Source organism: Pinus tabuliformis, chromosome 7 (assembly GCF_031772625.1).
Source record: "Pinus tabuliformis cultivar Carrire ecotype Pingquan chromosome 7, CPIR1, whole genome shotgun sequence".
Lineage (NCBI taxonomy): Eukaryota > Viridiplantae > Streptophyta > Pinopsida > Pinales > Pinaceae > Pinus > Pinus tabuliformis.
This window is the reverse complement of record NC_142293.1, coordinates 2,041,597,974-2,041,670,062: the sequence shown is the minus strand read 5'-3', so window position 1 is coordinate 2,041,670,062 and position 72,089 is coordinate 2,041,597,974.

Genomic DNA, 72,089 nt, shown 5'->3' with positions numbered 1-72,089 from the left:
GAGCATGGTATCCCTGGTCATCACATTAATGGCAGCCCCCAGATCAATCAAGGTGTGAGGTATGATGGTGCCATTGATGTGAACATCTACTACAGGACTTCCAGGATCTAGATACTTGGGGCAGATGACTTGTCCTAACATAAGATCAGACAGTTGTCCTATGACATTGATAGTTGAGGCATCTTTCTTTCTCCTGCCTGGGTGTTTAAAGCACTTTTCCTTAACCAGTTTGTTGTATATGGGCACATCCTTGATGGCTTGGAGAAGTGGTATTTTCACACACAACTGCTTGAGCTCACCCAGAAGCTCATCTTCCTCAGGGTTGGGTTGTGTGGTGGCAGTTAGTCTCTCAGGAAAGGGTGGAATAGCTTTTGGTTCACTTTCCTGTAGATCTTCCTCATCCTCTGGGGGAGGAGGTTGGCGATCTGGAAGGATCTTTCCAGATCGAAGATTGATCTCCTGGATCTCCACAGCATAGGTAGGACATGATGTTTCCCCAGTGTATACCTGCTGAGCCTGTCTATTGTTGGGGTTCGGGTTCGGTTGAGCAGGCATTTGAGGTTGCCTTGGAGGAGCAAGAGGTAAAGGTTGAGATTGAACTGGTGGTGGAGGCAAAATGGCAGGAGGAGTGTTGTATTGGGGCCTCCACCCCGACTGAGGAGCACTCCATTGAGGCTGTGACTAGGCATGTGAATGATATGGATGAGAAGTAGGTGGAGTAGGGTACTGAGGTGGATAAGACCATGGAGGAGGTATGGACCAAGAAGGATGAGTAGGGGGACCCCAAGAAGGCATGGGAGTCGATTGGTTGGGGTTATAATAAGCTTGTGGTGCCCCTTGCATTCCCTGCTGATAAGGTCTAGATCCTTGAGGCCTCCTTTGGTTGATGAAGTAGAGAGGTTCAGTGGGAGCTTCGGTTCCTTAGTACATGGCTTTAAACCCAGGTAAGGTTGGACACTGATTTGTTGGGTGGTCCTCCTCACAAACGAAACACACTTCAACCGAATGCAATGGGCATTCGTTCTTAGGGTGTCTTCTGGTGCACCTAGGACAGAAGACAACCAAGGCTCTCTCAGCTTCTTCTTTCTTCTGCTGGATCCTGAATGTGTCCAGCTGCATGGCAATGGTCTGTCTCACCTCACTCTTAAGATCTTCTAATTGGTTTGTAAACTCAAGTTTGGAGAAAGGGACACCAGTGGAGAGGAGATTTCCTCTACCTCGTTTTCTAGCTGCCCTGGAATGATTTCTAAACACAGTCTTGATGTCCTCATAAGGCAGTTGGTAAATGTCCCCCCCAGCTAACATGTGAAGGGTGTCTAAGAGATCTTTAGGGACTCCTCGGAGTAGAACCAACTTGAGGGATTCAGGGTCAAGTGTGCACCTGGCCCGCTTATAGCTAAGTTGGAACCTCTCCTCATAATCCTCTAAAGACTCATCATTCCCCATGGTCATCCGAAAGATCTCTCCCTTGGTTTCCTTAGACCTACAGTAATCCCTATACTTGGTATTGAAGGCTTGCTGCATCTAAGCCCAAGTAGCGATACTATTCCCAGGTAATCCCATGAACCAGCGTAGTGCTGCATCCTTAAGAGTGGAAGAGAAAAGCTTCAGCTTTTGCTCATCTTCAGTATAGTCATAGGTTCTACAAAGGACAACAAACTCAAACAAGAAGGTATCAGGATCCTCAGTGGCCAGTCCATGGAAGTGAGGCAAGGCGGAGGGGCTAATGTTCTTCATTTTCATCTCTCCATTGGTCTCTCGGATGGGGAAAGCTCCTTCTATTCTCTCATCTTCTCTTCTATTATCAGCCATGGTTTCAGATGGAGTGGTCTCTAACTCTTCTTCTTCTGTAGGGTCTTGGTATATCTCAGGATGTTCACCTATAGGTTCCTCTGGGTCACTGTCACCAAAGAAGAGAGAAGGGTGACTTAGTGATATGGTGGGGGTGTTGGGTAGGAATTTGCCTGATTTATCTTGGTTCCTACGAGGCATGAAATGGAAAGGACTTTTCTTTTTTTGAGTGCTTTTGCTTTTTCTTTGGTACCTGCAAAACTGAAACAAAGTGATCTACAACTAACTATATTGCTCAAATGAAATTGCAGAATTGGAAAGCTAATCTAGGAAAGCAAGAAATATTAATCTAGGAAAGCAGGAAATGCTAATCTATGAAAGTAGGAAATGCTAATCTATGAAAGCAGGAAATGCTAATCTATGAAAGCAGGAAATACTAATCTATGAAAGCAGGAAATACTAAGCTAGGAAAGCAGGAAACATTAAGCTACTTTTGCAGAATGGAAATGAAATAAACTACTGAGCAGAAGTAAGAGTACGAAAGTAGAAGAAAAGCAACAATTACTAATACTATGACGCTTCCCCGGCAACGGCGCCAAAAAGATGGTGAGCTCCAGTATTGTAGCAATAATGCTACAACTCCTGGGGCTTCCTGTCTCTTAATTTTATCAACCCGGTAGTTCGTACAAACTTGGAAGCGACGGTGCTATATGCACAAGTACTAGCTCTTGTCGCAGCTGTCACTTGGTCAGCTGGCACAAGTCCGCTAGGGCTCAAGCCAACTTCTATAGGCTCTCAAAAGAAGCTTGCTAATTGATGGACGAAAGCTATTCTCAAAGGAAAGTTACTCTACTTGACAAAATGGACTGAAAGCAAATCAAAGCATGTAAACCTAGGAAACCCTAATTTAACTAGTCTAACCTCTATAATGCAAAGAATGTGAATGAAACTTCTACCAATGCTGTTGTTACCTCTAATAAGTGAAAATGCATGGATCTAAGCTGTTTGCATCATAAAAGACATGTTTTTGTATTTTTCCTTTAAGTGGATGGAATGATTGTGACCTTGTGCTAATTAGGGTTTGGTTGTGCAGATGGGATGGAGAAGGAAGGAAATTGTGGGAAAGGTTGGGGAGGCTAGGAGAGGTCCCTAGGGATCCTTAGCATCCATCCACAGAGGTTCCTCGCGTTCAGGAGCTCAGCAACTGAGTGAATGGCCTCCTACAGGATGTCTGCAGGGGCTCCTACAGGATACTCTGGTTTCTACAGGATGTCTACAAACTGCTACAGGATGACCTACCGTGGGTGTTTGAAGTGATGGAGGAGTGATGGAATGGTAGGGGGAGATGTGTAAGGTAGGAATAAGGCGGGTGATGGCTTTAGAAGTGGAGGAGTAGGATAGGGAGTGAATGTAGGGAGTAGGTTGGAAGATAGAGGGCTAGGTCAACAAAAGGGCTAGAGAATGGAAGTACGTGAGGAGTGAAAGACTTTGGGAGATAACAGAGTGGAGCAGAGGTCAAAAATGTGTTTGCATGCGTGATCAAGATGGAGGACGAGGTAATGGAACGAGAGAGAGCAGTGTAAATGAAACAAATGCTTATGACTGTCACCAAACCGAAAATGCATTAACCTAAACTACTTGTGCTTGTAAATTCAATGAACAACAATCCAAAACGCGAAGGAGAATGTGCATGAAGCTGTGGTAAAGGTGTGTGGTGCAGGTGTGAATCATGTGGAAGCATCTAACATAACGTGACTGTGTTTGCAGCAATCATGAAATAAGGAAATGCGTATTTTTGGTGGTTAGTCATGGACTGCACCCCAATCCCAAATGAGATGGCAGTGAGCCTTAACAACCTTTTTGTTGGAGCTCTAATGGATTATATCTATCCTCCGCTAACCTAAACAACTGGAAACAAATATTAACTTCCATGATATTAACTTCATGTAAACTGAGATTTGGTTTTGTAGAACTTTGTCAACTTAGGGAATCGCCCCGACTCCATAAGTATTTCACCTATTGCTATGGTACGTTGAAGGTCTGTCTTTCTTCCTCGTTTCTTGAGATCTTTGAGTACCTTTTTTCCGTCCCAAAGGTTGCCTCCCTGTATGCCAAGGCTTTTATTATGCTGCGTGGTGAGCTCCAGTATTGTAGCAATAATGTTACAACTCCTGGGGCTTCCTGTCTCTTAATTTTATCAACCCGGTAGTTCGTACAAACTTGGAAGCGACGGTGCTATATGCACAAGTACTAGCTCTTGTTGCAGCTGTCACTTGGTCAGCTGGCACAAGTCCGCTAGGGCTCAAGCCAAATTCTATAGGCTCTCAGAAGAAGCTTGCTGATTGATGGACGAAAGCTATTCTCAAAGGAAAGTTACTCTACTTGACAAAATGGACTGAAAGCAAATCAAAGCATGTAAACCTAGGAAACCCTAATTTAACTAGTCTAACCTCTATAATGCAAAGAATGTGAATGAAACTTCTACCAATGCTGTTGTTACCTCTAATAAGTGAAAATGCATGGATCTAAGCTGCTTGCATCATAAAAGACATGTTTTTGTATTTTTCCTTTAAGTGGATGGAATGATTGTGATCTTGTGCTAATTACGGTTTGGTTGTGCAGATGGGATGGAGAAGGAAGGAAATCGTGGGAAAGGTTGGGGAGGCTAGGAGAGGTCCCTAGGGATCCTTATCATCCATCCACAGAGGTTCCTCATGCTCAGGAGCTTAGCAACTGAGTGAATGGCCTCCTACAGGATGTCTGCAGGGGATCCTACAGGATACTCTGGTTTCTACAGGATGTCTACAAACTGCTACAGGATGACCTACCGTGGGTGTTTGAAGTGATGGAGGAGTGATGGAATGGTAGGGGGAGATGTGTAAGGTATGAATAAGGCGGGTGATGGCTTTAGAAGTGGAGGAGTAGGATAGGGAGTGAATGTAGGGAGTAGGTTGGAAGATAGAGGGCTAGGTCAACGAAAGGGCTAGAGAATGGAAGTACGTGAGGAGTGAAAGACTTTGGGAGATAACAGAGCGGAGCAGAGGTCAAAAATGTGTTTGCATGCGTGATCAAGATGGAGGACGAGGTAATGGAATGAGAGAGAGCAGTGTAAATGAAACAAATGCTTATGACTGTCACCAAACCGAAAATGCATTAACCTAAACTACCTGTGCTTGTAAATTCAATGAACAGCAATCCAAAACGCGAAGGAGAATGTGCATGAAGCTGTGGTAAAGGTGTGTGGTGCAGGTGTGAATCATGTGGAAGCATCTAACATAACGTGACTGTGTTTGCAGCAATCATGAAATAAGGAAATGCGTATTTTTGGTGGTTAGTCATGGACTGCACCCCAATCCCAAATGAGATGGCAGTGAGCCTTAACAACCTTTTTGCTGGAGCTCCAATGGATTATATCTATCCTCCGCTAACCTAAACAACTGGAAACAAATTCACCATAAGTAAATCCTATCTAAACTCATGAAAACAACTAAATTAACAACCTGCAATTCAAATTGCATGTGAAAATGAAAACTCCAAAGTGCTGAAACGAAATGGAAACAACACTACAGCAGAGGGGATCTATGGCTCTCAGGTTGGGCCCTAACCTGAGAGCTATAGTCTCCTTAAGAAAACTCAGAGCTAGATCAAAATCTGCCTTCTTTATTCATAATCTGATGTTATGCCAAAACTGGCTTAAAACAAGAACTAACACCGAGTTGTGCTCAAAAATTACAATAGTAATGCAAAAGTTTCAACAACCTATCAAAGCCTACGACCTCCATACTTATGCAAAAACGATCACCCAACAGGTGTCCTTGATTTTAGGAGCTCGGCTGTCCAACTAAAGTTTAACTGCTGATCCTGTAGGACAGTCATAACTACTGTTCCTGTAGAACAGTTATAACTGATGTTCCTGTAGAACAGCTGGCTGCTTCTAAGCTCGGTGGGGAGATGGATTGGAGCTCGGAGTTCTTGGTGGGAATCACGAGGAAGGTCCCAAGACTGTGGACATCCTCTCCTAAAAACTAGCAATGCCACCTCATTGTCTCCTTGTCTCCTTTTTCGTGTCTTTTCTCCCTTTAAATGCAAAAAAACTGAAAGCATCATGCATTAGTCACGTAGATAATATGTCTACCCTTCTTCCTACAAACAACACGAACAAACTAAAAAATGCATACATAAGCAATAAAAAATGAATGGTTTGAGCAAGTAGAATAGGCCAAAATGAGCCCAAATTGTACCAAAATTGGGGCTCATCACTGCGCCTTGGCTAAGACCCCTTCCAGCTTGTCTATTTGCCAGGGTTGAATAGAGTTGTATTCTTTCTGTTTGCATGCCGTTTCAAGTGTGAAGATGTCTAATCCATCTATATTAACATCCGCCTGATCTTCTTCCATGACAGTGGTTTCTCCTAGTACTTCCTCATCCGCTTCTTGCTGAAGACTGAGAGCCAGGGTAGCATCGGTTTCCATATCATAGTCTTGCTGCTTATTATCCAATGTGGGCTTCTCTTGAGAGAATGAGAAGGGACTGAGACTTGACACCGATTTTCCTTTCTCCACAGAAGGGTTTGGATTGGGATTCGATGGAACAGGGTCAGAGGGCTGCAAGGGGTCTGAGTGAAGGAGGGAGGAAGAGGGCGAAGAGGGATTGAGTGGGGGTTCAGAACTGGGATGATCTTGCTTATCATGCGTTGCAAGAACAGAGAATTTGTTCTGGTGGTCCGCTTTGAGAGCGTTTTCCATGACTGGCTGACTCTTTTTGGCATGCCTACGGCGGTTGGGGATCTTGATAAAACCTTCAGAGTCTTTATCAGAGACAGCAGCAGCTGCTTTGGACTGAGAATTTAAAGGACAGTCACGGAAGAGGTGGCCGTGCTCATGACACTTACGACAGCGGAAGGGAATATGCTCATAATCTAAAGGTTGTGTCCATTCATAATCATCGTGATAGAGTTTTACCGTATCAGCTAGAGCTTTGGTCAGATGCATCTGGACGCAGATCCTGGCGTATGAGGTATATTTGCGAGTTTTTGTCTCAGCCGCGACTCGGATGAAGGTGCCAAGTTTGTTGCCTATATCCGCCAGCGTTTCTTCTTTCCAGTACTCCGCTGGGAGGGAGTACATCCTGATCCAGACTGGTGCCCAGCTGAAATCTTCCTTGTCGGGATTGAATCTGGGTTTCCATTCTGTGAGATAGAGGCCTGAAGAGTTGAAGAAGTAAGGACCTCCTTCGAATATCCGCACTCTGTCCTCCACACAGTGAAAGATTGCTGTGAAAAAGCCCTTTGGTCCTAGTTGCAGAGTAATATGTCCTTTGGGCTTCCATTTTGAAGCTATCCAACCTTGTAAGGCTTTTTCCGTAGGCCAGAAGCCTAGAAACTTTCCGATTAGTGCATGATCTTGCATGTACTGGATCTCACCATTGATGCGGTGGCTGGGCAGGTCAACCTTGATGGGTTCAGCAGCTTTTGGGATACAAGTGGCTGAGGTTGCCTTTGGCTGAGACGCCTTAGCTTTATTGTGGATCTCTTTGTCAGCATCATCTTCTTCTGTCGGGACCGTATGTATCCTTGCTTCATTCTTCTGATGTCCGTCTTGACCTGCGACTGGGCCTGCGCCAGAGGGGTGCAGAGGCTGAGCGTATTTGGTATTGTCAGAATTTGTGGAGTTTTTTGGAGGGGAAGCAGAGCTTTCCCCTCCTACCGCCATTTCCATTGCGATCGACCAACAGATGTGCGGCGGCTGCAACAGTGAGAGCAGTCAGGGGTGGCTACTGGCTAGGGTTTGGTTGCGTTGGGCAGAGCTTTGCATCAGAGCAGTTTTTTGTCAGTAAATAGGCATATTAGACTCCCATATTCCAAATAGGTTAGCTTTGTTCTTGTAGCTATTCCTTATTTCACAGAAATCCTGAAGGTGAGGCTTGTATCACTCCATATCAGCAATCTGAAAGTCTCTGTCAGCAAAAGGTTGCCACTCCAACTCCTTATGTGGTGCATTTAGGGGTGCAATGTTTAGGGCTACTGGAGCCTCCATGATTCACTATGTTTATAATTGGATTTTGAGTCTGTGTCTCAACAGGAAACAAAGCACTGGCACTGAGTCTTTTCACAGAGATTTTGTAGTTTGAATTTTATAAGGAAATGTCCTCACTAGGTGAAATTCAATGGAGAAACGAGGTCTGCAGAGTTGAGTTAGGGACCTAAAGGAATGGTGGAGAAGGTGCTTCTTCTGCAAGTGTTTTTGAATGGTTTTGCTGGCGGAAATGAGCTCAACTTTAATTTCAATGGGCAATTTGCAGAGGGCCACAGAATTAGCAGGTCTTCTTTGGAAATAATGGTGAGACTGTGACTTAGAATGTCAGGTTTGCAGAGGGTAGTGTATTTCACACAAAATACAATTCTTTTGGTAATTGCAATAACTGAGTTTCGAAAAAACAGGGTTTATGGGTATCTATCGGGTAAATACCTGTTGTTCAAGCGATTGAAGTGAATTGCAATTGTAGAGTGAGCTGGGGGCGTCCAATTCACAAGTTGAATTTGCTTGGGTGGCGGATTCAACGTAAATCGCATGCACAGTCTCCAGCAAAGAACGAATAGGAAATAAACAAAAAACATGACTTTTCACGACTTTTGATGAATTTTCAGACTTTTGGTGCTTTTTTATGCTGACGTCATCATGACGTAATTTTGTCGTATGGCAGAGTACGGGCAGTGACGTGGCTGATGCCGTGGAGGGGTGACAAGGCCGACACGGTGGACACAACCATGGTGGGGGCGCTAACGCAAGAGATGAAGTGGGGATGACGTGCGTGGCGGGGAGAGCAGGCGGTAAGCGGTTTCCATCGGACCGCTTTTGGTACGGGGGAAGTTTCTGTCAGAGTGGGCCCAATGCAATAGGAATGGGACACATGTCCCAATGTACGACGACAAAACTGCTTTCGATTGGGAGCTAACGTCTGGATGCAGGGGCGACTCCGATATCGACGAGAGCCGTTGGATCTGGAGCGTCGAATCGGATGGTTGACGGGAGAGGTAGGTGGTGGGAGGCTTATGACGGGGGACCCGCACAATATTTTAATGCTTAATAAAGTTTGGCAGGTTTTAAACTTAGGGTTATGGGTTTTAATAATTGCGGTTATTTGACTAATCAAATATCAATCAAACTCCAATGTTTTTGCACGGTGATTATGGTTATTCGCTCAACCAGAGGTCAACGAATCCCAGGGTGACAAGTGGCAGGTTTTTATTGGTCCCAGGTGGACCAATGACTCCCGAGAAACAATTTATGGCCATAGAAGGCTGGGGCGGGGTATTTACACTATTTTTGGGGTTTTTGTGTGTTTTTATACATAAATAAGGGAGGGGAAATATAAGGGATTTACATAATAAAGTTAGAATATTAATGTGAATGTGAGGGGATGTTGGAAATAATACTGAGAGGGGGGGTGAATCAGTATTATCAAGTCAATTATTCCTTTTTCAAAATCAAATGATATATGCTACTTTAGTTAATTGAACCTGCGTATATATGCAACTATACAGAAGGAAACCTGCGTATACAATGCAAACCCTTTAATTTACTTTATCTTTCTGATGTTGATTGTTAATCTGTATTTAAGCATCAACTAACCAGTAACCAGAAAAGTAAAATAGAGAGGAAAGACAATCGCACAAAAGAACACAAGATATAAGGTGGAAACCCAATGTGGGTGAAAACCACCTGCTGCGATTCGTCTCTATCTTTTCTTTAATTAGAAACTTCTTTTTACAATTGTACTGGTGCAGTCCTTTACCAGTACGCAGGCTGCAACCTGCAGAGAGCTACAACCCTCTCTCATTTTCTAGCTTCTCCTAGAAGGGAGCTACAACCCCCTTAGCTCTTGCACTAGCCAAGATACTAGTACGTAGGTGCTAGCCTACAGAAGGCTACAACCTTCTCTTTCTTTCAGGGACCACGTTTCATGAATTTTCAGACTGGATCCAAAAATAACATCAATCAAACATCAATAATTTATGCATCAACCAATCACCTTTTCACCAATCAAAACTGAATCAAAATAAACACTTCTCTGACGACTGTACCTAGATCACAGTAACAGTAACCACACACCAAATCTGAACCCAGAACACTGCAGCAATAAACAGAAGTAGCGAGATCACAACTCAAAATATATATGCTACTTTAATAGCCTGAAACATGCGTGCATACGCTTCTGTGTATGGAACAACCTACGTATACATTGTTTTACTTCACTGAGACAGTGTGTATATGCATCGTCACTTCACTGAACCTGTGTACAGATCTATAAAGGATAATTTGCTCTTTCAGATATTCAAACACTAATTCACCCAGATTATCAGTGTTATAGATCAAGCAAGCGCCACATATAACAAATCAAAATCATACCAAAAATACTATCATTCAAGCTTAAGGATTATCATCCATCAAGAGAACTTATCCTTCTATTTGCGCTGAGGTTCCTCCTTCATTCAGATCTAGATCTGCACCATAACCCAATTACCAGTATTCCATATCTAGCACATTATCAGATATTCAACAATAATTCAGATTATCTTTTGCCACATGATCTCCTTCCTCTTTTATAGTTTTAGGCCTTCCACAGTACCACAGTCCAAAACCATAATAAACCAATACCACAGACCCAATACATGGGATCAACACTTCTGACGAGGTACCATGGTCCAAAACCATAGGTTAAAATACCAAGGACTAACTACCATGGACCAAAGGTAAGTTCTGCAACATATACGCGCTTTTCCTTGCATGAAAGTGCGTGTATACACATACGTGCCTTTGAAACGTCTAACCCGCGTGTATACGCGTCTTCGTCTAGATGAACATGTGTATATGTCTTTTCCTTCATTCTGAAAGCCTGAACTGAGATCTGTTACAGAAGAGAGTTGCCATCAAGGACAACACCTGTGCCATAACTCCAATCCTATGCCATACTGCCAACAATCTCCCCCTTTGAACTTGATGGCAACCGAAAATCCTCAAATTCATTCTCCCCGTTTGACATCAATGGCAAAGGGTTGTGCTCCCCCTGAGTACAGGCTCAAAAATTCTGCCCTGCTGTGCTGACAATGCTCCCTTGACTATAGGCAAGATCTGTAAAAGATGTTCTTCAAGAATAACCAAGACATATACATCATGAAAGACCTTCCTATCACCAAAAGACTCAATACATACATCCATCACCCAACCAAGTGGGGATCATCCACCCAACCAAGTGGGGATACTTCAGAAATTTACAGATGACAACCAAGTTCATTACATGTTCATCCCAGGGATAGTGGGGAAACCAAAATAGGCCGTTACATGACCTTGACACCATAAAGAGATACCACAGAAGAGATACATGACATAGAGACGAAATATCGAGAACAAGACTTATGAAAGTCACCAATAACTGATAGCAGCAGCATCTGTTAATCACCATTCAGACCAGCAACCAAGATTTCCTTTTTTTCTCCCTCTGCCTCTGTTCCATATGAAACCAACAACAGCTGTGAACTAGAACCAAACGCTTCTAAGATAATGCCAACAATGAATTATTAGAAGATTATATGCTTCCCCTGAACCTGTGCCGGATGGTCTCTGTCAGACCCATATCAGAATATCTTCAACCAGAGCCTATCCCTACTGATATCCATCAAACCTCCATATACGCGGCTGCCTCTGCACAAACCTGCGTATGTACGTGGATCCTCCTCAGGAAACTCGCGTACACCCATTTTTCTCTGAAACAGACGAGTTTTAACAGCAAGATGATGCATCAACTACTCCCAGCTTCTGTATGAGGTATTCAAATGTCTCCCTGGGCAGTGGTTTGGTGAGAATATCAGTAACTTGTTTCTTAGAAGGAACATACTCCAATTTGACCTTTTGTTCCAACACTTGTTCCTGGAGAAAGTGATACTTGATCGGTATGTGCTTGGTCTTTGAATGCATGACTGGGTTCTTTGAAATGGTGATTGCACTTGTATTATCACACAAGATGGAGATAGGTGGTGTACAAGTGATTTGAAAGTCTTGCAAGGTTTGCATCATCCAAAGAAGTTGAGTGCAACAAGATGCAACAACCACATATTCCGCTTCAGCTGTAGATAAAGCGATCGAACTCTGTTTCTTGTTGAACCAAGATACTAATCTGGAACCCATAAAGAATGCACCACCACTTGTGCTCTTCCTATCATCCACGCTTCCAGCCCAATCTACATCTGTATAAGCATGAAGAGTGAGATCTGTATCTCTAGGATACCATAAGCCATAGTTTTGAGTTCCTTGAAGATACTTGAAAATTCTCTTCACTGCCTGAAGATGAGTTTCCTTTGGATTTGCCTAAAATCTTCCAACTATTCCCACTGCATGCATGATGTCTGGTCGGGTACCTGTCAAATAAAGTAGACTTCCAACCATAGATCTATAGGTTGGTTGATGTACTCCTACTGATTCATCATTTGCACTGAGACTGCATCCTGTAACCATAGGGGTACATACTGGTTTCGAATCTTCCATGCCATACTTCTTCAGAATCTGCTTAAGGTACTTGGTTTGAGACAAGAAGATACCGCCTTCATTTTGTTGGATTTGCAATCCAAGAAAGTATGTCAGTTCTCCAAGCAAGGACATTTCGAATTCTTTCTGCATTACCAAGGCAAATCTTTGACTCGTAGCTTCTTCATTGCTTCCAAAGATAATATCATCTACATACACAACAAGTATTAGCAACTTGTCATTTTCAATTTTTATATAGAGATTGCTATCTGCTGATCCTTTTGAAAAACCTTGTTGATGAAGATATTTGTCCAAATGGTAGTACCAAGCCCTTGGAGCCTGTTTAAGACCATAGAGTGCCTTTTTCAGTCTGCATACAAGATTTGGATCATTCCCAAGAATCAAACCATCTTGCTGCTCAATGTATACTTCTTCTTCTAAATCTCCATTCAGAAAGGCTGATTTCACATCCATTTGAAATACTTTGGACTTTTGAAAGCTTCAGAGAGCGAGGAACATTCGGATGGCCTCAAGTCTTGCAACAGTAGCAAAAGTTTCTTCAAAGTCTATTCCTTCTTGTTGAGCATACCCTTTACACACAAGTCTAGCCTTGTTTCTGATTACTTCTCCATTTTCATTCAACTTATTTTTAAAGATCCATTTTGTCCCTATGACATTCTTATCTTTTGGTCTAGGAACCAACTCCCAAGTGTTGTTATTTTTGATCTGTTCAAGTTCTTCATCCATTGCCTTGACCCAGCATTCATCTTTGCATGCCTCTTTTACATTTTGTGGCTCAGTGGAGGAGAGCAATGCCAAATAGCTTGAGGCTTCTGCAATTGTTCTTCTTGTTTGTACACCTGCCTCTTTCTGCCCCAAAATCTGAAATTCTGGATGATTCTTCTGAATGTACCTGGATGGAGTTTTTTCTTCTATCCTTATCTATTCCTCTTATGCCTCTTGAGGTTCTTCTTCATCATCATTCTGATTTGGAGAGTAGTCTTCATCCTCTTCGATATTTTCATAATTTACTTGCCTAGGAATGTATCCTTTTTCATCAACCACTACATCAATGTTGTCAACAATTCTTCCAAGTCTTTCATTGTAACACTTATATGCCTTGCTGTGGGGAGAATAACCAAGGAGAATGCCTTCATCTACTCTAGGTTCAAGTTTGCCAAGTGGTTCATCATTGTTCTTAATATAGCATTTGCTTCCAAAAATTTTGAAATGCTTTACCGAAGGAGTCTCACCATACCAGAGCTCATGAGGAGTTTGAGTGCTGCTCACTCGGACATTTGTTTTGTTGAGAATAACAACAGTAGCAAATGCAGCTTCACCCCAGAAGGTTGTAGGAGTTCCAGATTCATCAAGCATAGCACGAGCCATTTCTTGGACCGTTCTATTCATCCTTTCCAACACTCCATTTTGCTAAGGAGTCCTAGCTGTAGAAAATTCCCTTCTTATTCCATGTTCTTTACAGAAATTGAAAAATTCATTTGAGGTAAACTCCCCACCTCTGTCAAACCTGAGACACTTAATTTTATGATTTGATTCATTTTCAGCCAAGGCTTTGAAAGATTTGAATTTTTCGAATGCTTCGTCCTTGTGTTTCATACGTCCTAACCAAACCATCCTGGAGAAGTCGTCAATGAATAATATAAAGTATTCTTCTCCTCGAGGTGACCTTGTCCTAAATGGACCATATACATCTGTATGGAATAGTTCCAGATGCCTGCTGGCTGAGCCTTCCTTCTCAGGGAAGTTGGTCCTGGTTTGGTTACCAAACTGACATGATTTGCATATGGTGTTGTCTAGAATTTTGATATCTAGGAGACCACGAACTGCTTGATATTTGCATGCTTTCCTTATTTGTGAAAAACTTAGATGCCCCAACCTCCAGTGCCATAACCAGTGTTCATCATCCTTTTTCAACTAGCATTGTTGTTGTCCTTCTTCAAATATGTATAAGTTATTTGGAGTTCTTCTGCCTTTGATCACTGTTTTTCCTATATCAAGATCACGAACACTACATCCATTTGATCGAAATATTACCTTGGTTCATTGATCGCACATCTGACTGACACTCAGGAGATTATGCTTCAAGCCATCAACATACAAAACTTTCCCAGCTTTGACCCTTTCTTTCAAATGAGCAGTGCCTTTTCCTTTTATGACTGCAGGGGTATCATTTCCAAAAGAGACTTTCTTTCCCTTTTCTAAAACACTATATGATTCAAGTTTTTATTATCACCTGTCATATGCTTCAAACATCCACTGTTGATGTACCATAGATTTTCCTGTCCTTCTGCATAAAAAGCTATCCCACATCTTTCTGGTTGTGGTTCCTTCATTCTCCATGTTCTGGCATTCGGGGTTTGTTCCTTCTGAGTTGTCTTCCAAAACCTGCTCCTGCATTCAGACTTTTCATGACCGAAATTATTACAAATAGAACATTCAATTTCACTTTCAAGGGCGGAAAAATTGTTATAGGTCCTCTTCGTGATTCCTGACATACTTCTTTGTTTTTGAGCTTCTCTAGTCATGATTTTCTTATAGGAAACACATTGAGCTGCTTTGTGACCAAATTTATGGCAAGAGAAACATTGCCCATTGAAGAAACTTCTGCGATTATCAAATCTATCATCCAACCGATTGTAGTTTCTACCAACATCCATTCTTGAGGAAAATTGGGAAGATTTTACGTGTGGCTGGTTGTAGCTTCTATTTGTCCTTAAGGTAGTTTGCCCCCGATTTTCTTGATATTATTTGTTCGTTCTTGAGGTAAACTGTCCCTGATTTACTTGATGATTTCTATTAGGCCTTTGCTCGCTCCTCCTTGCTACATCAAGATAACTTTTTGAGGTGGATGCTTGAGATGCTTCTCCATTATATCCCAGACCTGTCTTGATTAGTGGAGAACACTGCACATTGATGATCTCATCTAGAGTTTCAGATCCTTTAACAAATTTAAGATTAAGAGATTTTGTTTTCTCAATCTCTTTTCTAAGACCAACAATTTCACATTCCAATTTTTCAAGATGTTTTCCCTTTCAGCCAGTTGACATTACAGAGAATCAATAATCACATTTTCCTCTTCTAAGAAAATTTTGAGATTAGAAATCTCTTCATAAAAACCTTCTTCATCTATAGCATCCATGTAATCATCATCTTCAAAATCCATTAAAAGTTTATAATCATTACCTCGTTCATCTTCGTCACTATTTGAAAGTCCATCACTATCTTCATGAGTGTAATAGCTTTTCTTATTTGCATTCTGTTTCTTGTTCCATCTAATAGGTTCCTTCCCCTTGTCAATCTTATCCTTATGAGGACATTTGGCAGCATAGTGACCGACTCTTCCACAAGCAAAGCATTTGAAAGGTAACTTACCTCGGAATCGTCCAACACCCCGTTGAATATTTTTGACAAAATTTGATTCTTGTTCTTCTTCTGACATGTGTCCCAACTCATAGTAATCTCCTTTGCCGGAAGCCTTGAAGGCGGCTTCTCTCCTGTCCGATGGACCTCCTTTTCTCATTTCATAAGCAGTTATAATTCCATGCAACTGTGACATTTTAAGGTTTTGTAGATTCTCTTTTTCTTCTATTGCAGAAACTTTAGATTCAAACCTAGGGGATAAAGATCTTAGAACTTTTTCAACCACAACAGCCTCTTTTATTTCTTCACCCAAGTTTTTCATACAATTAACAATCTCATCTACACGAAGAAAATAGTTAGCCACACTTTCATCATTGTACATTCTAAGATTTTCATACTGAATTCTGAGGGTTTGAAGTTTTGCTCGTTTTACCTGATCATCTCCTTCATAGCTCAATACAATCTTGTCCCATATTTCTTTTGCGGGTTTAAACTGCATAACCTTGACAAATTCTGATTGAGATAGGCATCCTAATAGAGTATTGACCGCCTTTGCATTTGTTTCATATTTCTTCTTCTCAGCCGGATCTGTAGGAGTTGCTAATGGAAAAGTATACCCTGTTTCTATGATATCCCAGACTTCTGTACCAAGATATTGAAGATAGGCAGTAACTCTTACCTTCCAATATACGAAGTTTGTCCCATCAAAAATCAGTGGCCTGGTTGATGCTTCCCTCTCGTAGTTGCTCATGATGAATGATCTTCCTTCAAGCGATCAAGCTTCTTCTGAAGGACTGGCTCTGATACCAATTTTTGGAAATAATACTGAGAGGCGGGGTGAATCAGCGTTATCAAGTCAATTATTCCTTTTTCAAAATCAAATGATATACGCTACTTTAGTTAATTGAACCTGCGTATATACGCAACTATACAGAAGGAAACCCACGTATACAATGCAAACCCTTTAATTTACTTTATCTTTCTGATGTTGATTGTTAATCTGTATTTAAGCATCAACTAACCAGTAACAAGAAACAATAAAACAGAGAAGAAAGACAATCGCACACAAGAACACAAGATATAAGGTGGAAACCCAATGTGGGTAAAAACCACCTGCTGCAATTCGTCTCTATCTTTTCTTTAATTAGAAACTTCTTTTTACAATTGTACTGGTGCAGTCCTTTACCAGTACGCAAGCTGCAACCTGCAAAGAGATACAACCCTCTCTCGTTTTCCAGCTTCTCCTGGAAGGGATCTACAACCCCCTTAGCTCTTGCACTAGCCAAGATACTAGTACATAGGTGCTGGCCTACAGAAGGCTACAACCTTCTCTTTCTTTCAGGGACCACGTTTCATGAATTTTCCGACTGGATCCACAAATAGCATCAATCAAACATCAAGAATTTCTGCATCAACCAATCACCTTTTCACCAATTAAAACTGAATCAAAATAAACAATTCTCTGACGACTGTACCCAGATCATAGTAACAGTAACCACACAACAAATCTAAACCCAGAACACTGTAGCAATAAACAGAAGTAACAAGATCACAACTCAAAATGTATACGCTACTTTAATAGCCTGAAACCTGCGTGCATACGCTTCTGCGTATATAACAACCCGCGTATACTCTGTTTTACTTCACTGAGACAACGTGTATATGCACCTTCGCTTCACTGAACTTGCATACAGATCTATAAAGGATAATTTGCTCTTTCAGATATTCAAACACTAATTCACCCAGATTGTCAGTTTTAGAGATCAAGCAAGCGCCACATATAACAGATCAAAATAATACCAAAAATACTATCATTCAAGCTTAAGGATTATGATCCATCAAGAGAACTTATCCTTCTCTTTGCACTGAGGTTCCTCCTTCATTCAGATCTAGATCTGCACCATAACCCAATTACCAGTATTCCAGATTTAGCACATTATCAGATATTCAACAATAATTCAGATTATCTTTTGCCACATGATCTCCTTCCTCTTTTATAGTTTTAGGCCTTCCACAGTACCACGGTCCAAAACCATAATAAACCAATACCACGGACCCAATACCTGGGATCAACACTTCTGACGAGGTACCATGGTCCAAAACCATAGGTTAAAATACCAAGGACTAACTACCATGGACCAAAGGTAAGTTCTGCAACATATACACGCTTTTCCTTGCATGAAAGTGCATGTATACGCATACACGCCTTTGAAATGTCTAACCCACGTGTATACGCGTCTTCATCTAGATGAACCTACGTATATGTCTTTTCCTTCATTCTAAAAGCCTGAACTGAGATCTGTTACCAAAGAGAGTTGCCATCAAGGACAACACCTATGCCATAACTCCAATCCTATGCCATACTGCCAATAGGGGAAGCGTTAGGTGGATGAAGTTGAATCACCTACGCTTTGGGGTATTAAGGAAAACAAAACTTTACACAAGAAATGTGGCTTGTGGATCTTAAACAAATTTGCAAATTTCACTTAAGCTTTGATGAAAATGGAGTGGAGTTAAGAGTTTTTGAGCAGATCTCAATCTCTTTATGGGATGTTAGTGAATGCTTGTTTGAAAGGGGAAAGAGGGGAAGTTAGACATGCAACATCTGATCTGTCATCAAATCTTTACCTTGATACTTTGAGATCTCCATGAAAATAGACCATGTTGGAGAAGAGGGTACTGGTAATAACTTGTTTCTGCAACCTCAATCTACCTACCCATCCTACAAATCCTAACATTTTTTCTTCATTTCGATTGGGTGCACTTGAACTAGCAGACCCTAACTTTCCTCTTTCCTTTTGGGTGCCTCCCTATCTAGGTCTACCCTTATCTCTTCCAAGGGTTTAGATTAAGTAGTTGAGACCCTTTATTTCTCTACCTAGCTAATGATCTTCCAAGCTACTGTTTGGAAAGATATTCATTCTCTATTCTATAACAAGAAATTGAGATATGGACTGGTCCAGATTGAACTATTGGACCATCCATCCTTTTCTTTTGTTGAGAAATTTATTGCTCTTTGAATTTTTTGCTTTTGGGGCACAACCTTTTTGCATCTTTTAGATCTTTGTTCTTTTGTGGAAATATGGAACCTTTGCAGCATAAAAAGATGATCATATTTAGAACTTCCATAGTCAATCATGAGAAATGAAACCTATTGGTATAGGAACCTAACAATATCAACAATAATTCTTCCATTTTCAGTGAAGAAAGCCTACAGATAAGGAGGTGGACCTTTGGGCTAGTGCTTTGGTAACATGAAGGTTTTAGCAATATGAGTCACTTCTGATTTGGATAAATGAGATGCTTTTTCAAGTAAATATGCCATGGAAATACGAGTGAGGGGCTGACTGGAGTGGAACTGCAACATTTCATTGATGGATTGAGCAGCTATGGGAAAAAGGACTATCTGGCTTGGGGACATAACAACTCTATGATTGGGATCATAATTAACACAGCATTGATGAATTATGTCTCGGAAAACATGGACTAAGGGGAGGAAATACATGGGAAGGTTAGATTCCCACAGTCCAAAAATGTCAGACTTATTCAGATAATTATCTCTAGCTTGGTAGAAGGCCTGAAGATGATTTTTAACAATAGATAGGTCTTTTATCTGAAAATCTTTATCGACTAGAGGTAGATAATCTAAGTCTCTACGAGGATCGTTCATGGGTGCGACATTTAGGGCTATATGGGTTTCCTTCTTTGGTTCTTGTGGATTCAAAATGGAATTTAGACTTTCTGTGAGAAAATAGACCAGATAGCATGTTTGGGAACTTTTTATGGCAACCACAGACTATCCTAGAACTGAATTTGGCCCTTTCTTGTAGCATTTTCAGTAGGAAACCGAAATTACAGGGTTTCAAGGTAGACTCGATAAATACTTGTATCAAGGAAGTAAGCAGTACAATGGCAGGTTGGATGACAGGTTGCGGAGTGCGTCGCTGTAGATTTTCTGATCAGGTGGCGGTTGGGAAGCTGGAACAGCTGACTTGGACGTTGTTTTGCATGGGAACACTGGTCGGAGCATAGAATAGTGAAAATCACACTTATTTTTTTTATTTAACAAAAATGAGGTTGGCGGGTTTTTTTGGATTTATCAGGTGGATGACGCAAATGGAGATGGGACATTTTGTCGTCTGTGGAGGGTGGAAAATGGTACGTGTTCGCACCGCTTTTGGGGCTGGGTAGTTTTGAACCGAGGGCGAGTGATAATATGGACTGCACAACACGTGGTGGACGTATGGGTGGAAAACCGCTCGGTGATCACGCGTTAAAGTGCAGTCACCAGGGGGGTGTGTTACACAGACACCATCCCTGCTACCCCTCTCCCGCATCTTGGAGGACTCATTTCGAGACCTATGAGAAGTGACATGGCCTCCAAACACTTGCATTTCATTCCTCTGAACATGAGCTTTATTTGCCCTGAAGACATCTCCTGCTGAAAAACCCTAAAAATAGCCCTTTTTCTATTGGCGCAGTTCCATAGTGTAACACTCGCGCTAATGGGGGAGATCCTGCAAAGAGGGCGCGCTAGTTGGCGCACTATCAGAGAGTCGCACCCGTGCCAACCATAATCGGTGATGTTTTTTAACAAACGAACGACGGAAGCTTCATCCTAACAAATTCTTGGGTTGAATCTATCTTGAGCTGGGTGGGTTGGCTACAGATTTCCATAGAGAGGAAGTGGTTTGCCACCTCTCATGGAAGCTTCCTTGAAGATAGAGCCAATCCCATGATTATAGTGATCCCAAATCCCCTTCCTCCATCTATAAAAGCTTGTCCATTTTCCTTGGTAGGCTAGTTGGCCAGTTGGAGAGTTCCACTAGTTCCAGTAGTTTTTGGGGATATTTCCATAGTCCAAGAGATTGATGTTGCAAGAGCCTTCTTAATTCCCATAAGGCAAAATCCAAGCAAGGAGATTCTTGTCCAACAACCAAAGAGAGAGAGGCTTGTCCCTATTCCCAACAAGCTTTGCAAGATATGTGTTGCTGTACCCACCAAAGGAGAATCTAGCGTCAGAACTTTGGTTGTATTCTTCTTTGATTGATTATTAATGGATGACTATTGGTTATGGTTCCACTCTTATTATTGATTATGATAATGATGAGTTATGTCCTTACTAACTGACATATAGTTGCATATGCTATATTTTATGTTTGTGTTTGTGTCATTTCTTGTATATGCAGGTGTCTATTCACAAAGATCATGAGGATTGTGATCTGCCGGAGCAAAGGAACGGGAGAAGCACCTCTTCTACAAGCACTAGCGTTGGAATCCAGGTAGGCCTTCAGCACTGGTCTATTAATTTGCAATTAGGAACTTGCACTGTAGGGTTGTATGATTGTTTCTAGACCCAGTCTGGGCTAGTAGGGATTGCCTCTATCTACAGAGGGGATTTACCTCCACAACAATTTGGTGACTCCACTGGGGAGCTTGTCTTGCCTCTTTGGTTGTTTTCTTGTTTCGCTTGCCTGGTCAGCTTTCTGGGTTGAATCGTTTTGTTGTTTCTTGCTTCTTGGTCTGCCTGGTTATTGTTGGCCTAGTCTTGGATTGCTTATTTTTTACTTTTGCATAGAAAACTCGACTGGCGCGCTTTTTAATGTAATAGTTGCGCCAATTGGCGCAAGTTTCTCATATACAACCTGTGCCAATCCTTAAAAGGTGCTAATTTCAGCTTGATAGTCGCACCAGGCCTGGGAACTATTAAAGTTTGCTTGGTTTTAACCCTTCTGAGCTTGATCTTTGTTTGACTAGAGTCTTGGAGTCTTCTCGACTACTTGAGTGTGTTGGAGTCTTGTTTGACGGGTTTTGAGTCTCTTTTTTGAGAAATTCTTAATTTGATTTCCTTTGGTCATTACTTGGAGGTTTGTCTCAATCTTTTCACAATTTTGCATCTTTTTGCTTTTGTTTTTGTAAAAACAAATTCCCCCTTCGCCTTTGAATGTTAATCGCCTTTGAGTGTTTTTATTTTTTGATCTTTGGAAATCTCACCCAATTTTCTTGATTTGCACTTGATTGGTTCTTAGATTACATTAGAATCATCTTGTGTTTGAGAATTCTCTTGCATAGATCACACTTGCATAATTAGAATTCTCATTTTCAGAATATGAATGAAAAATGTGCATAGATTACATTTGCATACTTTTCAAGTGAATTGTGCATAGATTACAATTGCATAGTTTACATTCTGAAAAATCAATCCTAGATTTAGATCAGTTTTCTTTGATTTGAATTTACATATTTTTATGCTTTTTTTAAACACACAAAAATAAAAATAAAAACTGTTTTGGAATTGATTTGCATTAGTTTTTCTTGATGAAATTAGTGCATTAGAGAATTTGTTATATTTTCTCTTAGTGATCAATTTTTTGCATTGTTGGAAGTGAATGGAAACTCTCTCCTTACTTTAGTTAGCATTCATCGAATGAAATGATATATTGTGGCATACAGTTTTCATTTAGTAAATTTTGAGACATTACATACGGTAAGGCCTGAAAACTAAAACATAATACAAGATCAGCTTTAAAGTAAACTGAATGAATCTAACAATGCATTAGAATTTAACGAAACATATTTAGAGGTCTAGGCTAGAGACGTGCTCTGGCATCGTTAAACCTAGTCACTTTTGTTTCCACTCAAGGTTGGGTGATTCCTCCTTCTGTGACTCAATAGTGGTCTATTACAGAATTGTGCTCCCACGTACCGTCGAGTATATGGGGAGACCCCATTAGGTTATCATCCTTTATCCAAAGGAAGCCGAGTCTACCACCCTATACCTGTGATACACCGAACACAACATTCGGGGAGATTGCCTGCATGTAAGTTCCTTGGTTGATTTCTCTTTCATTTATAAAACGAAGGTATATATTGCAGTTCACGGTTATTTGGTACACCCTCTTTGCTTAGTGTCCCTAAGCAATCATTTGATATTTTCTGACTCCCTAAACTTGAAAGGATCACCAAGCACTTGTCCTTTCACGCTTGTTTCAAATTTGGAAGTGATAGAGTCACCTTTTATCCATTTCTTGACTCTTAAAACATGAAACGGTGAAGTTTCTTAATTTCAATGTGGTAAAAATTAAATCACCCGCGATCAGACGCCCTGTTAGATTCTACTTGTTAGCCATTTGATTGTGTGTCTTGACACTTTTTCAACCCCTTGTGCGATTTTCAGTTTTTGATGGCAACTTTTCCAGAGTTCACCATCCCAGGAATTCCCTCTGATGGGAATCCTGGTCATTTTCCTCCTTTTGGGAATATTGGTGCTCCTTACATGGCAACGTTGTCCCTTCCTGGGTTAACTATTGGGTTGCCTGTTTGGCTTTTCTCAACCTCTGTGGTCTCTAATGTCTCAACTCCTGGTCAATCAGTTCCTCCGACCGAACAACATCATGTTGATTCCAAGGTGGACTGTTATAGACATTTTTGTGCCTTACAGCTCTAAGCATGAAATGTCCATAAACCAAGGGCTCCTAAGTCCCTAAAAGTGTTGTTCTAACTCCTAAAGGAACAAGGTCAACAAATTACAGCTTCTCCCAGAAGTTCTCCACCAGAAACTGCTCAGAATCAGTCAAATCAGGATCATTTCAGCTGCTCCACTAGCCAAGTGCGTTGCATAGCACCCAAGTCCACTAGCTAGGTGCATTGCAACGCACCTAAATGCACTACCAGGGTGCGTTGAGCGGGAAATGACAAGTGGCAGAGTCATTCCACGAGGTGGAGAGACAATGGAAGCTTCCAGAATCTTCTCCAATGACACTTGCCTCACTGAATTCGACCAAGGATGAGTAAGAGGCTCTCAGTCTCCAAGTGGAAGCAAGAAGTGACAGAGAGAAGACACTAGTCAAATCATAAGCTGACTCATACTCCTTTCATACATATATATATGGATCCCTCATCCCAGAGATCCAGAGGCTGGAATTTTGTACATTGCAGAGAATTGTTGTTGGTTTTGAGATAGATATCAGAGTATTGGGTGATTTATGCTTTGTTGGAGGTTAAGAGGGGCTTCTTTGCTAGGAGGCTGATGCTGGATCAGGAATCATCGGTTGTAACTCCTCCTAGATCTTCTTGTTATATCAATAAAACTATTTGAGTTTCTCCTACATGCTTGTGTATCTTTGATGTTTGTTACATTTGTATGTTTAGCTTAAATCTGATCCTAAGTTTTTTATGAATATAAACCCATGTCTTTGTATAGTTTCTTTCTTCTGTGATCTTGCAGGTACTTGGTGAAGCTGGGCAAGTAAGGGAGCAGATAGCTGGAAGCTGTCAAAAAGGAGAGAGATTGGATCAAAGGACTAGCAAGACACAGGTTGGTTCATCCTATTTCTCTTTGTTTATAGTTCATAAAGAAGAATACAAAAGTAGTTTTCTCTGTTTGTTTCTAAGGTCACTGTCACACCTTAGTGGGATAGGGTCATTCTGAATAGAAACTTTTTCCGATAACAAAATGGCCACTCCGCTGGGGACGATTGTCTAATTAGTTTGTTTGTGTTTCTCTTGTTGTTTGTTTCATAAACTTAGAAGTAGCAAATCGAACCGCATTTGCCATTAACAAATGCAAAGTAGAAATCTGCTGCTTCAATCCATTCACTGGATCTGTTTATGATTTGAACAGCTGATTCACAAATGATCTGATTGCCCTTTGTGATAGCTCTTAGACCTTCTTTAAATCTACCCTCTGATTGTGCATTACTGATTGCTTTTACTCGGCCAAAAACCATAGATTAAACTGCAAACCGTGACCCAGAACCCGGATAGAATTCTCGTTTCTGCCCCAGCGCAGGTACTGTGAAGAGTTCCTGCATTTCAGCGCAGTTCTCGAGAGGGCAACCTGCGTTGCAATCCAGTTTCTCTGTGTAACAGGTGCGCTGATCAGCCTAGCCTTGTGCAGCTGAGGTTCTTTGCTCAATTTTTTCAGTTTTGTCTCCGATTTTTGTAGCCTGTGATCAGTGTGTGTGTCTGTTTAAAACCCCCTTTTCTTTGCCGTAATTCCGCCTCAGTTGTATAAAAGAAACTGTAGATGTTTTTGTCTGTTTGTTACGTCATTTACAGTTTTCCATCGCAAAAGTAGAATAGTCTTACTATCGTCCTTTGATTTATATTTGTCGCAAGTGTCGATTTTGATCATAGGAGAAAGTTTATTTGCTGTTGACAGTCGATTATGCTTTTACTTTTTACTTTGGTCTGAATTTGTGACTTTCTAGTGTCGAAACGAGTATTTATTTCAAAATCATAAAGTGTCGTAATCATCTCTACCTTTTGATTTCGAAAAGAAGCTTGTTTGTGTTTTTCACTTGAAAGCGAATTCAGATTTGTACAACAACTTTCTTTTTAGGCATCAATATTAAGAAAGTGAAAAAAAAAACACATGCATGTGCATTTGCATATTGACAGTCTGTTTGGCTTGATTTAGGAAAAGTGCATTTACAGTGTGCTCTTTGCTCTTTGTGAAAAGATTGTGTCTTTCTTTTCCCTTAGTAGCTAGGATTTTCATTGCTGAAAAGAGATAAAAGTTTGTTTATCATCTTTAGATTGCATTTTAGAAATTACATCTACATCTCGTGGTGATCCCAAAAGGCAAACTTTATAAGAAAGATCAACTTAAAATAAACTCAATGAACTTAACAATGCTTTGGAACTTAATGCACAACATTTAGAGGTCTAGGCTAGAGACGTATTCCGGCGTCGTAAATCCTGGTAACTGTTGTCCTCACTGATGGTTGGGTGATTCCTCCACTTTGAGACGATAAGTACCAGTATGGACTTGTGCTCCCACATACCGTCGAGTATATATTTGGAGACCCCTATAGGCTTAAAACCTTTTATCCATAGGAAGCCATGTCGGCCGCCCTACTGATCGCAATGCATTGAACACAGCATTTGGGAAGATTGACTGCGGTACCGTAAAAAGTATTCTTCAGTTTTGCGATTGGTTTGGTACTCCCTCTACCTAGACCTCCAGAGCAGTCCCTTTCGTTCCTTTTCAGACTCCTTAACGGAAAAGGTCCATCTGAGCACTTGTCACTTCACGCTCATTAAAAATCGAAGGAGACTAGAGTCATCTTTTGTTTTTTCTCGACTCTTAAAAACTGAAAAAACAAGTGGTGTCAAAGCGTGTTAAAATTTATTTTAAACGGAATATTCATACCCTTTTCCTATGTTGATCTTGGGTTGAGAAAATGGAGCCTACCAACCAAGGAATTCCCCTTGGTGGAAATCCTAGTCCCTTCTCCTCTTGGGGAGATGTTGGTGCGCCCCATATGGCCACATTGTCGCTTCCAGGACTGACAATTGGCTTGCCAGTATGGCTCTTCTCAATCAATGTCGTTCAGAACACCACCATTCCTAAACAATCGAATCAGCAATTAGACAAGTCTAGAGTTGCCCACCAACCTTCTACTTCCTCTAATTCTTCCTCTCCTCCTTCATCTTCGCTTGATGGAACTGGTAAAACTAAAAGCCAAGTTCCTAAGGAGAAGAAGGAAAAGAAGAAGAAAGAGAAGAAGAAGAAGGAGCCAAAGGCGAATGTGGGAAAATGAGTGTCGTCTAACGAAAATCCACACACTGCACCGACCAGGCCTAAATCGCCATGTGTCATTTGCAAAGGATACCACTTTCAGAGAGATTGTCCTTGCATCCCCCGGATACTAAGGGACTGGTCTCCTCGTTTGCACAATCCAGTGTCATCAACCTCTGGTGATCATGTTGAAAGCACACCGTCAACTAGTGAAAGTGAATCCCCAGGACAAAAAGGGAAAGCTAGATTTCCTTGTAAACTGTGCGAAGGCGACCATGCCCTCCACCGTTGTCCCTTCTTAGACGAAGCTAAAAGAGTTTTGGATGATCGTCCGGTTTCACCGTTACGACTTCCTCCTGGATATAAAAAACTCTTGCCGAGTCCGTCACTAGTTGAGAATCCATCTGGCCCGCTCAGGTGGTCGGCTGAAGCACCTATCATTTAAGATAAACCAACTGAATCCATACCAGACGAAAGTCAAAAGGTCGAGGCGACAGTTGACCCGGTCTTGCCTTCAGAGGTTTTATCTTCGGATGATACAGTCACTGAAGAGAACAAGGATGACACCATCCAAATTCTCTTCATCAACACAGACTCCAACAAACATGGGGGAAATCTACCCATTCCTTTACCGCAGGAAGGAAGTTCGTCAGAGCCATACCCGGCCATCTACTCGGTCCCACCTCCAAGCAACCTAGTTGTCTCCTTCGACTGGAATCAACTAGGCAGACCCCGTTTGCCAGCAAGCATACCATTCCGAATTATCGTTCAAATATATAGAATGGTCATGGCTGGTACCATCATATATGAGGGGGCTTCTGTGAGTATCCTTTCCTCTATTGCTTGGAAAGCGCTTCGTTCGCCATCGCTTTCACCTAAGATGAGAAATCTGACAGGCTTTGATAAAGGAACCAGTCGACCTTTAGGGATCCTTCCCGATGTGCCCATAACATTGAGAAGGAAGAAAGTTCGCATGAACGTCATGGTAGTTCAATGACCCTTGGATTATAACCTACTCCTTGGACGAGACTATATTTATTGCATGGGAGCCATCGTCTCCTCACTCTTTAGAGTAATGTATTTTCCGCACGAAGGAAGAGTGGTCAAGCTCGTGGACCAGCTTTCATTTCCTGGATCACGCATAGCAAATAGTCATATACCATCCCTAAATGGTCTCTTCACGTAAGAAATGTCTCAATCCCCAGTCCTTCCTCTCGATGAGCGCGAGTAATTCGGAGGGATATGACTGAAACCCAGGGGGCATGCGTCCTGGTCTACTTCGGCAGGAAAACTTCGGGTATAGGGTAGGTTTCCGCGGGAGAATATGACTAGTTTGTACCTCGTCCGTCGATGGAAGAGGGGTTATTCTAGAATAAGATTCTCTTGTCAAAGTTATGTAAGTTGGCGAACGTCGTCACTCACCTTTGTTTATCTCGATAGACATCGCCGAAGAAGTGTTTTATTTACACCGTAAATAGAATAATCTTTGGGTAACCTGTAAGAGGTAGGCCTCTCCTGATAGAACACATGTTTTGTCTGCAAATTGAGGGGTAACCTTGAAACCATATTTTATACCTGGGGGCATGCAAACCTTTTGGAGTGCAAGCGAAGGGCGACTATTTACTTTTTAAATTTTTAGGTCCTCCCTTTAAACCTGTAGGCTAACCCTTTAAACTCGTAGGATTAGTCGTCACCTAACTTGCATAAAGAAAGGATGTGGGGAAAAAATCTAAAAGTTGTCGTTTTTATATGAGACATTCTTATCATATGACTGGATTAATCGAGCAGTTTTAACACATAGTTCAAGCTCATTAAAAAATAAACATAAGACATGAGCAAATGTTTCCACCCGCGTTTAAGCTCGTTAAAAAATGAACTATTCCCCAGTAAATAACCACCGGGAATGAAGCATTTCAGCCATTAAAGCCTTGGTCGTGTTTGCACCGTCACCTCCATTTTCCATTGGCCGATCATTCACCTCCATTTGATTGTTTACCCATTTTGAGGAATAGCTGTGAAGAGTGATTTCACTAGCCATCCTTATGACACTGCCGTGATTGGAAAATTCCAACCCTTACCTGGAATCAACTGCTACCCATTTTATCACTCGTTCCTCAAAAGATGAGTCTTCTTTAAGCTCTTTTCAACTAACTCGTAAAATATGAAAAGATTGCCGAGTTTTGGCCTTCCAGCTCGTTAAAGCGACACGAAGTGCTATCCCTCCTCTAGATTTTAATCTTTTTGGACCTGAGGGATTATTGCACAAAAATATCGAGCGCTTGTTTTGTTCGGCTTGTTAAAACTATCGAAAATTCATCTCTTTTGTATTGTTTTATACTTTTTCGGACTTAAGGGATTAGATGACGAAAAAGGAATTTCGGAGTTACCTTTACGTGCCTTTTCAGACTCTCTAAAAATGAAAAGGACCGAGTTATCTTTGTCGTTAGATTCGTTAAAAAGATTAATAGCGACAAACTTGTCTTTAGACGAGAACGAGTTTCACTATCGCTAGGCTCATTAAAACATAGCGATGGGTTTGCCCGAAGGGCAAATTATAGAACAAGCATATGTTATCCTCCTCAAGCTTGACAAAAATAAAGAGGTACTGGTCAGCAATGACTGGGGAAAAATTGGGAAGAAAACTCAGAATCTTTATTGGTAGCAAGTCGCTTTTGAACATGACACTTCCACTCCGTGCTCGAGTTGGGTTGGGTTGTTTCATTCACCGGTCACATCACCATGGTCATGCCATACCATCCACATTTGGGGTAAATGCTACCAATCCATCACACAAGTGTCGCCGACATGTTCTAGAGAAGTCATCCAGAGAAGTCACCTATGTCCCATCCACTACCATACATTATACTTCATTCTTTCATGACCGCCATCCTGAACCATATATCATCAGATCGTTTTCACCTCCATCAAAATCATTTGCTCTGTTCCCTGTCATTGATGTGGGATTCATTAAGGCCCTCCTTTGACGGATCGCTTCTTGTCGACATCAGCTCATTATCCAAGAAGTTGATCTAGGAACACCCCATTCAGTACTTTGAAGCTTGCATGCCTCAATGGCAAGTTTCTCACTTCCGGCGACAAGTATACATCAATGACCTTCGACCGAAAGATTTTGCATGGTGTTCGACGCCAAGTCCTTTATTCACACCACATGAATTGTACTGCAGTACCTTGAGGGTCATTATCATTATCGGTGATTCCTCTTGCGCTTGTTAACAGTTTACATCATTGACTGGTAATCAAGCGATGTCTTTCCATGTTCGACTTCAAAACATTTTTCACATGGACGGACTTGTACTTCAAGTGAATATCGGACGAGATTGAAGACCCCGGATCTAGTTTCATCCATCCGGGCTACGATATATATTCAGGAAAATAAAGACATTGAAATGTACAGCATTGCAGCACAGATAATCATCCTACCAAAAGGATGATGACTCTATCAGAATCATCAGTCTACCATCAGATGATTGTCTGTCCTATGTACATGAAAATGAATTTATAAAGTTGAGCATGGGAATGCCGCCTCAGCTAGATCATGAAAACAGTATGAAGATAATGTATTGTATTGTATCTTATTACAGGTCTCCTCCCAGCATTGAAAGAACTCTGGATCCTCCTAATAAAGCATTTCACCCGATAAACGGCCTCATACTTTAGGGGGCAACTCATATAGACATTTTTGTGCCTTACAGCTCTAAGCATGAAATGTCCATAAACCAAGGGCTCCTAAGTCCCTAAAAGTGTTTTTCTAACTCCTAAAGGAACAAGGTCAACAAATTACAGCTTCTCCCAGAAGTTCTCCACCAGAAACTGCTTAGAATCAGTCAAATCAGGATCATTTCAGCTGCTCCACTAGCCAAGTACGTTGCATAGCACGCACGTCCACTAGCTAGGTGCATTGCAACGCACCTAAATGCACTACCAGGGTGCGTTGAGCGGGAAATGACAAGTGGCAGAGTCATTCCACGAGGTGGAGAGACAATGGAAGCTTCCAGAATCTTCTCCAATGACACTTGCCTCACTGAATTCGACCAAGGATGAGTAAGAGGCTCTCAGTCTCCAAGTGGAAGCAAGAACTGACAGAGAGAAGACACTAGTCAAATCATAAGCTGACTCATACTCCTTGCATACATCTATATATGGATCCCTCATCCCAGAGATCCAGAGGCTGGAATTTTGTACATTGCAGAGAATTGCTGTTGGTTTTGAGATAGATATTAGGGTATTGGGTGATTTATGCTTTGTTGGAGGTGAAGAGGGGCTTCTTTGCTGGGAGGCTGATGCTGGATCAGGAATCATCGGTTGTAACTCTTCCTGGATCTTCTTGTTATATCAATAAAACTATTTGAGTTTCTCCTACATGCTTGTGTATCATTGATGTTTGTTACATTTGTATGTTTAGCTTAAATCTGATCCTAAGCTTTTTATGAATATAAACCCATGTCTTTGTATAGTTTCTTTCTTCTGTGATCTTGCAGGTACTTGGTGAAGCTGGGCAAGTAAGGGAGCAGATAGCTGGAAGCTGTCAAAGAGGAGATAGATTCGATCAAAGGACTATCACAAGACACAGGTTGGTTCATCCTATTTCTCTTTGTTTATAGTTCATAAATAAGAATACAAAAGTAGTTTTCTATGTTTGTTTCTAAGGTCACTGTCACACCTTAGTGGGATAGGGTCGTTCTGAATAGACACTTTTCCCGATAACATGGACCTCTCCCCTTCTTCGCCTGTTTCTACGTCCTCATATTCTACTTCGCCTGGTGAAAGTCTGGATTCAAGTAACTAGGTGGCTAAGAAGAAGAAGAAGAAGACGAAGAAGAAGAAGTCTCATAAGCGAGAGGCTAAAAGTGCAGCTACTACCCCAAGTATAGCTCCGGTCGGAACTGCTTCTGCTCCTCCATGGAAGGTTAAGTTTCCTTGTAAATTGTGCAAGGATGACCATCTTCTTCGTGATTGTCTTGGCATTCCTAGGGTCTTAGAAGTATGGTCTCATGATCCGGCTTGCCCCTCATCGTCCTCTGACGCTCACGGCGATGCTACCCTATCAGCTGGCAATGGTAAGAAGAACAGGAAGATTAGATTCCCTTGTAGGCTATGTGAAGGCAACCATCTCCTTCACCTTTGTCTGCTCATGGATAAAGCTTCTACCATTTTAGAAAGTCTTACAGATTCTTCACCCCAACTCCCTGTCGGTTATCAGAGGCTCTCTACAGATCGTCTCCCTATTGACAAAGAGATTGATTTAGATTCTTCTCTTGTCCAAGCTCCTCTTCCCAAACCTGGTTGTGCCAAGCCTATTCCAGACCAACCATTGGTCGGAAAGAGTATCGACTCGGGTTCACCTCCCGTCGACCACTCTGTTTCGGAAGAGCATCATGCCCATGTTCTTCTCGTCTCCTCAGATTCTCGTGAGTCCAAAAATGACTCTCCTATCCAAGCTGGTCCAGAGAGTCCTTCTTCGGTTCCTTTAGAGCAGGGGGGTAATCATATGATTCCCCCACCAAGTATTTCAGTCATTTCCTTCGACTGGAGTCATTTGACCACCTTCTGCCTTCCATCCAATGTGCCTTTCCAGATTATAGTAAATGCCTATGATAAGGCAGTACATGGCACTGTTTTGGATGAGGGTGCATCTGTCTGTCTTATGCCTTCCACTACTTGGCAAGCTTTGGGCTCCCCACAGCTTGTGCCAGTCGCACAAAATCTGATGGAATTTGACGGAGGAACCACTCAACCATTAGGGATCCTTCCGAAGTTCCCTGTTACTTTGGGAGGAAAAAACATCTATATAGACGTACTGGTTACCCAAGGTGCTTTAGATTTCAGTCTTCTCCTTGGTCGTGACTATGTTTATGCCATGGGGGCCCTCGTCTCTTTGATTTTCCATGTGGTTTTCTTTCCAGACAATGGAAGAATCGTGATTATAGATCAATTATCATTCATTAGTCCCTTGGTGCCTCTTGCACAGTTGTCATCCCCTCCTGGTTTTTATCCATCGGTTGTATCTACCCCACCACAGATCAACTACGTGGCCACTTATCTCGTGCTTGTATCCAGTGATGTCACCGTCATGCGTAGTGTCCTAGGGGCATTGGGCCCTGACTTCCAAGTTTTTGTCCTTCCACCGGGAGTGGCACTCTTGGAAGCCCCGACTTCCTGTTCATTATGATGAAGTTCAGGCAGAGCATAGTTCGCTTTCCTATGTCAAGCTCCTTAAAAAATGAAACTAGGTTTGTGCAGAGCATAGTTCCTTTCCTATGTCAAGCTCCTTAAAAAATGAAACTAGGTCTGGTCGGAGCATAGTTCCTTTCCTCTGTCAAGCTCCTTAAAAAATGAAACTAGGTCTGGTCGGAGCATAGTTCCTTTCTTGTGTTAAGCTCCTTAACAAATGAAACAAGGTGTCACGAGGATAGTTTTGATCTTGTGTCGACCTCATTAAAAAATGAAACAAGGTGTCACGAGGATAGTTCTTTTACGTGTGTCAACCTCGTCAAAATAATGAAACATAAGCTCGTGCAATTCGAGTGCAATCACAATATTATCAACCTTCACTCCATTTTCAATGGACTAAAGCTTGGAGGGCATGTACCTCGAATTGAGACACCGTGCTGGGGGGCATGCCCGTTTCCCTTGTTTTCAAGCATAGTTTGCATGTGTGTGTTTTTAAGCTTGTGTAAAAATAAAATCCATTTTCAAGCATAGTTTGCATATGTGTTGTCATGTGTTCTTTTAAGCTTGTGTAAAAATAAAATATGTGATTAAAATACATTTCTCATTGGGTCATTGGTTATGCAACTGATACATTAGATTACACTTGTGTCAGACATCTGCATGGCATATAAAAACATCATCACATGTAAAAGATCCATCCAAAATAGGCATATGTATATATATATAGATGTGTCGAAATGTTTGCACAACGGGCATCACATAAATCAAAAAATACTACATGTTCGTCTTAATACATCCGGAGACGACATGTCTCTCAAAAAACATGCATGAAAATAAACCTAGGTGTCTAATCCCTATGGTGCTCATGATAGCATGTCACCGCACGCACTAGGCATCTCAAGAGACGGTGGATGCGACTAGGCACTCCCACTGTATGCCTCTGGTACGCTAGTGGGACATCTGCTAGTCAGGCATAATCCGGAATCCCCCGAGCAATTCCCTCGAGATTCTGGATCAGCTCCCCTCCCTCGGCACCCTCTTCCTGAGGGTCAGCTGTAGGTTGGTTTCTCCGTGCAATAGGGGACATGCCGGCTGGTCTCTCTGGGCCAACATCTACATATGCATATCGCTATTGTTAGAACGAGCATGTATTAACAAAGAAAATCATAAAACATAAAATCATAAAAGAGATCATACCCAGCTCCTCATCCCACTCCTCTCCCTTTAGCAGTGGGAGATCTGGGTCACCTGTGAAGTCAGGCCCTGCATACGGCCAATCCTTGACCATGATCAGTTGGCGACGAAGCCACCCAAAGAACTCCAGCCTCCAGGACATCTGTTGGCCTCCTTCTCCTCTGGGCATCAGTGCTGCCCAACTAGTCGTCTTAGGCTCTCATGGCGTTGGATCAGCTACGATGGCTCCCTGGCCCTGCAAGATTGGTAGTCGTTATAGAAAGAACGATACCAGGATAGAGCCATATCCAAACTGCTTCAGCTTGCCGCGCTTACATTTTGTAAGCTGTCTCTTTATGTTTGTGGTCGCTGTTGTGGCCCAATCAAAAAGGGCGGGATTTACACACTCTGCAGCTAATATGAGATGGTTTTTTGTTGCCTCGTGGGGCGCCTACGACCCCATAGCCTGTGTGATGGTAAATAACACCGCCTTGAGTGTTAGATCCTGAACGGTGGCGATATCCACCTTTGCACTCCCGGTTCTGAGTCGTGCCCCTGGGCACACCCGTTCCATCACCTAGCCCATCTTTTCACCAGATGGTTTACTCCCAGTCAATATGGGCACCAACCCTCTACGTGACAATCCTGTGATGAAATAGACATCAGAAACATCTAGCTCTAATACTTGGTCTCGTAATCAGAACACTTGATCATTTTCATCCCAAATATTGATCAAGTACTGTAACAGCTCAGGTTGAGCTCGTAAGTAAGGCGTGAGGAAGAATTTTTTCAGCTCGCAATCCCTCAGGGCATCCATACAAGCTTTGTCTTCAATGGCTAATTCATCCACACTGTCATGCTCCCTTTCTTTCCATTCCACCACCATATTGTTTGCTTGCCTACATCCACAAGGACAAACAAACCTTGATTAGACCTCTGCTCGGCTTAAATGCATTCAAATCTTTTGTGGTTTTGGAAATTGGAAGTAAAAAATAATTTCTGCCATTGGCGCGACTGTTTTTAAAACAGTCACGCCCATGGGTGCGGGCCTTTGGATTAAAAAGGCCCATTAGCACGGGTCCATTCCCGATACCCGCGCAGCCCTAATTTTTCAAAACCCTCCCACAGAGGTCAATCAGGACAAGAAAACTATTAAAAAGACATTAGAATAGAGCATAAGGATGCACCTCTTACCTGGAACTGAAGAAACTCCAAATGGTTGCACGGATCTATCGTAATCACTGCCTAAAGTTCACCACCTAATGGACCACTGCTGCTGTTCAATGAGGTAAAAAGTAAAAAGTAATTTTGCATAGAAAATTTTAGGGGCGAATGTTCGCCCTTTGGCGAAATTAAGGGGTTTTAAATTTTTAGTGGGCAAATATTTTGTATCATAGTACATTTTTACAAATCACCTCAAATAGCCCACCTTATTTTAAGGGAGAGGGTAAAAAAGGTAAATTTAGCCCTTGAAATTAGGAGTTACAATCTTCCATTCGCCCATTTTCAAGAATAGGTTTTATTTAAGTGAATCCTATGGGCCAAAGGCCCAAATACCTTATTTATAAAAGAGGTATGGTAAATTAATAAAAATATAAATAAATGAGAGGTATGGTAAATAAATAAAACATTTTTTTATATTTACTCCATAAGTCTCCTTATATACATGCAAGGGTGTAAACAAATAAAAATATAAGTAAAGTGGAGCTATGGTAAATAAATAAAAATATAAATAAACTAGACGCATGGTAAATAAATAAAACCTCCTTTTATATTTAGTCCATAACCCTCGTTCTATTTATGAAGGCTCAAGAAAGAGGTTTTATTTAAGTGAATACTATGGGCCAAATACCATATTTGTAAAAGAGGTATGGTAAATTAATAAAAATATAAATAAACGAGAGGTATGGTAAACAAATAAAACATTTTTTATATTTACTCCATAAGTCACCTTATATTTACGAACACTCAAAAATTGTGTTATATTTAGGTGAAACCTATGGGCAAAATACTATGGGACAAATACCATGGACTAGATTGTTATTAATACCATGCAAAAAAACATTATTAACCCTCATATTAGTATTAATAAAAATAAAAATGGCACATGGTATTGACCATGGTATTCACCAAAATGGCACATGGTATTGATGCATGATATTCACTTGGAATGTAACCTATTTAAATGGGGGAATTAAACCAGCAAAGATCCATCTTTACTCTGGATCTACTAACCCCCGAGAGGTATCAAATATCGTGATATGAAAGCATATCTAGTGAAAAAATATTTGATCCGATCAAGAGTAAAAATGGATGTTGTAATTTAATGTATGTTAAACATTTTGGCTTGGTTAAAATAAAAAATAAAATAAAAATCAACTATTAATTTTATTAATTTTTATAAATTACTAATAGTAATTTTTAAGCTCCAGGTTTATGATAACCCATGGTATTGACCCATGGTAATACCATGGTATTTATGTGAGCATATGCTATTTAAAGGGGGAATTCTATCATCTTAGGTCCATCTTAATTCTGGGTCTACCAAGTGCTCAAAGGGATAAATAGATTTCATCCCCCTAAGAGTGGTAGATGTGGAGTTAAGATGGATATAGGTTGGCGTTTATGATAATGAAGATATTAAATAGACTTAGGAAATTATATTGTAAAAACATCTTAAGGTGAATGGTTAAAGCATAGACATTGGAAAAGTATATTTGTATACTTCTATTTTAAACTGAAACAAATCCAGGGCTAAAAGGAATGGATTGATTGCACTAGCCATCCTTCTATAACTTTCCAACATATGCTGGAGTAAACAGATTGTAATTTCGGTAATTTTTCTAATTGCAAACAGGAACATCCTTGTGTATTGGCAAGCTGGTTACGAGGTTCATAGAAGTGATGAATTTGAATTTTTCTTGGTTTTATATATAGTATTAGGTTTTTTCTCATGTTTTCTGTGAATGGCACAGGTGAATTTTATCCTACACCCACTAGGTTATCGATATGTAATTTTGGTAATTTTGATTTCAAAAGACATTTTAAAGAAATGCAATGATTTCATTTGTGTATTCAATAAACACAAGATTTTGTAATTGAGCAAAATATTCGCCATGCCTGGTGAGAGATTCACCAAAAAATTATATATACATATCATATTATTGATAAAATCACCTTCCATTTTTCCTATATACCATGGAGATTCGCCCATTTATTATACATGTAAATTTAGGGAGGGTTCTTAAAATTTTCCCTATAATTTTGTTTTTACCATTTTGACATATTTATAACTTTTTCAACTCAAAATAGGTTTTAAAAGTTATTTTTCCAAATATTTTAATATATTTTTGTCGAAAATGGGTTTTAAACTTACTTTTTGTGTAGCAACATGTTTTTATGCGACTTAGATGGTGAAACGAGTTGTATTTTATACTTTTGCGAACTCGGTAAATACATGAAAAAGTCATTCTAGAGTCATCTTTCAGCTCTTTTCTGACTCGTTAAAGAGAATAAAAATGGAGGTCTACTTTCAGCTCTTTTCCGACCATTTAAAGATGAAAAGATTGCCAAGTTTTCCCTCTTGACTCGTTAAATGGAAATAAGAGGCAATCGTCTTTAAACTCTTTTCCGACCGTGTAAAGATGAAAAGATTGTCAGGCCCTTGTCATTTCAGGCTCGTTAACAGTTACGAAACGATGTGATTTCAGTCGCTTTTTTACTTTTTTGGGTCAAATTCACTAATCACGAAAAGTACTCCTCGATCATAATGGTCGGGTGGTTCTTTTGAGCATTGTTTTATACTTTTTCAGGCTCGAGAGGCACAACTTTACGAAAAAGGACACCCTCGGAGTTTACTTTTCTGTTGTCTTTTCAAACTCTCTAAACATGAAAAGACGTCGAGTTCTTCCTTTGTCAAACTCGTTAAAACTTGATGACATTGGATTCTGTCGAAATGATGCTTTACAAGCATATGCTATCCCCGTCAAGCTTTTTGATAAAAATAACTGGGGTACTCGCCAGAAATGGTGGGGATAATAGAACCACAATCATTGTCGTGTTGGCAGTATGTCGCTCTTGAACATGGCACTTGTCTGCATTCGTGTCTGGGTGGGGACATCTCATCTCGTTTTTCACTTGCCTCCAAGGGTTTGGGTGATCCTATTTGACCTCTCATCTACTCTTTGCCTTGTCGCCATGACCTCTGATCGATTGATGTCAGATACTGCCAAGTCCAATGTCGTGTTGCCAATATGTTCAAGAGAAGTTGACCTCTGCGAAATAACAACCTCCCTCTGATAACTCACATAATCCTGATTCACAACAACCTTATCTTCCTCTGTCTCACGTCGATGATGTGGGAAACAATATGGCCCACCTTCGATCAAGGTCACTTCCTGTCGACTTCAGCTCATTATCCAAGAAGCTCATCTAGAGACTCCCTTCTGGTGCCTTGGATCCTGCATGCCTCAATGGCAGGTTCTTCGCATTCAACGCGAGGTTTTCATCATTGGCCTCCGATCAAGTGATTCTACGGGTGTTCGACGCCAGCTCACTAATTCGCATGGCGTAGACTGTACCTATAGTACCTTGAGGCCATTGTCATTATTGGTGGTACCTCTCGTGTCTGTTAACAGTTTTCACCATTGGCTGGTAATCAGACGATGTTCCTGCATGTTCGACTTCGACTCCTGTATTCGCATGCTTGAACTTGTACTTTGTTCAGATTGAGATGGAGCGCAAGACCCTGGGTTTTGTCTGTTAGAGTCCAGGCTGCGATTTTGTGGATTATTATGATTATTACATGACTCATTCACTAGATGGTTGTGACCATGCCTGAGTCTATTTATCGATCCTCACTGGATGGCTGCACCCATACCTTGGATCTAGATTATTGTGTACTCTGCTATGGATGGTTGCGCCCATACCACATACATCATGTATTTGAGATATCAGTTGTACTTCTCCACACAGGTTTTCCGGTGGTAGTGTTTTTGGTTGGACATGTTCTTGTAAAGCATTTCACCCCTCTCTCTCTCTCGGGCCTCATGCTTTAGGGGGCATCTGTTACACAACAATTTGTCACCGTCCCTGCTACCCCTCTCCCGCATCTTGGAGGACGCATTCCGGCACCTATGAGAAGTGACATGGCCTCCAAACACTTGCATTAAATTCCTCTGAACATGAGCTTTATTTGCCCTCAATACATCTCTTGCTGAAAAACCCTAAAAATAGCCCTTTTTCTACTGGCGCGGTTCCATAGTGTAACACTTGCACCAATGGGGGAGATCCTGCAAGGAGGGCATGCCAGTTGGTGCGCTGTCAGAGAGTCGTACCCGCGCCAACCATAATTAGTGGTGTTTTTTAACAAAAGAATGGCTGAAGCTTCATCCTAACAAATTTCTGGGCTAAATCTATCTTGAACTGGGTGGGTTGGCTACGGATTTCCATAGAGTGGAAGTGGTTTGCCACCTCTCATGGAAGCTTCCTTGTTGATAGAGCCAATCCCATGATTATAGTGATTCCAACTCCCCTTCCTCCATCTATAAAAGCTTTTCCATTTTCCTTGGCAGGCTAGTTGGCCAGTTGGAGAGTTCCACTAGTTCCAGTAGTTTTTGGGGATAGTTCCATAGTCCAATAAATTGATGTTGCAAGAGCCTTCTTAATTCCCATAAGGCCAAAGCCAAGCAAGGAGATTCTTGTCCAATAACCAAAGAGCGAGAGCCTTGTCCCTATTCCCAACAAGCTTTGCAAGACATGTGTTGTTGTACCCGCCAAAGGAGAATCTAGCGTCAAAACTTTGGTTGTATTCTTCTTTGATTGATTATTAATGGAATATTGGTTATGGTTCCACTCTTATTATTGATTATGATAATGATGAGTTATGTCCTTTCTGACTGACATATAGTTGCATATGCTAGATTTTATGTTTGTGTTTGTGTCATTTCTTGTATGTGCAGGTGTCTATTCACGGAGATCGTGAGGATTGTGATCTGCTGGAGCAAAGGAACGGGAGCACCACCTCTTCTACAAGCACTAGCGTTGGAATCCAGGTAGGCCTTCAGCACTGGTCTATTAATTTTTAATTAGGAACTTGCGCTGTAGCGTTGTATGATTGTTGCTAGACCTAGTCTAGGCTAGTAGGGATCGCCTCTGTCCGCATAGGGGATTTACCTCCACAACAGGGCACGATATCGATGTCAACTGTCGAATGATGGGGAAGTGATCGGACGGTGGACGGGAATAGTAATATGGAAGAGGGTTTACTGTAGTGGGCCCGACATAATAAACATATTTTAATTGTATTGGGGGCGTTATAATTGGTTGGGAGTGGTTCCTAATTAACCTTGATGGTTAATTAATTCCATTTCGTGGGGCGGGGAAGTTTGGTTATTAATGAATTTCTAATAAATCCATTAATCCCTTCTGATTATATTTATGGTTATAATTAACCGGGGCGGGGTATATAATGTTTCGAGGATTAGTATATAATTAAATAATACAGGAAAGGGAAATAGGGCGGGATTTATATATTATGTATGTTAATAGTTAATATGACTATGAAGTGTAAAAGCACGAAGTTAAGACATTTCACGTATATATTTGAACTTAGGTTAAAGATAAAATGGGGTTTTTTTAGGTGATATTGTGCATTATTCCTAAGTAAAATAAGATTTTACTTAGGAAAATCTTTATGAAATGAAATGAATGGTTTGGATGATACTAAGTACTTGGGATTTTCAAATTACTGGGCCTAGGGTCCGGTCCCTCCAGAAGTCAGAGAAATGCTCTGAGCCCCTTTAATTTTCAAAGACCTTAATACTTTAGGGGGAATTAGTGAAATCTTTAGGGAAAATATGAAGGGAAGTTAATTATTTGACCTTGTTTTGCTTGAACTGCACCAAGTGAAATGTTTTCTTTGCACTTGTGATAAAAGTGAAAATTAACACATTTCAGAGACATTATCCATCACAAGTAATTCTACAACACCATCTACCTACCCTACCTACTTTAGCCTGGCATTTTTCTTCTTTATTAGGGTGCACTTGGACTACCAAACCCTTATCACACTTTTTCTTTTACATATGGAAATCTATCTAAGTCTAACCTTATTACATCCAAGGGCTCAGATTAAACTGTTGAGCTCCTTTTATTCACTCTACCTATCTACTTATCTGCCAAGATTAAACAGTTTGGTCAGATTTTATTCTCTACTTCTAAAACATGAAATTCAAATATGAACTAGCCAAGCTTAAGTTGTTTGATTGTTCATCAATTGTGGCATAATTTACAAGTTGCACACAATTTTATTATTACATAAGAGTAAAAAGTAGTGGCATTTAGACTTGCATACTTTCCTTGGTTTTTCTTTTGGTGGGGTTCATTTTTCTTCACTTTTTTCATCATTTTATTTCTTTTCACCCTTTGATTTTTCTTTTAGGGTATACCCTCTTTACATTTTTTAAATTTTTTTATTTTTTGAAACTATGGAAAACCTTTGCAACAAGAAAAGGTGTGAACATATTATAGAGCTCATCAAGTCAATCATGAAATATGACACCTATTGGTATAGAAGCATAACAGATTCAGGAGGCTAGAAATCTGCGTAAAATTAAGGCCCCTCCCTTGATGCTTTTCTTGTCATCAAAAAAACTAGCCCAATATGCATATACATAAGCTCTGAGAGTAATATTTGTGCTAGTTGGGTACCACAAGCCATAATCTTTGGTACCCTATAGGTATCTAAATATCTTTCGACTACATTCTTGTGAATTCCTTTTAGGGTTGACTAAATTATGGCCACCAGATCTATTTCTTGTATCATATATGGTCTTGAGGCTATTATGTTAGGAAAAATAATGGGGGTGGGGTAAATGTAATATGTTAACACATTTTTATAACAAATCAACCCATAAGCAAATCATGTAGTCATTTCAAGTCTAGAAGATCTAATTCCACATCATATTACTTGTGCAACCTTATTTCAATTTAAAAAATTCATCAATAGTCGATTATTCGCACACAAAACACTTTGATATTCATATCCTTATATAGCTTAGTCCTTATCCAATACCATGTGTCAAATCCTTAGTAATGTCAATAGCATCCTTAGACGGGATAAAATATCTATTTTCACTCTCATTACTTTGGGTCAATGCCATGGAAAAGATCCTAAGTATTTAGGATATCATGGCATGGAAACTGTACATGATTTTTCTTCTCCATACTGATGTATTTACGCAGCTTTACTTCATAATACCCGTGTGTATTTATGAAAACATCACATTGACCATTCTTATGTCTCTGGATTGATATGTCTTTTCCCAAACTCTTTTTCACATGTGTACTAGTTGTAAAATCATCCTATTAGTATCATGTTGACAAGCTCCATCAAGTAGGTTGACATCAAGGACAACACATCTATCATAATTCCAAAAATTTCCCCCTTTGGACTTGATGGAAACCATTATGGTGTTTGGTTACCAACCATTTATAGATACATTTAGATATACCAAGCTGCTCTCCTTTGACATAAAAGGAAAAGGGCTGACCAATTTGCAATGAGGTGATGTGGAATTAAGTGTTGTTGAATATTGATCACTCAATGTGGACCATGCTCCCCCTGAGCATATGATGAATTTTTTGAAGATATACAAAGAAGTAACTAGACATGACTTTTCCTATCACCAACAATTGATATGGACCAATCTCGCAAGCAACGAGGTTTCATATTACATTAAATACCCAACATGGGATGACATAAATAATTAAATTGACCCATATAGTTCATTCATGACTATATATTATAATTACTACATCAAATGTCTTTACATGACCTTTACATCAAATAGAAAATATAACATTTATAACCAACACCAAAGATGTCAATACTGAGGTAGAAAGACCATGATAGTCTTCAGTACTATATACCATATATGATCTATATTATAGGCATCAGACAACAACACCAGGGACCTAATAAAAAAGTGATTCATGAGCATGTGTGTTAGTGTTAATATTTACATCTCGCCATTAGTGATAAAAAATTGCTCTTGACATATTCATTTTAGGTGTCCCACACATATTTGTTTTATCATTCCACTAGGTCGTGCAAAAAAAATTAGTCATTGATGGTAGTCCTAGTCCAAAAACATCACTCTTCCCTAAATGTGATTACTTGCTAGCATAGTTTCATATCCTGTTGATTGTGCATCATCCTTAAAGTTATTTTTATCATGCCATTTGTATTAGTCATCAAGTTATTATGTCATCTCGAGATTAAGTTCTTCAAGGTCTCATTAGGTAGTTTAAGGTTTTTCAAGGTTCAATTACATCACTAGAGTTTCCAAGGTTCCATTCCATTGTATAAGACCAGCACGTAAAGGGTGATCATATAACATCCCTTGACCATGTGAAGATGATTTGTAAAGAGAAATGCTTATTTCATTATTTAATTTTATGTCTTTCAAATGTAATAATTTCACCATCCCAAGCTGTTAACTCAGTGTTCCAAAGATGCCAGACCATCAAAAGATAAATTTGTCAAGGGAAATAGACAAGTGAAAGGGTAACATTTCAAAGGGTTAAGTGCATGCCAAAGGGAGTTGTCTTTTCCCAAGGGTGTCCAAATCATCATTTTCCACAAGCACTAAACCCTAATTTCCTCTCCCACTGAGCTAGGGTTTTCTATGGAATCAGAGACATATGAGTATATGGGGCATAAGGGAGGTCATTTGAGCAAGTATGAGGCCATTCCAACTCATACACATCATGTCTCCATCATTTTTCAATCAGTCATTCCAAGGGACAAATCATTTGCCACACATAGGGCTGGTTTTTTTTTCAAACTATCTTTTAGACCAAACAGGGATGAATTTGGCAAATGTGAGTGAGGATTTTGTCCATAATAAGCCAGGGATGAAAACCCTCCTTCATGTTTTACACAAGTTTCATGGTTTTAGATAAATGTCAAAAATACAGTTGCTACAAGAGAATTTTTGTACTTCTGGAGCGACTTTGGAAAAATCACATTTTCTTCTATCTAGATCTCCGAATGACTTTCTTGATGAGTCAAATGATAACTACACAATGATAAAGTTCAAATGAGCTATCTCTCAATCCATTTACAGTTGATTAATACCTCCAAAAGTTTCCTACAAGAGAACGCTTCATTTTTGCACCCTCGTTCTGCGCTTTTTGACTTGTCTTGGGATAATTGACTTTTCATGGGCTATAATTGATCATTGTTAGTGACTGATAGGCCTATAGTGTAGCCAAGAGAGAGACCTTTCCAACGTGCTATCATGGACTGAATTTGGAGGCCGGGAATGTAGCCAAATTCAACCTTCAAGTTGGAGGAAAACATTGTGAAAGCGCTGTGCATGAAGACGGGAGCGCTGCGCATAGGAAGGGAGTGTTGCACATAGGGCAGTTTCCCTCAGTGTAAAACTGAACGGCACTGCGCATAGTAGGAGGCATTGTGCACCTATAGGTGGTACTGCGCAGAGGGCCAGCAAGGGCCAAAACAATGTCATGCCACCCAAAACCACTATGTTTGCCTTCTTTGGCCCTCAAGCAAGTAAGTGTTACCCCTAAGCTTCAACTCTTGGCATTTGTTTCATTTACTTGAGGTTAATTTGCTATGAAAAAATTGAAATCCTAAATTTGCTCCGCTTATTCCTTAAAACCCTAACCCTTTCTATACCTCCCTTCACTTATTGCTAAAAATCCTAACCCCTCCTCATATCCCTCCATATCCGTTATTCCTTCATCCCCAAAGCAACATCCTAAAACCCTAGTCCCTCTCTCTCATTTTCATAGTTTATACCCTCCCTCTCATTAGTCCACCAATACCACATAAGATCATTTCCCCTTCCTTTATTCCTAATCACCCATACTCATTCCTTTCATACCTTCTCTAAGGGTACTCAACTTCATGGAAAACACGGAAAAAGAAGATAGAGATTATGAGGAGGAAAACAATGGCAATGAAAGCTTGGGAGATGAACCCCAACATCAGAGAAAACCACATAAGGGAGGTAGATTAATCAGAGAGGAACCACCAAACATATTATAGATGGGCTAGAAAGTTGTTTGCAGAAAATAGGCAAGTGTTTACTCCACTTTATGTGGAAGGGGCCTTACCTTATTCATCATCTCATAGGAAAATGCTTTCTCCAGAAAATGTGGAAAGGGATTTTCCTTCTTCATCAACACAATAGGTGCAGTAGTTGCATAAAGGGAAGGAAAATATGTTGGAGGAAAGTTTTGTTGATGAGGAGGAGAGGGATTTTTGATTTGATGGAACATGATGAGCCAGAATAGCCTCATATGCATCATGGCATAGAGACAGTTGACTTGGAGGCTCAAGAGGAGTCAACAAAGGAAAACATAATCATACAAGAGAAAGAGGCACAGATCCAAGCATTGATGGACAACTTGGGGAGAGATAAGTATGCCATTGCATATCTTAAACAAGAGAACAAGAAGATGAGTGATAAGAAGGTCCTCATCGAGCTAAAACTTCTTAAGGCGAAGAGACAAAGTGACAAGGGAAAATTAGCAATGCAAAAGGAATAAACACAAGTCATCTTAGCTACAATTGAGAAGGAAATTGAGGGGGATAGAGAAACTTGGCTTGAAAGGGTCAATTTTCACTTGGAGAAGATGCTACAAAGTGCCAACAGGGACAACCAAATCATCAGGCATATGGCCTACCACTACAGGACTCAGAACAAAATTTGTAATATAAGGGTCAAGCAAATGAAAGTAGGCTGAGACAGGCACTCAAAGGAAAAAGGGAGGAGGATAGGCTTAGGTTTCTTGTTGAAGCTTCCTTCACTCATCAAAATTCTTGATCGTGGTATTGGCCACAAATTTTGAACAAATTTGGAGGAGTTTTTGCCTTTTGACAATTTTGGCAATTTTGACATAGGAAATTTGCCTCTATGTGTAGTGCCACTAGCACTGCGCTTTTCCTAGGGACACCTAATGGATGAATGGTTTGAATTTTTGGATTCAGAGTGATGAGTGCATGTAATCTATGCATTTTTTAAGCTTTTGGAGCAGAACTCATCTACCAAAAGGTCAAAAAACACTCCAAAAATGACCTTTCTGCCCCTTTTTGGACACACAGAAGCAGTCTTGGGAAAATCAACTTTTGAGGGGTCAACTGAGCTTCCAATGAAGAAATTCAAGATGTTTTGGAAATAAGACTTGAAGAAATTTCCCATGAGCTATCATGAGTTCAATTCATATACCAGGAAGACCTCCAAAATGGGCCTGTAAAATGCATTGCGCATATGACAAAAATTGAATCGGATTTCCATTTCACTATGCTTTGACTGTAATTTTGGATTTTTTCTCATGGATGGTGTTTTACTAATGTAAATTATGACTAGTATTGTAAATATGATGGATAATACGTATTAGAGGGTATATTCATTAGATTAAAAGTCATTTTGAGCGCAAATGAATTGATTTCGTCACTTTTAGAGGGAAGTTGTTAGGATGCCTAGATTCCAGTTTCTTGTTCAGTTTTGGTTAGATTAGCTCCTCATATTAGGGGTTCGACGCTTGAGGATGGGAGGAGGTTGAAAATATTTCTATATCCTCTTCTTCTTTCTCATTGTAAAGGGTTGGACTTAGCTGGATGCTTATGCTTTGAGTGGAAATCATTTTGCATAAGTTTCAACAGGAAATTAATGATAAATTGTAGTTATTTCTTTGGGATCCATGTGGTATTATTTTTAGTTCAGTTTTCTCTCTTGTGATCATATGTTAGAATGTATTGTTGACTCCATTTCATTATTTCATTGCTTCTAAGTGGATGTTTTCAAGTTGATAGGCAGAACCCATAACATTAATGCTCTGCTTTGGGAAAATATTTGCAGTTTATGTTTTCTTCAGTTTAGGAAGGATCCATGGTGATCACATGCTCTTCCTAGCTTCTCACCAGTCTCGAACCACCTCACCCATCAAAACCATAGAGTGATAAGCCTTATGCCTACCTTACCCAATTGAATACCCTGCAATTTTGACCTAATTTCCTTGCCCTAACTGTCTAGCTCCTCCTGATCCAGAAAAATCCTTCAAAATAAAAATCAAACCTTGTGCTACTATACCTAGCCTAATATCATTTTCTTGATCCAGTCATCTTAGTTGAGATCCTTACAGAGAGGGCCCTCTCCTGGAGTAGTATGGCTAGCTACTTGGCTAAGCGTGGTTTGTGGTTACCCTGGCATTGCCTTCTTTCAGCCTAATGTTCAGTCTAGGTGATAACATAGTGGCGACCATACTGGGGAAGAGGTGACAAATCTTCTCTAGTAAAGACCATCAAGGTTCAAATCTGATTGCTGATGGTGAACAACAGTTAGATGCATGTGAAGTCTAAAATCATTCACCTCGAAACTCTAGTGTCGAAAAATCCCAAGGTTCATAATTTTTATTGCAACTCCACTCTTCAAGAACGAGTAGCCCGAATAATTTCTTGGTGAATTCATTATTAGAAAAATGGATTTGTTTGCTTGAAAGTATGCTCCCATGAGTTGAGATCACATTCTGGGTTTCACAAATAAAATTCCTAAGGTAGATTGGCAAAGGAATTTCCTATGTTTAAAGATTATGATAGGAATGATGTTGCTTTACATCTGGTTATATTTCACATGCATACTCGCAAGTTGAAGGTTGATTTTCCTAAAGACTACTTGATGAAGATATTCGTGGCCACTCTGGAAGGTGAAGCCCGTTCTTGGTATGAAAGTTTTTCGCCTCCTTATATTTACTGTTTAAAGGATTTTCATTCCATGTTCTTTGAAAGGTATAAAGAATCTTGTCCATCCTTAATATTAGTTCAGAACTGTTGTAAACATGTTTATAGTTTTATTGAAAATCTTGAGAAAGTTTATGAAGATGATGACTTCATGGACGATGAGATCATGGAAGCCCTGTATGAAAATCCATTTCAGCATCATAAAGAGAGCTTAGAGGATACTTATGAAGATGCTAAGGAAAATTTGCAGTAGGTTCAAGATCTTATTACACTTGAAAATGATGGAAGACAATGTCTTATTTCAAATCTGCTCATAGCAAAAGACAGTATGCAGGAAAATCAAGTTCCAATTTCAGATTGTGATGAAGTCAAGTTGTCTATTTCAGATCTAGATTCAGATCGTGATGATAAAGAGTACCTTGTTCTAAATCACATGAAGGAGAGATTTGTCGTTGAAATCATTTGGAATGAAGAAAACAAAGTTATTGACCCAAGTGTTCTCATTTCATTAGAACAAAGCCTTCACGAGGAGGTAATCCAATCCTTTTATGAAACACAAGATGAGATATTTGTTCAAGTAAGTGAAAAATATTCTTTGGACAATGTTAGCGCTTGAAATTTCACCTCAGGCTGAGAAAGTTAAATCTCAAGGCAACATCAAACAACTTAGCCTCGTAGCTAGCCCTACGGGGCTGGAGAGGGATCTCTCCGGTCTATCTCGGTGAAATCTTCAATGGATGAGATGACCAATAGGGTAACACTGATTTTAGGCTAGTAAACTGATCAAAAAGGTTGATTTGGGGTTTTTAGGGTTTTTGGTGGCAAATTGAGGGGATGGCAATTTTAGGTGCGGGGATTGGACACAGTTTCTGCAGGGGGTTCTTTGGGGCGAGGTAGGAGATAGTATTGATGCCTTTAATTGAGGTGGATGGTCAGGAATGACAGGTGAGGAGCTAAGGAGAGCAAACAATAACTTTGAATTCTCCTTAAACAGTAGAAAACATTGAAATTAAACAAACTTAAAAGCAAAGCATGACAGTCATGAATTCTTACTTTAACACTTCGTTTCTTTAATGTACAGAAGGAAAAGAAAGGAAATGATTCACATAACACACTTACAAGTACATAGAGAAACACACCATCAATACATGTAACCACAAGAATCCCAAAAAGGACTGCAAAACCCTGGTCTTCCTTAGCCAAAAATTGCAGAGATACAGTGAATAATACAATGATAGCTTCTCCCTCAAGAGTCCAACCATGAAAATGAGCAAGAAAGTACATAATATAGATGATCTAACCTCTTTCCCTGCCTCCGTGGGTCGATCTCACTATACTAGGAGCTGTTTCAACCACTTCTAAACTAAGCACTACAAACTAGGCAGTCAAAACAACTTGCCTCTATAAGCTAGGAAACCCATTCATTCATTTAATTTTCACCTTTTTCATGAATGAATCTTCTAGAAGAGGTACATAAGAGTAAAAGTGTCATAAAAGTACAATAATTACATCAAAGAGCCTAATAATCCACCCCAAAAAGTCAAACAGGGTCAAATTGCGTTTTTCTGAGCTGTACACTGAAATTTGGAGAAGTTTGCCTGACGGGTCGCGCGCCTCTGCCTGACGGGTCACGCGCCTTTGGGACCACATTTGGGGCACTTCCAGGTGTCCAAATGGAGCAAGAGTAGGCTTGTTGGAAAGGTCTGTGAGTCTCCTTTCCAACCTAACTATAATTTCTGAATTTGGTGGTCATTTGCCCCTCCAAAATTCCAATCTTCCAAGACTGCTTTCTGCAACTCAAAAATGTGGCAGAAAGTCATTTTTTGCTCCTTTTTTGACTTTCTAGAGGCCCAAAACTTCATAAAATCTCAAGTCCATTGATGAGCATATGAAACTTCTCATGAAAAGTCTGGAAATGCTGAGTTTTTGCAAAATGAAGTTGCCGGGATGAAGGGTCGCGCGGGGGGTGAGACCCGTTAATGGACAAAAACCTGTAAATTGCCTCAAAAATCAAAATTGACCCAAAATTTTCAAAATTTCTTGGGATTTGTGCTGTGGCTGGGCTATTTAGTGCCTTGGTCCTTCAGTGAAGCCTCAGCCAAGATATGGATCGGGCCTCTTTCTCCTTTTTTGTGCCTTGGCCAACTGCCTTTGGAACATTTTCATCTTTGCCTTGCACACATGCATTCTTGCCCAATAATGGTTCTTCATGTTCCTCAGCAATTTCTTCTCTTGGTTGGCCTTAGCCAACAGCCTCTCCAAGTGTGCATTTACCCGGATGAGTATGGACTCTCGGTCAGCGGGCAATAGATCACCGGGTCTTCTCCAGTTCAAAATGCGGTCACTACGAATCCTCCACAGCTCATCAAGTGCTTGCTCATCCTCCAACTGTTTGTTGCGCTGCTCGAGGTATGTGATGGTCCATTGTGCCCCCTCTAATCTCCTCTGCAAGGCATCATTTTCAGCTCTGAGGTGCTGAATGATCTCCTTTGCCTCTCAGCTAGGAGAACTGACATCAAGATCAATAAGCTCTATATCCGGAACACCTGATGGTCCCTCATCAATCTTGGGTTGTTTGCCCCTCCCTGGTACCTGTGCTGCTGAAGAAAGCGAGGCCCCTTCCACCTGATGTGGAGATAACACTCGGTGAGCCGATGAAGAAGGCGAGACCCCTTCCACCTGGTGTGGAGATAATACTCGCTTGGCTGCTGCAAATAAAGCCCTCTGGCCTCTCCGATAAGTAACCAAAGGTGAGGAGCTGACATGTCTAGTGACAGGGATGTCATGCTGCTGTGATGGTCCTCCCTCCTCGTGAATAACCTCAGGATGTGGCGGTGGTGGTACTGTGAAAAGCTCACGAGAGATGAACTCTTCCCATGAGATGCCCTGCTGAGCCAACTGATGTAATACCACTAGCTGAATCAAACCATAATGGTAAAGGCTCCAGTACTGCTGTGCTGGGCTCTTCCTCTGCATCATGGACACCATCTTCTCAATGTTATGATAGAAGAAAATAGGGATGTTCATCATCCGTACCCGGGTGAAGTGCATCAAGAGGCGAATATGGTATGAATATACCTGTGAAAATCTGCCCTCACAGGTAAAATAGTGCATGATGAGCCTCATCATGGGAGCATACTCGCTCCTGAGAAATCTGAAGGGAAACACTCCTGTCAAGTGTCTCATGAGTGCTGGTCTAACAAAAGGCTCAAAATGAACACTGTCCAACACCTTGCGCTTATTCCATACCTCTCCAACATTAGGTATCCCTGTGGCCTGTGCAATCACCTCAGGTGTCAATGTGAAGTCCACCCCGGCAAGGTTGCCATGTCCATCATGCAAGTGTAAAACAAACAGGCGAGCCAACTCTCTGTGGTGCTGAATCCGAGAGATCCTCTCACAAAACTCATAGCAAGACATGTACTGGAAACATGAGACTGCCATAGGACAAGCTTGTAACTCTGTCAAAGAGGTGGGCTCCTCTCGCCTATGATGACCACCCTTACCACCCTTATGAGGCCTCCTCTGTATCTCAATCTCTGAAGCTGATGCCTGGTCATCACTCTACTCATAGGTTTCGATTTCTGACATTGTTTAAGGAGTAGAGTAACCAAAATGTACTGCTGTTTCTGCTTTGTAAAATGCTGATTTATATGCTGTTTCAAGGGGGACAAGGAGCATGAAGGGAATGTTAGGGGAAAGACACTTTTAAAGGGAAAATGGGAATAAATATATAAAACAGGGATCCAAGGGAAAAAACATTGCAAACATAATTTGCATATGCATCATTATATACATTGTTTACATGGGTAATGAGAGGTAGGGTTAGGGCTTAATTTTTCATTTTTTAGGGAAGAAGGGAAGGGATTGGATTTTCTTTACAATTTAGCAAGGGAAATTTACATGGAATATCAAGGAAAAAGAAATGGGAATGGGGAAAAAATGATTACAAGGGAATACTCTTAAAACAGCATAAAACCCTAGGAATTTTTACCAGTTCAAACTACAGCAACAAGGAGCTTTTCTCTTGCACATGGAGATCTTTAAAAATGAATTCATGATGTCTTTAATCATAACAAGCAGCAATTTATAAGTTTGGAGGGCCTACCTCAGGCAATTTAGCGATTTGTTGGCTCCTTGGATGAATTTGCAGGCAATTTTGAAAGGAGGATGCTGACGGGTCGTGCGCCTCACCCAACGGGTCGTGCACCTCTGACGGGTCACGCGCGTTATAAGTTTACACTGTTGGAATGGCACTGACGGGTCGCGCGCTTGTCCAGCTCCCAAATTCGTTCAAACTTTCACTCAATCGCTCTTGCAAGTAGCTTGGATGCACAATGAGGGTCGATGGAGGGAGATTGGGCCTTTATAGCTTTGATTTGAAATAATTTCATGCTCAAACCCACTTTATAATGTTTCTCTTTGACACTTTATAAAATTGACCATTTTGGTTTCCTTTATCCTGAAATTGACTCATTTAATGCTTTTGCTTGATATTTTTTGCAGGGACATCATCTGAGGGATCTTGGCAAGGGAGCCAGGGTTTCATACTGTCCTTGGAAGCTTTTTGAAATTTCATCACTTTTTACAAAAATTTGAAAAATGACCTTGGCTTTAAAAACAGAGTTTTTAAATCCAAGGTGAACATTAACTGTACAAGATTGAAATTTGCGAAGAAACACCTTTGAAATCATCCCTCTGGCTTGCTGGGCACTTATTGACCTTCAGAGACATGACCTTGTAAACCATCTTGACCAAAACCCTAGACCTAGGAATTTGACCTCAAAACAAGATAAGACAAGCTTGAAAGTGACTAAGGACTGAAATGACCTGATCCAGTAATGCCAAGAGGGGGACAAAGACACCAGCTCCTCCATCAGGGTTATGGCATGCCTAATGGGATGCAAAAATTGACACTGATGAGACACCTACTTATGAAAATGCAAAGAGCTTTGATCATTGATGGAGGGTGACAAGATCGACTCTAACAGACAACTCAGTGGTAAATGATAAAAGTGTTAATCTTGAGTTTCAAGAACTATCTGAATTTTTTCATCGTATGACTGATGAATGCAACAAAAAACATGAAAATTTGGTTTCCATGTCATATGAAGATGATCAAGAATGTATTCAAATTGCAAAAGACCAGGGAATTGAGGACTGTCATTCAGATTTTTCTTCTCATATTTCATGTTTTGAATTGTTATTTCAAGAAGACAATAATTTTTTTAGTAAGAGCAAACAAAAAGTACTATCTCCTCTGTCTGAAGATGAGATAGATCAACCCCTGAAAGGTCAGGTTACAACCCAAGCTAATGCAGGTTTGCAGTGTTCACATCATCAAGAAGGTGTTAGTGATGCTTCTTCCGCTTTTGAAAATGAGGATAGTCTTGAAATTAGATTTATATATCAGCGAAAAGATATTGTTTTCTTTCATGAATATGATAGGGTTTTCATGTTTGATAATATTGAAGAATGTTTTCTGTTTAAGAATGACTTCGACTATGAAATTGAGGAGTATGAGCCTGAGAGAGATAGTATGCCAGAAATCGAGTCAAAATTTCTCATACTTGAGGAATTTAAATCCAACACTCAGATAGGAGAAGGTTATACTTCTCTATGCCTTCCCATCAATCAACAACCAACTGTTATTTCATATCAGGATGAAGGGAGTAGTTGTATTTTTGTCGCTGGATCTCAAGACAAGCTAGTGATTCAGGATTTTCAAGATCCCTTTGGCATTATTTTGCAAGAATTGGAGAATATGAATGTTGTCTAGTTTGTTAGCATAATCCTTTGTTTCAGTTGTTATTATGAGTTGCCTACATGTACATTGTTCTTCTTGCTCAGGGAAAGTGAGAGAAGAATTTCAGTGAGTAGCCATCTGCTTGATTGGTTACATTTGAAGGTTCACTTCACATGATTGTACATATTTCTTCACTAGGCAGGTGGTTGTCGTTAGTATTTGAAGCCCTCAAATCTGGATGGTGTGTTGCCGTTAATAAGTTTTTTAAGTACTTGTTTCAATTAACTAAGTCTTGAGTCATTTTTCTACTCAATTTCAAGTTAGTTTCGAGTCATTTTGTGTCATTTGAAGTTGTTAGTGTTTAGATATGCATTCCAATTTAAGTTTTTGACCGTATCAGTCCACATTGTAATGTTACTTGGTTTATGATGTTGTTGACATCTCCAAGGATCTATCATCCCCAATAAGGCCAATGTTAGTGTCAGTATTTACATCCTACCATCAGTGATAAAAAATTTCTCTTTTCATATTCATTTTTGGTGTTCCACATAGAATTGTTTTTATCATTCCACTAGGTCATGCAAAAAAAATTAGTCATTGATGGTAGTCCTAGTCCAAAAACATCACTCTTCCCTAAACGTGATTACTTTCTAGCATAGTTTCATATCTTGTTGACTATGCATCATCCATAAAGTTATTTTTATCATGCCATTTGTATGACTCATGAGGTTATTATTTCGTCTTGAGATTCTGTGCTTCAAGGTCTCATCAGGTCTTTTAGGGTTTTCCAAGGTTTCATTAGGTCATTAGGGATTCAAAGGTTCCATTCCATTGTATAAGACCAGCAAGTAAAGGGTGATCAAATAACATCCCTTCACCATGTGAAGATGATTTGTAAAGAGAAATTCTTATTTCATTATGTAATTTTATGTCTTTCAAATGTAATAATTTCACCATCCCAAGCTATTAACTCAATGTTCCAAAGATGCTAGACCATCAAAAGATCAATTTGTGAAGGGAAATAGTCAAGTGAATGGGTAAAGTTTGAAAGGGTTAACTTGAAGCCAAAGGGAGTTGTCTTTTCCCAATGGTGTCCAAATCATCATTTTCCACAAGCTCTAAACCCTAATTTCCTCTCCCACTGAGCTATGGTTTTCTATGGAATCATAGACATTTGAGTATATGAGATATAAGGGTGGGAATCTCAGCAAGTATGATACCATTCCAACTCATACACATCATCTCTCCATCATTTTTTAATCAGTTATTCCAAGGGACATATCATTTGCCACACATAGGGCTAGTTTTTCTTCAAACTATGTTTTAGACCAAACAGGGATGAATTTGTCAAAAGCGAGAGAGGTTTTTGTCCATAATAGACCAAGGATGAAACACCACCATCACTTTTTACACAGGTTTCATGTTTTTAGAGAAATGTCATAAGTACAGTTGCTACAAGAGAGTTGTTGCACTTGTGGAGTGTCTTTGGAAAAATCACTTTTTCTTCTATCTGGAGTCTTCAAATGACTTTCTTGATGCATCAAATGATAACTAGACACAAATAGAATTATAATGAGCTATCCTTCACTCAATTTAGAGTTGAGTAAGACCTCCAAACATTTCCTACAAGAGAACGCTTCATTTTTTCACCTTGATTCGACACTTTTTTACTATCTTGGGAGAATTCATCTTTGAGGGGCTATAATTGATCCTTTTCGGTGATTGATAGGTCCATTGTATAGCCACGAGAGATACCTTTCCCATGTGCTATCATAGGCTCAATTTGGATGCCGAGAAGGCAGTACAATGCAACCTGCACGTTGGAGGAAACAATTGTTGAGGCATTTTGCACGGAGGCTGGAGCGCTGCGTATAGGAAGCGAGTGCTACGGATAGGGCAGTTTCCTCCAGTGTAAAACTAAATAGTGCTACACATAGGAGGAGGCATTTCACACCTATAGTTGGTGCTGCGCATAGGGACAGCAAGGGCCAAAACGCTCTCCTACCACCAAAAAAAATTGTGTCTCCCTTCTTTGGCCCTCAAGCAAGTAAGTGTTACCCCTAAGCTTCAACTCTTGGCATTCATTTCATTTACTTGATGTTAATTTTCTATGCCAAAATTTAAACCCTAAATTTCCTCCAATTATTCCTTAAAACCCTAACCCCCTATACCTCCCTTCACTTATTCCTAAAAACCCTAGCCCTCCTACATATCCCTCCATATCCCTTATTCCTTCATCCCCAAAGCAACATCCTAAAACCCTAGTCCCTCTCTCTCATTTTTATAGTTTATACCCTCCCTCTCATTAGTTCATCAATACCACATAAGATCATTTCCCCTTCCCCTATTCCTAATCATTCATACTCATTCCTTCCATACCTTCTCTAGGGGTACACATCTTCATGGCAAACATGGACAAAGAAGATAAAGATTATGAGGAGGAGGAAAACAGTAGTAGTGAAAGCTTGGGAGATGAACCTCAGTATTAGAGAAAACCACATAAGGGAGGTAGAATCATCAGAGAGGAACCACCAAACATATTATAAAGGGGCTATAAAGTTGTTTTCCTTGGATAGGCAAGTGTTTACTGATGAGCCTCATAAATGGGTAATTATATGGGCTCATTTTACCTCCTAACCTAGTCAAATCAACCATTCTCTTAGCTTATTGTATGATATTTTGATTATATTCATGCTTATAGAGTGAGTTGAGTTACTTATGATACCATGTGGTATAACATGTGTTTAATGTAGATTATTGATGAGTTTTGAGGTCAAAGTCAAGGATCCAGTGGACAAATGGAAGAAATAACTCGAAGTGGAAAAAGGATAGGAATTATAGGAGGGAATCCCCCTCATTTATTACTCCTCACTTAGAATTTCCCCTTCATTCAGCTCGGAGTACAAATAGCCAATTCATGCACTAGAAAGCAGTCGAGCAAGTGAAGGATGACTAATGATTATCTCAAGTTTTGGGAGCCAAGCCTCCCTGATTTTAAGGAAGCTATTGGTAGCTTCATTTGTATAATTAGAGAGGCCAAGGACCTCACTAGGGTCAGATTTTTGTTGGATTTTTGTTGTAGTTTTTCTTATGTAAACTCTGCTCCAACTTTGAGATTATTTTTTTGATAGTTCCACGTAATCTTATTATTGTTTTGGAAATAAAGATGGGATCCATTTTGAGCTGACATTGAGTTGCCTCAGAGGGCTAAATCTCTTGGGTTAGGGCCCAATACAAGCAGCCAAGCTCCTATTTACTTGTATTTGTATGTTTTATTTTATCTTGTAGATTAGATTGTTGTTAGATGTATCTCTTTTATGGTTAAGAATAGGTTGCTTTTGATGATCCAGTAGTTTTCTTCCATTTGCACTTTCTATAGAAGGTTAAGTAGTGATACAAAAGGAGATTCAAAAGGCTAGCAAGAGTTCCTTGGCCTCTCTTCCTCCCTTTGGGACCATGATTTCAGGCAAATACCCTCTTGTTGCCCCCAAAACATAGATTTTTCGCATTCATAGAACTTCTAGTGTCTGTAGCTTTTTAGTTGGATAATAGTATAGTTTTTCTTTGCTTCAAAACTTATCCATCATGCTCATTTCTTTACTTACAACAATATTCTTTCATGCTTTCCTTTCTTGCAATATTCCTCAACATTCCCTTTTATAAATCATAGTTTATACTAGTTGGTGCAAAACTTTGTTTCTCCTAGCTGCACTTATTCCTTTGCTTGCTTAATCTCATTGGTTGACTGTCAGTTGTTTATGCAGTAGATATATTCTAGCATTAGATCAGCTTATTAGACATCCCATCTGTGATGCAGGAAAGTGTTCCCTTTGCAGACAGAGGTAACCCCTCTAGCCCTAGAGTGGGTCTAGTCACAGCAAGGATAGATCAGCAATAGATTTTCTTAAACATTGATAGTTAGAGGCCTACCTCAACCGGTGGTCGATGGAGTTCTATTGTGCTACTCCAACTTTCACTTCCTTCTCCTCAATGAGTAATCAACTTGAAACAATCCAAAGGAAATATAACAAAGCATGTAACCAGAAAACAACAATGATCTATTTACTCACAAAGTCAAGAAGTCATGAGCTATCAAGTAAATTACATACAAGACATAGGAAAACATCATTGATTGTATTAATAATGAAACAATAGCAAGCTTACAACCAAAGTCTTGACGTCGCAAGCCTTCTCAGAGGGTCCAACCATTGTATTTCTCAAGCATTCACTCTTTGAAGATGGATCTCCCAACATATAAAGTTCTCTCTCACTCATAAGTTTTACACAAAGTTAAAGGCACCTCACAACCTTCCACAAGCTATCAACAAGCCCACACTTTTCACACCCACACCAGCTATCTATCAAACTCAAAAACACTAACAACACTGCTCAACCCAAGAATTTACCAACTAGCTGATCATAGCAATGGTGAGCATTTAAATAGGAGAAGGAGTCTCCATGAAAGGTGGAAGAGAGAGCTTATCCCCAAGGAAGGTAGCACAAATGATGGAACTGCCATACCAGAGGAGGAAGGGTGACACAAACTATGCCAACAACCAGGTCTGGAGACATCTAGAAGGCTGACTGTTGGAACGAATTCGCCCAATCTTTATCATCGCAAGTTTATAACTAAGATCTAGCACCGACATCACTAGTAGATAATGTAGCTAGTCAGACCATTGCTAAAGATAGCAAGTAGCCTTGCGGTGGAGCATGAAATTGGCCCGTAAGAGGAAACAGATGTATTTCCATGCTGGAAGTGCATCTGGACTATTTACGACCGTTGTTCATCACGTATAGTAAGTCGAGAGTCACGATGAGGCAGAAAACTTAGGAAAAGTGGGTCACTTGGCAACATCAGAGAGCATTTGTTCAATATGAGAATGTTTCATTAGGACACATGACACAGTAGGAGGACTACGGTGAAGGCAATGACAAATTACTGTGTAACAAATGCCCCCTAAAGTATGAAGCCCGAGAGAGTGGGAGGGGTGAAATGCTTTATGGAACTAATTGAGCTGGAACACCATTTCGAATAACCTACACACAAGTACAACTGATATCTCTAATAGTGAAATACATGTAGTCTAGGCATGGGCGCAGCCATCCAAAAGACATAAAAACTAGGTATGTGGTATGGACATAGCCATCCAGCTAATAAGACCATGATAATGATAAAGGTATGGTCGCAGCCATCCATGAAGACTCAGGTATGGTTGTAGCCATCAATCAATGAGTCATGTAATCATGAACCAATCCATGCAACCTGAACATGTGTAATCTGAGTTCGGGGTCTTGAACCCAACTAATCATAGTACAAATTCTAGCATGTGAATAGATGTGTTGAGGTCGAGCATGATAGAAAGTCACTTGAGTACTGGTCATTGATGAAAACCGTTAACAAGCACGAGAGAAACCACCAATAATGCCAATGGCTCTCAAGGTACTATCTAGTATAATCCACGAAGTGTGAAGAAGGAGCTGAAGTCAAACACTCGTGGAATCACCCAATCGATGAACAATGATGAAAGTCGACCGTTAGGCATGAAGAACTTGCTATTGAGGCATGCAAGCTCTAAGGTACCAAAGGGGATCTCTAGGTCAATATATTGGATAATGGGCTGATGTCAACAGGAGACGATCCATCACAGGAGGGCCATAATGTTTCCCCCATCAATGACATGAGATAAGGGACAAGTAGTAGATGGCGAAACAGAGTATCAGAGGAGGAGGCAAGGATGTAAACTACAAAAGTATTATACTCTTGAACATTTTGGCAACACGACTCCGGAGGGTGGCAGCATTCAGGTACCAATGGATCAGAGGCATGCATGAAACAGATGGAATAAGGCTAAACAGCAATCCAAACCCGTGGGAAGGCCAAATGATGATGTATGGATGTCCCAACCCGACAAGAAGAAAAAGTGTCGATGTTCAAGAGTGACTAGGTGCCATGATGATTTCCAAATTTTCCCCCACCATTGCTAGTGAGTACCCCAATTATTTTTGAAAACAAGCTTGAAGGGGATAGAATATGCTTGTAATATAAGTTCGACCTTCGGTTGAATCCAACCTAGTAATAATTTAATGAGCCCTAGGGAGGAGAATCTCGAGCCTCGTCATGATGACAAGTCCAATGTCGTTAGGGTTTAACGAGCCCGACATAGGTAAAATTCAGAGCCTTTTTCATGTTTAGAGAGTTTGAAAAAGACACGGAAAAGAAAACTCCAAGGGGGTCCTTTTTCATAGATTTGTGTCTCTCGAGCCTGAAAAAGTATAAAATAATACTCGAAAGAACTGCTTGAACATTACGATCAAGGAGTACTTTTCGTGATTAGTGACCTCAACCCAAAAAAGTAGAAAAGCAATTGAAACCACGTCGTTCTGTAACTAGTAACGAACCTAAAATGACAAAACCCTGACAATATTTTCGCATTTATACGATCGAAAAAGAGCTTAAAGAAGACTGCCTCTTTAATTCCATTTAACAAGTCAAAAAGGAAAACTCGGCAATCTTTTCATATTTTATGAGTCAGAAAAGAGCATAAAGGTGACTCGTCCTAGAGGAACGAGTAGTATAAAGGGTAGCAATTGGTTCCAGCAATGGTGGAACTACTCAAAACATGTAATGGTCAAGAGGCTAGCTAATAAAACCACTCATCACTACGGTTCCTCACGAAAGGAAAAACAACCAAGTGAAAGCATGCATATAATCGGCCAAAGAGATGGTGGCAATGGAATGAAACAACCAAGGCTCATCTAGAAGAATTTAGTAGATAAACGACAATCACGAGATGTAAATCAAGTATGGGTTCATTTTTACACAAGCTTGAACCATGGAGAACTCTGCTTGGATTCAGTTTCATGTTTACACAAGCTTGAAATGAAAAACTATGCTTGTTATAATTTTGCATGCCCCCAGCATAATACGCAAAATGAGGTACATGCCCCCCCAAGCTTCATTGCATTCAACGAGGTGGATGGAATGAAGGTTCAATTTTGAGATCTTGGAAAGACTCGACTTGGATTTTACGAGATCTTAATCAAAGACCCGATTTGGAAAGGGATTTGTTTCATTTTTTAATGAGGTTGACACAATAAAAGAACTATCCTCATAACCCTTGTTTCATTTTTTAACAAGGTTGACAGAAGATCAAGAACTTTCCTTAAGACTCCTTGTTTCATTTTTTAATGAGCTTGACATGAGGTCAGGAACTATGCTCATGACCCTTGTTTCATTTGTTAATGAGGTTAACACAAGATCAAAATTATCCTCAGGACTTTTGCTCATGGGCCATACGAGAACATGGCTCCCAAGAGATCTTCGCGGGATGGAAGAAACGCACTCTGGGAGGAATACATGTCATGAGGCACCAATGATAGATAAAGTTCCAATTCCCCCAGTACATGATCTACGAGACCATTAGCATGATCATCAGCAGAGGCGGAGACGAAATGGGTAGCCACATAAGTGACCTGTGGCAAGGAAGGTACTCCTTGCGGATAAGAACCAATGGGGGGTGATGGTGTTACAAGAGGCAGCGGGTGACTAAATAACAAAAATTGATCAAGTCACCATTCTTCCATCGTGTGGAAAACAAACCACATGGAAAAGTGAAGAAACAAGAGCTCCCATGGCATAAATATAATCACGACTAAGGAGAAGACTGAAATCTAAAACATCTTGGACAACCATGACGTCTATATAGACGGTTTTGCCCCCCAAATTAATAGGAAACTTTGGGAGGATCCCTAAAGGTTCACAGGTTCCTATATCAAATGCCAATAGATTTTGCGTGACCAACACAAGATGTGGGGAGCCCAAAGCTTTCCAAGTAGTGGAAAGGATAAGACTGATAGATGCATCCTCATCTAAGACAGTGCCAGGTATAGCCTTATCATAGGCATGTACTGTAATCTAGAAAGGCATATCGGATGGAAAGCGGAAAGCAGTCAAATGACTCCAGTTGAAGGAAACGACTGAACTACTTGGTGGGGGTATCATATGATTGCCCCCATGCTCTACAGGAACCGAAGAAGGCCTCTCGTGATCAGTAGGGATAGGAGGTTCATTCTCGAACTCAGGAGAATCTGACAAGACGAGAAGAACATGAGCATGACGCTCTTCTGAAACAAAGTGATCAAAAGGTGGTGAACCCAAGTCGACACTCTCTCCAACCAATGGTTGGTCTGGAACAGGCTTTGCACAACCAGGCTTGGAAGGAGGAGGACAAACAAGAGAAGAATCTAAGTCAATATCTTTGTCGACGTGGAGAGGGTCTAAAGAGAGTCTCTGATAACCAATACGAAGTTGGGATGAAGAAGCTGTAAGACTTTCCAAAATGGCGGAAGCTTTATCCATGAGCGGACAAAGGTGAAGGGGATGGTTGCCTTCACATAGCCTACAGGGGAATCAAATCTTCCCTTTCTTCTTACCATTGCCAGTTGATAGGGTAGCATCGTCATGAGCTTGAAAGGATGATGAGGGACAAGCCAGATCGCGAGACCATACTTCTAAGACCCTAGGGATGCTAGTACAATCATGAAGAATATGGTCACCCTTGCACAATTTACAAGGAAACTTCACCTTTCGTGGAGGAGCGGAGGGTGGTACGACCTGAGAAGTACTCAAAGCAAGAGCTACATAGGTGGCCTCGCGTTTATCAGACTTATCCTTCTTCTTCATCCTCTTCTTCTTCTTCGTAGTCTCCTGGTTAGTAGATGTGAAACTTTCACTAGGCGAAGGAGGAGAGAAGGAGGAAGAAACAGGGGAAGAAGGCGTAGGCCCAACCTTTGAATCAACATGTCATGGTTCATGTAGAGCCTTGAACCTGTACCTCCTTACACACCCTCTCAGCCTTCTTTTCCCATTCATTTCCTCCTTTTTCCCACTCATTTCATCCACCAAGTTGATTAAATCATTGTATTTTAGGACTTTTTACATGGTTTTCTAACTACGCTGATGACTGTTGTTTGGTTTAGAATTTTGGTTCAGAGTGCTGCATTTCCGCAGCCAACACAGGTTTCCGCAGCTGATCCAGGTTTCTGCAGCCAGCACAGGATTCCGCAGATGTTTTATTAAATGATATGTTACAGGTGTCCTCCGAGAAGATGAGCCACATGGGAAAGTTCCAGGAGTCAAGGACATGGGACGTGTCCCTCCAGATCACCCAGAATAGCCATAAAAGCCCGCGGTCAATGAGGAGGCAAATACCAGTCAACAGAAGTGTTCAGCGGTGGCACGGCTCTGCGTTGCTCTGTTTTTGGGCACGTGAAGCTAGGTGGCATCATCCTCAGCCATGGAGACAATCTAGAAGCACGAATCCAACAGCCATACTCTCCAGATTGAATGAACACGATGACAGTTACCTAGATCTGGGGACGCAGAGGATTCACGTGTTTTTAAACAGTTGGTTGAATAGCATAGATCTCGTTAAAGTAGTTTGCTTTCTCCTTATAAATAAAGTGTCCTTGAACGCTGTAGAGTTAATCGTTTTGTAATCGTTTTTAATGTAATTTTGAGCTCCCCACTGTACTTTTACATTTGCTGTCAATACATGAGAAGACTGTTTTGCATTTAAGCGTATAACTGCTCCTTGAACCGGCTGAAGTAGGCAGAGGGCCCCTGTTTGCTGAAGCCCTATACAATAACCTTTAATTTCTTACATTTCTTTTTCTTGTTTCATGTATATTAGCTGTATAGATGTCTTTTAAATTGCTGCGTTTTTATTTCTTTTCAACATGTATATTAGCTGTACATAAACTTTGATTTCTGTTGATTTACATTTCTGCACTTTTATGTTCATGACTGATCAGTGTGTTATGCAGGTTTCTTAGCCAAGCCCGGGACAGTTTTCCTTCTTTTCTTTTCATAACTAGTGGCATGCGTGATCATCTTGTCTATGTTGCTGACCTTCATTGTTTTGCAGTTTTGATTTTCCTTACTGTCATTTCTTTAACTTGCATATTTACTTTTTTCTCGTAGATATCAAGTTGTTCATCTATTGATGGTTCCTTTTCCATAATCAAATAACTTTATTGGCAGCCAAAATATCACTTAGTATAGATTGATTTAGTTGCTTTAGAACTCACATTACTTGACTTATTCATAACTGTTTCTTACATGATAAATTCAGCTGAAAGGCAAAAGGTTAAGAGAAAGTTAAAGTATTGTGACTAGTCTCTTTTATGTAGTTTCACTTAGATTTCACATTGCTTAACATTTCATGATATATTTTCATAGAGAAGATTAAGTTGAAGAGTTGAAATAGTGTGAGATAGTTGTTCTTAATTTTAGTTGGATTTAATATAGATTTCATTTTCATTTTCATTCAGCAGCAGAGATACTGGGCCGATGTCATTAGTCCTTTATTTGATGTCTTTATTTTCCTTTAAGAGTTGATTTTATTGCAGTTGTTGTTCAAGCTTTCTTGTAGAATAATTTTTAAGTTTTGAGAAATCACTTAGAGATCACCACAATCATCCACATTTCACTTGCTTTATTACATTTCCATCACATCACAGTAGGAAAGATACATTCGAAAACAAACTTAAAAAAGCTAAAAACGACAAAAGACTAAGAAAACGATTACCTAAGTACATATAGTACAGCTCACTTCATCAGCTTACGAGCCCCGGGTTGAAATTTAAAAGTTGCAATTTAGACATCACTAAATTGACCAAACATTTTGGCACCATTGCCGGGGAAGTGAAATTAGGTAGCCAGTTTCTAAAAAAAAATTAAGAAAATTTCAAGGAAGGAAAATTGATAACCTCTCAAAGTATGCTCTCCTCTTGCACCTAGAGTGACCTGGAGGATTAGAAAAGAGAAAGTTATTGGTTTAATAGATTCTTGAGTATGCTCTCTTCTCGCACCTAGAGTGACCTGGAAGATCAGAAATAGAATTATTAGCCCGACTTGAAGAAAAATAAAAAAAAATGACATGCATAGAGCAAGAGATTCTAGGGGAAGGTTTTTAGCTAGAGCCAAGAGTTCGATTTTTACAAGTCCATCTACTTCAAGGAATAGACAAGAGACACCTCCATCATCTCCAACTTACACTCCTAGCCCTAGGATTCCTAGAATTCAAGAGGCAGGAGTCGACTCTCCCACACCTTCCATCGAATTTGAATTAGAAAGAGATCCTTTCCTTCCTTCTACAAAAAGACAAATTGTAATTGAAGAAGTAGAATCATCTGAAGAAGAAGAGGGAGAACTTCCTTCTCGTTCACCCTTTGTAGAAGAACCAGAAGACTCTGAAGTCTCTAGGGAAGCTACTATGACAGAGGAAGGAGCAACTGGATTTGGTATAGGTAGAGGTAGAGGTAGAGGAGGAGGAAACAATGGAGGAGGTAGAGGTAACATTGGGGGAAATAGGGATGGAGATAACTCATTTGGATTTCCTATAGTCGATGAGGACTCCCGAGCCACCATGAAAAACATCTCACCATCTGTCCTCCCAAACTTCCATGGGTTAAGGAATGAGGACCCTGAAACATTTCCATTTGAGTTTGAATTCGTGTGTCGAACGTATGATTATCTGGAAGACTCTCAAAAACTCAAACTATTTCCTTCAACATTGAAAGGAGCAGCCTTGAAATGGTTCATGGGATTACTCACTCAATCCATTAGGTCTTGGAATGATATGAAACAAACATTTTTGGATAGGTACCTGGACTATTGTATGCCCACCAATCACAAGGATGAGGTATTCAAAATGGTGCAAAGAGAAGATGAAAACTTGGAGGATTTACTTGAAAGATTTCAATAAAACCTGAAAAGAGCAAAAATGAGTAACTTAGATGAGGAGACCTTGAAAGCCCTTCTATTAAAAGCCATTAGAGATGAATGGATAGATATTTTGAACATGATGGGGGAGGGAGATATATCTCAACTTTCACTCAATGATATAGCAGAGCTATGTGTCCATCTCTCAAGGGGGAAATCTAAAACTCAAAAAGGGCCTAGAGATCCTTCTCTCATCAGAGCAAACAAATCTGCAACTAGATCAATAAGTAGGGCTGAGATTGGCAACATGATTGATGAATTCAAAACTGACATCTTAGGGAGTCTTAGTGAACAACTAGACAGCCTTAAGATTCACAATAAACAGAAAGCAGAAGCTGAGGCTTTGGCCATCTTTTGCCCAAAATGTAGGAAGAAACATGCTCTAAGGGAATGTCCCTTGGATGCAAAAGTTGTAGAAACATGTGTAATTTGTTCAGAGAATCATGAGACCAAGGATTGTCCTTCAATTCCTGGGCTCAAAGCTATCTTTCAAGAAGATCCAAATACAATCGAATCTCTCTGTTTTGTTGCAAGGAGACCTTGGCAGGGGCAACAAAATAAAGGGTTTAGAAACTCTATGAATTTTCAACCCCCACCAAATTGGAATACTTGGCAACAACCTTGGTCCCAACCTCAAAATCCTTTTCAATCATGGGTACAAGGTATGCAAAATCCTTATGGGAGATTTGCTCAATTTTACCAATATCCTCCATCTTTTCAAAACCAACAAGCTCCACAACTTCCAAATCAAAATCCACAACTATCATTGCCATTTCCACAACAACAACAACAACAACCTTCTCAACAGAATCCAAATTCTCAACTCTTGCTTCCATTCCAACAAAAGTCAAATCGACTTCCTTTTTATCCATTGCCAAACCCCAATAATAAAAACCCTCAAAATGCTTACATGATGGAAGGTCAACAATTTCCTACCTATATGATTGTTCCTCTCAATGAAGTACAACTCAGATCAGGTAGAGTCCTAGATAAACCTTCTATAAATGCTCAAAAGCAAAGCATTTTTGAGGAAGAGTCTCTTGAATCCAATAAGGGTTCTGAAGCATCTCTTCAAAACCCAAACACTCAAAAAGAAAAAGAAAAAGAATTAACCCCCACAACTCCCATAGTTGAGCAACCTGCATCTTTATCCACACCTCCTTTTCCTGAAAGATTACAAATTGACAAAGGAGTGGAAAAAGAAATTTGGTTGCCTAACTATAATTTTCTAGATGAACTGAAGAATGTCTGTATCAAGATTCCCTTGTTACAAGCCATTAAAGAGATTCCTATTCTAGCAAAAACAATAAAGGAGTTAAGTCTTAAAAGACCAGGAAGGAAACCAAGAGATACCAGAAGGATCCACCTGGTAGGGAAAATTGCAGATATCATGATGGGAAAAACTACTATGCAGAAATATGTAGATCTCGGTAGCCCAATTGTTAAAACACATATCAATGGGGTAGAAATACCAAATACTTTGATTGATTTAGGGGCTGTTATCAACATCATGAGTAGACAGACTATGGAACAGCTAAAACTTCCTAATCTTCTTTTTACACCTACCTTATTGCAACTTGCAGATCGATCAATTATTAAACCAGATGGTGTATTAGAAGACATTCCAGTCTCCTTAGACTCTTGGGAATATCCAGTGGATTTCATGATTTTCACTCCAAAGAGTAATCTAGGAGGACATCCTCTTATTTTAGGAAGACCTTGGCTAGCCACAGCTGATGCTTTCATAAGTTGTAGGTCTGGGGATATGTATATTTCTGATGGTAATTTGAAAAAGAAGTTCAATCTGTATCCTCCAGCAAAAGTAATTACAGAAATAGGAGATAATGAGTGGGTTGATGATGAAGATACTATATAATGTGTCTTTACCATTTCTGAGATTAGTGAAGATAGTCAAATTCTGAACACATTAGAAAACTTTGAACCATCTTCAGAATATGACCACACACAATTTCAGTTGGATTCTGACATTGAGTGTCTATCATCTAGACAAATGTCTCTTTTCTCTATGGAAGAGTTTGGTAGTTCTGCCATTGAGATTTTTCCAGGAAAAACATTGAATATCAACAGAAACTTGGAAAAATCACAATAGGGGGAGCTAACCAAAATCTTGCAAAAACATTCTACTGCATTTGCATGGGAGTATACTGATATGAAAGGTATTGACCCTAAGACTTGCATTCATCACATCTACATTGAGGAAAATAGTAGACCAATCAGACAACCTCAAAGAAGGATGAATCCAAACCTTAGGGAGATAGTGAAAGAAGAGCTCCAAAAGTTACTTAATGTAAACTTCATTTACCCCATTTCAGATAGCCGGTGGGTTTCTCCTTTGGTTATAGTACCTAAAAAGAATGGTAAATGGAGGGTTCGCATTGATTACAGGGAATTGAACAAAGCAACTTTGAAGGATCACTTTCCTTTTCCCTTTATTGATCAAGTATTAGATACTTTAGCAGGCAAAAAGTATTTCTCATTTTTGGATGGTTTTAGTGGTTACAATCAGATTCAGATAGCACCTGAAGATCAGGACAAGACCACATTTACCTGTCCATGGGGAACTTTTGCTTACCGAGTACTTCCTTTTGGATTATGTAATTTACCCGCAACATTTCAAAGGGCAGTACTAGGAATCTTTTCTGATCTAATTCATGATTGTGTAGAGGTCTATATGGATGATTTTACAGTTTATGGTAATTCATTTGAAGAGGCATTAGAAAATTTGGAAAAAGTCCTTAGAAGATGTAAAGAAACAAACCTTTCATTAAGTCATGAAAAATGTTTTATGATGTTTACTGAAGGGATTGTTTTAGGACATCATATTTCAGGAGATGGAATTAAAGTTGATAGATCAAAAGTTGAAGTCATCTCCAAGTTACCTATTCCAAATTGTCAAAAAGATGTTAGAAGTTTTCTTGGATTTACTGGATATTATAGAAGATTTATTGAAAACTTCACCAAGATAGCATCTCCGCTCTTCAAATTACTTACAAAAGACTGTGAATTCAATTGGGATCCTGACTGTCAATCTGCATTTGAAACTTTGAAAACAAGAATATCTGAAGCACCCATTTTGAGAGGGCCAAATTGGAAACTTCCTTTCCATATTTCTACAGATGCTTCAGATACAGCTCTAGGAGCTGTGTTGGGTCAAAAGGATTTAGTTCCTTATGCCATTTACTACACCAGTAAAAATTTGACTCCTACTGAGTTAAATTATACTGTGGCTGAAAAAGAGTTCTTAGCCGTTGTTCATGCAATCAACAAGTTTAGACACTATATAACTGGCTATGAAACTTTTGTCCATACTGATCATTCTGCAATTAGATATCTCATGAACAAACCTGTTACTAATGGAAGAGTTACAAGATGCCTTTTACTTTTACAAGAATTCAATATTACTGTGTTAGATAGACCAGGGAAACAAAATACAGTAGCTGATTTCTTGTCTAGAATCCAAAATACTAACGAAGATTCTCTTGTAGAGGATAAGTTTCCAGATGAATATTTGTTTGCAGTAACTACTAAAACTCCTTGGTATGCAGATATTGCTAACTATTTGGTTACAGGGAAGCTACCTCCACACTTATTTCCTAATGAGAAAAGGAAAATTATTCAAGAGAGTTCAAATTATTCATGGATTTCTAATGAATTGTTCAAAACAGGGCTATATTGTGTGATCAGAAGATGTGTTCAGGAAGATGAAATGCCTGACATCCTTAAGGCATGTCATGATGAACCGTGCAGTGGACACTTTGCTGAGAAGAGGACGGCCTATAAAATCCTTTCTTTAGGATATTATTGGCCTTCTCTCTTCAAAGATGCAAAACAATATGTTAGAAGGTGTGACAGCTGCCAAAGAGTTGGGAGACCAACTCTTTCAAATGAAATGCCATTACAGCCACAGGTACTCATCGAACCCTTTGAAAAATGGGCTTTAGATTTTATTGGACCTATTAATCCACCATCTAGACAAAAGAAGTATATATTGGTTTGCACTGATTATGTTACTAAATGGGTAGAAGCCAAGGCATTACCTTCTGCCACTGAAAATTCGGTTGTTCAATTTCTTTTTGAGGATATTTTTACTCGTTTTGGTGTCCCAAGAGAAATTGTGATAGATCAGGGAAGTCAATTTACATCTAAATTGATGGAGAAGCTGATGGAAGAATACAAAATCAAGCACAGAAAATCTACTCCATACCATCCGCAAGCAAATGGTCAAGTGGAATCTACAAACAAAGTTCTTGACAACATCATCACCAAAACTGTTCATCTCCACAGAAGAGATTGGGCAGAAAGGCTTCCTGAAGCCTTATGGGCCTATAGAACTACATGGAGGAACACAACAGGACATTCTCCCTATGAACTTGTTTATGGGAAAGAAGTCCTGCTCCCCATTGAGTTTCAAGTCAAGACCTTCAAGATGGCAGTTCAGTTGGGGATGAATCTATCAGAAGTCCAAAAGCACAAAATGGAGCAGCTGAATGAGCTAGATGAAATAAGACAAGATGCAATTTTAAGGACTGATCTAGTTCAGCACCAAAGAACTAAGTGGCATGACAGATATATCAAAGAGAAAAAGTTTCAAAAGGGAGATTGGGCGTTACTGTTTGATTCCAAGTTTAAAGACTTCAAAGGGAAATTTCAGACTCATTGGCTTGGACCATATGAGATTGATGAAGTCTTTAGCGATGGAGCAGTTCGAGTCAAGACTATTGATGAGTTTCAAACTCCTCTCATTGTGAATGGCCACCGATTGAAATTTATCATAAGTCACTCTCAAAAGAGGACTTTGTCAAAATGTTTCAAGAAAATTCTACAATGAGGCTGGTGGGGAAGAGTCCTTCTCCTCCATCAGCCTAGTCTTTGTTTCTTTCAGTTAAAAAATAAAATTCTTTTGTATAAGCCCGAAAACCAATCATAGATTGGCAGTCTTATACAAAAAATGTAGAGTGAAAATCAGGGGTACCTGACACTATATTTTCCAAAAATAAAATCTCTCTTTCTTTCCATCTTCACCTCACTTGTCATTCCACTTCACCTCCATCTCATTTTCATCTCCATTCCACTTCACTCCATTTCATTTCCATCTCATTCCACTCATTTCATTTCATTCCATCAATAAAAGTCCCCTTCAAGACTATTTTCATTCAGTTAGTTCTTTTTCTAACTATCTTTGTGCAATTAAAGGGGTGTTGTCTTAGTTTCCATAGCTAGCACCAGTTTCTGTAGCCAGAAACGATTTCCGCAGCCAGCATCACTCTGTCTCTACAACCAGCAACACTCTGTTTTCAAAAAAATCATAGTTAAAGGTTAGCATCATCATCACCAAAGGCAGCAAAGATATGAGGCATCTGCAAGATCAAAGAGCAATAATGGGTCAGAAGCCTTAATCAACAAATGGAAAACTTCCAAAGGTATGATCAAAATCTCTACCAAATAACAATTTAATGTCATTGTATGCATAGTTATTAGATCATGGAAATTCCACTAAATACAATGATTTGATACGGAAAGATCCATATCACTCCTATTCCACGATGATAATCCATCCACCTCATTCCTTTCTAACGGTCCCATAATCACTATTAATTCAAACTGGAAATGGGACTGCTCTTCCATTTATTGGCCGTACTTTGAGACGTGACCTACTGTACTACGGCTCTCCTCCACCATAATTTCTGCAGCCAACGTTGAGACGTGGCGTAAGTCATCCGATCCCAAAAGGACTCAGCCGTTATTCTGCCATTATCACTCCACTCCTGCATGCATTGAACTCGTTTCTGTTATTTATCCTTTACTCCCTCGTACTCATACTATTTCCTACTCTCCATTTCTGCTGCAACCTCCATAGCTTTGCTCTAAACCCTGATTATAGTCACTGCATACGCTTTGCATTTCGATTACGGCCACTCCACTTACCTTAAGAATCCCGTAATCAACTCGTTTTTCCCTTGAACGTCCACACACAGTAAAATTTTCAGCGGGGGTTGAAAGCCGAGAATGGGAAAGTTACTCAGACCTGAACCTGAGGGCCCAAAATACCTGGAGGGGTCCGCAGACGAAGGAGTCATTGAAGAAAGCAAAGTGGCTGAAATTTATTCAAAAGTTCAGAGGTTATAATAAGGAAGTGACTAAAGCTTTTTCCAGGTCCTTTAATGGACACGTAGTGGAGGTAGGGGATTTGAAATTTACAATAACAGAGGCCACAATAGCAGCAGCAACCAGTTTACCACAAGAAGGAGATAGATGGTTTAAAAACAGAGGTCTGGATGATCAAGAATGGAAAGTCATGCTCAAAAACCCAGGTATGGATACTTCTATATTTACTAAAGGAATTCTTGTGCATGTAATCAAAGAAGAATGGTCTACGCTGTTATTACTTGTTCAAAAGTTTATTACATGCGAGGGTCGCTTTGGCACCATGTACATGTATCATGCAAGGATTATGATGAATTTTATGGAAGGCCATTCCCTTAATTTACCTTACTTTCTGTTAGCAAGCCTGAAGAAAATGAGCTCTACTATTCAGAAACATGTAGGCCATATTGAATCCCACTTTTACCATCACGGGCTCATCAGAATTCTCATTGAAGATCAATTGAAAAATAATAACGATACTTGGGAAAAGTTTTTGATCAGAAATCACTTCCAAGAAGTGACTGAAGCCTCTGCCAGCAGTTCCCCAAAAATCCCAAAAAGAAGTAGGAGGAAAGAAAGAAATGTTACAGCCCAGGACCTTCCTACAGTAGACACTCAGGAAACTGTTCAGGAGGAAGAAGAGGAGGGAGCTAGAAACAAAAAGCAAAAAAAGGACAAAGGTAAAATAACTATTCAAGAGACATATCCATCCCCTGAACCATCTGTAGAAGAAGAGTCTGAAACTCTGGCCGATAGATTAGCACATCTTCATGCTGCTGCCATCAAAAAGAGAAAACAAAAAGAAAAATAGAGTGCCCAGAAAGAGAGCACTAGTCCATACCTGAGAAGGAGCACTAGGCTAAAAGGGAAGGGGAATAAAACCAAAGAAAAACAGTCTCATTTTATTGATTTGGATAAAGAGACACTTGGGAAATCTCTAACTCAGCCAATCATTGAGCCACGTCCTCCACATGAGGAAAGCCCTTTTCAGCAGGAAAGAGAAAACAGTCCTCCTTCACCAGAATTTGAGTTCAGGC